The 51,426-nt window shown below is 42.7% G+C and overlaps 1 protein-coding gene across 1 annotated transcript; it reads right to left on the bottom strand.

Annotated features, from left to right (window-relative positions):
- Nucleotides 1-21,595: 21,595 nt before the first annotated feature.
- ICOSLG (inducible T cell costimulator ligand) lies at nt 21,596-51,179 on the bottom strand. The gene is made up of 6 exons (XM_054974024.1): nt 50,667-51,179; nt 42,923-42,963; nt 37,076-37,417; nt 35,608-35,880; nt 33,791-33,949; nt 21,596-24,122 (listed from the first exon to the last, which is right to left on the bottom strand). Exons 1-6 carry the CDS (start codon nt 50,678-50,680, stop codon nt 24,094-24,096), a joined length of 858 nt encoding a protein of 285 aa, XP_054829999.1. The 5' UTR covers nt 50,681-51,179; the 3' UTR covers nt 21,596-24,093.
- Between the last annotated feature and the right edge of the window lie 247 nt (nt 51,180-51,426).

Here is a 51,426-nt window from a genome sequence, read left to right as displayed (position 1 = left end):
TTCTACTGTAGACCAACATGGCTATCCACTTGAAGCTATAATAGGAGTCTCATATTTTCTTGCGATAAAATCTAAAAGCAATTCTAAATCAGGACAACAAGTTTTTATACCTTTGCAAACTCAGAAGCATAGTTATGTATACACATGAAGAGCTTGGACTGACACGGGTTCTCAGCAATGTATAAACTGTGTACATCTTACCAAGGTTTACAAGTTTGCTGTGGGTAATTTTATCGTACATTCAACAATCATGCTTGCTATATCAAGGGTTCACTGATTGCAACTTGAATAGTCTGGAAAAATACCTGAAGTGAGCATTTTGAGATTTTTTTTTAAAAAAAGGATTATTCACCAGAAGAATGCCATGGATTCTGCACACGTTGGATAATGCACTTTCAATGTATTTTATCAATCATTTGAGGTGGATTTTTTGTTCCGCACACAAAAATTCTGTTCCAAATGATCTATGAAGAGGATTGGAAGTGCATTACCCAATGTGTGCGGAATCACTCCATATTACCTATAACTAAATATTTTTTCTGCAGAATAATGACCTGTCTTAGGGATAAATTAGCCTATTAAAAACCAAAATCAGTCCGCCATCCTGTTTCAAATACAGGAAGTGCATTCATCCTACAACTGAGTTTTCAGAACATTTTTGATAATCTTTTAACATGCGCATTTATGCCCGGAAACTTGTCACATTATAAATTTCACACTGATTCCATAAGCTAGCTGGCATGTGATTATCCTTGGCCTTTTTTGCACAGAGAAATCAGATTCTGTTCCTTCTTGTGGTTTGTGCTTGACAGCAATAAATTTAGTTCCTCTTTTCCCTGCACATTCCCTTTCCTTCCCCTGACAGTTAATTTGCCTTTCAGGGTTGCAAAATTTTCTGTGTGTGTAAGAATCAAGTAAGTTCCCTAAAATGTTGTAGCTGCTGTCTTTAAAAGGGCAGAAAAGAAATAAACTTTGTTGATAACTTTGAAAATTCAAATGATTGGGTCACAAATAAGCCTATGGAGGAAAAGGAAATAACTTGATTGGAGGTGAGGTGGTATGTTTAATTTCTTATAGGAGCAATCTAAAGTGGGTCTCCTCATAAGTAAATCCCATTTCATTCAATAGTTGTTTACACACAGAAAAGTGGTCACTATTATCTGTTCCCCTCTTGGATACACACCTTAATGTAGTGAGGGCATTTGAGTGTGTCACTGAAGCTGAGAGCAAAACCATCAGGAACACAGACTAGGTCAACAGCCTAAACTCCTACAAGAGTCACTCAGGGTAGAATGGTCAAAGCTGAGGGCCAAGCTAGATGCGATACCAGGCACGTTCTTTAACTTGTCAGGTGACACAATTTTACCTGGGAACTGTAGTTTCAAAAGTCAGCCCCTCAGGTTCACTGGGGGAAGGAAGGATTCTTTAACTGCCCTGTATCACCTCTGCTGGCTACTCAGCCCTGCCCCCCCCTGTGTGTATGGGGTGGGGGGGAGGGAGAGAGAACTAATGGTTTCCCTGTTGAGATTGCTAAAGAAAACAATTGCAAATTTTCATCAACGTCTCAGCAATAATAGCAGCTGAGGCAGGGGGGCAAGGTAGAGTAGCTGGAGAGGGAAGTGAGAGATCCTTCCTTTCCCCAGCAATCCCAAGCGGCTGTCTTTTAAAACTACTGTTCCCAGGTTAAATTGCGTCACTGGGCATGTTAAAGAACATGTGCCTGGTGTCACGTCTAGCTTGGTCCTCCAGACTAAAATGCATCCACTCCCTTCAAGAATCAGTGGTCTCATGAACAGAAAGGAACTAACAATTCCAATGGTGATGAGAGTGGAGGAATTCTTGAAGGCTAGCCAGTGGGCAGCAGCAGTAGTGGAAGGTGTCGTTGGTGGAGGATTTTTCACAGACAACAGCAGTGTCATTTCAGCTAGCCCTGGTTAGTACTGTGCAAAAGAAGGCAATGGTAAACCACTTCTGATAATCTCTTACTTCAGAATCCCTATGAAGAGACAATCCAAAATGAAAGATATAGTACTGGAAGTCAGGACCCCAGGTCAGATGGCACTGGGGAAGAGCAGAGGACAAATACAAATCATGGTATTCTTAATGATAGGGCTGGACTAAAGCCTATGCGCAGAAGGAACATCCAAAGCTGTGCAACACATAATAGGAATAGGAATTAATATGAAGCCACATGAGCTAGAAATTGTAAAACGAGAAATGGAAAGTTTAAACATTGCAATCCTGGATGTGAGTGAACTATTGTGGACTGGATTGGGATATTTTCAGTCAGAAAATTACTGAGTATGTTACTGTGGAAATGACAAAATCAACAGAAATGGTGTTGCTCTAACAGGGCAGAAGCAAAGCATAGCATGAACTGTCAAGAGATTAATATCAATCAGACTTCACGGAAGGCCTATTAACATAACCATCATTCAAGTTTATGCCCCAACTACAGATGCTGAGGAGGAAGAAATCAAACACTTTTACACAAGTGTCCAAGAAGTGATTAGTCATACACCTGAACAAAATATGCTGATAATCATAGGTGACTGGGATGCAAAAGTAGGAGACAAAGCAGAGGAAACTCTTAAAATTGCTAAAGACAGATGAGAAGCTAAAGCAAAAGGTGACAGAAATAGTTTCATTTACTTCATTTTATTTATAGTCTGCTCTCCCTGCAAGCAGGCTCAGAGAAGATGACAATGAAATAAATATATATAATAAAAACTTACTGTGACGCTTCCCCCTTTGGCTGCCACTGTCGCTCAAAGGTGTGTGTGGGGGTCCATCAGTCCCCTTTCTTTTGCCTTCACAGCTCTCTCAAGATACTCCTGCTTCCCTCTTTCACTCTCCACACTTCTCCTCTGACTCCTTCCTCTCCACCCTCACTTGTGGGTGGACTTAATCTTTTATCCCTTCACCAATCCCAGTCTCCACCTCCTAACCCCAACCCCAACTGCCTAGCCGCTGCCTTGGCTGCCCTACATAGCCACACCTGTGGCCACTCTACTGTCAGCTTCTCCTGGCTATTTCTCACCCCCTCTAACCTGCCTGCTGGTCAGCTGTGCTGCTGCAAATCTCCTGCCCACCTCCGGGTGGGAGTGTGACCTGGCACCGCCCTTGCCCCCCCCTAGTCTGCTGCTAGTGGTGTCCCTGTCCCACATCCCGCTGGCATGGCTGTTATTCTTCCCCTGGGGCTGAGGATAGAGGCTGCCCTGGAGCTCTGGCTGGGAAGATGCTAGTCATTAGGACCCAGGGGATGCTGTCTTTCCTGCCTCCTGCTGCTGAGGCAGGGCTGCTTGCACACACGTTGGATAATGCACTTTCAATGCTCTTTAGTGATCATTTGGAACTGGGTTTTCATGTGTGAAACACAAAATCCACTTCTAAAGGATAACTAAAGTGCACTGAAAGTGCATTATTCAACGTGTGTGGAAACGACCCTTGTCTGAGCTTCCTGCACCTGGGCCTTTGGTGTTCTTGGCCTTTGTTAGCGCCTCCAATGTCTGTCTTCCCTTTGCCGGGTGAGTGTTAAGGGAGGTAGGGCTGGACCGAGGGGGGGGTCACAAGTCTTGTTTCTGGGGGGGGGGGCCTGCCCTGGTGGGTTTTCGAAGTTCGGCCCCAACACCGGACACATACAATAAAAACATTAATTCACCAAATAAATACTATATAAAACATAGCAGTGCAGCACACAATACATTCCACATCTCAGGTCTCAAGTATCTTCAGGGTCCATGGGGCAAGGTAGCAAATTATTACAGGATCGGGGTACAACCCCCCACCCCCACTGGCAGGAAGCTGGTTAGGTGATTCGCCAGCCTCAACCACCATAAGCCTGCTGGAACATCTCCATCTTACAGGACTGGCAAAACTGACAAATCCTGCTGAGACTAGGCCTCCACAGACAGAGAGTTCTACCTGATAGGTTCCAGGGCTGAAAAAGCCCCAGCCCTGGTTGAGGCAAGGTGAACCTCCTTGGGGCCAGGGACCACCAGTAGCTGTTTATCTGCTGACCAGAGCAATCCAGGGAATATAGGGAGAGGGATGGTCCCGCAGGTACATCAGTCCCAGTCCACTAAGGGCTTTAAAGGTTAAGACCAGAACCTTGAACCTGATCCAGAACTCCACTGGCAGCCAGTGCAGCTGGCACAAGACAGGTGTAATATGTGACCGGAACGAGGCCCTGATCAAAAAATGCGCAGCCGCATTCTGGACCAATTGTAATTTCTGGAGCAAGCCCAAGGGCAGCCCAGCAAAGAGTGAGTTACAGTAATCCAGCCTGCAGGTGACCATTGCATGGGTCACTGCTGCTAGGTCACAGGTCAATGGGTAGGGGACAAGTTGTCTGACCCATCAGAGATAGAAGAAAGCAGACCTGGCAATGGCCATGACCTGGGCCTCCATTGACAAGGAGGCATCCAGGATCACGCCCAAACTCCTTACCATCTGTGCTGCCCCAATTGGTGCCCCATTGAGAGTTGGGAGCTGGATCCCCAAACTCGACAGCCCGCGCATCCAGATGTAGTACATCCATCTTCACAGGGTTCAATTTCAGTCGACTCCATTTCAACCATCCAGTCACAGCCTCCAAAGCCCTGGATAGATTACCCAGGGTTGAGCCCAGCCAGTCATCCATCAACAGATAAAGCTGGGTGTCAGCATACTGGTGACAACCCAGTTCGAAACTTTGCACCAGCTGGGTGAGGGGCCACATATAGATGTTGAATAACAGCGGGAAGAGTATTGCCCCCTGTGGGATGCCACATACTAAGGGGTGGCATGGTGACAACTGCTCCCCAAGCACCACCTTCTGTCCCTGACTGTGGAGACGAGAGATCAGCCACTATAAGGCTGTCCCACATATCCCCACAGTTTTTCAGCGACATGAATACAGAGACAAAATCTATTATAATAACTAGTGCAATAGAAGAGAACAACAAAAAAAGGAAGAACCAGAGATCTGTTCCCCAATATCCAGGATATCAAAGGGAAATTAAAATCATAGTTAAGGATGCTGAAAGATCAGCATAGAAATACAGTATCCACTCAGGACAAAATAAAGGAAAGATGGAAACAATACACTGAAGAACTATAGAGAAGGATGGATGACAGATTCTGTCAAAGGAAAACACTTTGATGAATAACCTGAAATCTTAGAAAGTGAAATGAAAGCTGCACTCAAAGCCATTCAGAGAAACAAGTCCCTAGAAGGAGATGGAATACCAATAGAGCTTATTTCAAGCTACAGAAATTGAGTCCATCAAAATCTTAACAAGAATAGGTCAACAAATACAGAAAACAAAACAACAGCCCATAGACAGGAAACACTCAGTCTGCATTCCAATTTTGAAAAAACGAAATGACAGAGACTATTGCGTTAATTTCTCATGGAAGCAAAGCAATGCTCAAAATACTACAGCAAAGACTCTTACCATACATAGAACCAGAAGCTAGATTCAGAAAAGAGGCACTAGAGATACATTTCAAATTTACGATGGCTAACAATGTACTGGGGAATTTCAGAAGAAAATCACCCTTTGTTTTATAGACTACAGACAAGCTTTTGACTGTGTGGATCATGAAAAACTATAGATAGTGTTAAAGAAAATGGGTGTGCCACAACATCTGATTGTTTTGATGTACAATCTGTACCCTGGACAAGAGGCTACTGTTAGGACAGAATATAGGGAAACTGAATGGTTTCCAATTGCCAATGATGTCAGCTAAGGATGTATATTATTTCCCAATCTGTTCAACCTATATGCAGAACATATAAGGAAAGCTGGATTCGATTTAGAAGTGGAGTGAAAATTGGTAGAAGGAATATTAATAATTTCAGTTATGCAGATGACACCATGTTTCTAGCAGAAAATAGTGAAGGCTTGAAACACTTACTGATGCAGGTTAATGAAGTAGTGCCAAAGCAGGATTATAGCTGAACATCAAGAAGACAAAAATAATGACTACTGAGGAATTACATCATTTTAAGAAACTGACAATGAAGAAATGAAAATTGTTCAAATTTTCTATCCATTGGCTCAATGAACAACCAAAAGGGTTGCAATGAAGAAATCAGAGTAAGATTGAGACATAGAAGAGCAGCAGTGAGGGAATTAGAAAAGATCCTTAAGGATAAGGATGGCTGAGGACCAAAATCAAAATAATCCAAACTGTGGTATTCCCTGTTACTATGTATGGATGTGAAAGTTAGACAATGAAGAAAGCTGACAGGAAGAAAACTGATTCATTTGCAATGTGGTGCTGGAGGAGAGTTTTGTGGATACCATGGATAGCCAAACAAACAAATAAGTGGGTTCTAGCTCAAATCAAGCCTGAATTCTCCTTAGAAGCTAAAATGTCAAAATTGAGGCTGTTGTACTTTGGTTACATCATGAGAAGACAAGACTCTCTGAAAAAGTCAATAATGTTAAAGGCAATAGGAAAAGAGAAAGACCCATAATGAGATGACTTGACTCAATAAAGGCGTCCCTGTCCAGGGCTCATTTTGAGGGGGAACGCACCGGAACACCATCCCGGCAGTACTTCAAAGAGGTCACTTGTCTGGTGGCCCTGCCCACCTGGTTTTCGGCCATTCTGGGCCCATTTTGGCCTGAACTGGGGCTGAAATGGCCTGGATGGGGCCTGAAACGACCCAGATCGGGTCGGTGCTGGGAAGCCCAGCACCAACCCGATCTGGGCTGTTTTGACCCTGATACAGGCCCCAAAGGGCCCAAAATGGCCACTTTTGGCTGCTTTAGGCCCATTTCCGCCTCCCCTGCCTGGGACAAACCCAGTCCCAGCCGTTTCATCCCCAATCCTGGCCCAAATGAGCCCAAAATGGCCATTTTGGGCCAGTTTTGGCCTGGATTGGGGCCACAATGGCCCAGATAGGGGCTGAAACAGCCCAGATCATGTCAGTGCCAGGAGGGGGAACCCTCCCCTGCTTGACACTGACCTGGTCCGGGTTGTTTTGGCCCTGGTCTGGGCCCAAACAGCCATTTTTGGCCATTTGGGGCCCGTTTTGGCCCGGATTGGGACCAAAACTGCCAGGATTGGGTCAGTAACAGAAACTGGACAGTCCTGACAGGGTAAGCTAACAGAAGAATTCAGGACCACCTAACGACACCCACTTCAAAAGTGAACACTCATATATTCAATACAATTACAATTTGCCAGTTTACATGCAGTTCATACAATATTCAAAATCCATTCACAATGCAAAGTTATATTAATACATACAGTCTTCGTGACAAGACCCATAAAGTGCTCAGTGCTGGTATAGCAAATAGTCCATAACCACAGCTATACAGCTATATACATAAATCCAAAACCAGAATAACTCAGTCCAATGCAATTCAATGCAACAATATAGATGGCCAGGAAAGCACTATAGGTCATAAATCATATAGAAATATCCATCTGACAGGAAACCAGTGCAGAGTCCCGTTTCAGGAATCTCTTTCTCAAAGATGGTATGTGTGCACTCCGACATATCCTTCATCTACTTTTGACTTGCACTTAAGCCCTCAGTAACATAACGTCCGGTGCTGAGTCGAGTTACTGAGGGCTTAAGTGCAAGTCAAAAGTGGATGAAGGATACGTCAGAGTGCACACATACCATCTTTGAGAAAGGGAAGCCTCCTTTGCCCAGCACCAATCCAATCCTAGCTGTTTTGTGCCCGATCCAGGCCAAAATGTGCCCCAAATGGCCATTTTAAGCCATTTTGGGCCCATTTCGGCCTGGATCGGGCGGTTTCATCCCGAATTGGGGCCAAAACGGCCCTGATCAGGCCACTGCCAGGTGTGGGAACACTCCACTGGCTGGCAGCAGCTGAATCCAGGCCATTTCGGGCCCAATACTGGCCATTTGGGGCCCAATATGGGCCCAAAATGGCCAGGATTGGGCCCAAAACGCCTGCATAGGGCCTCTGATGGGTGGTGGATCAATCTCCTGCTCAGCAGCAGCCCGATCCTGACCATTTTGGGGCCCTTTTCAGCTCCTTTTTGCCATTTTGGGCCCAATTTCAGCCCTGAATGGCCAGGATTGGGTCTAAAACATCCAGGATAGGTGATGTCAGGGTGTGTGGCGTATGCTAATCAGTTATGCTAATGACACACTTCCGGTGTTGTCAAGGGGTGTGGCATATGCGAATGAGTTATTCTAATGAGTTGTGCTAATTAGTTCCTGAAGCTCTTTTTCTATGAAATGACCCCTGGCAAAATTTATCTTCAGAAATGGAGCTAGAATGTGCCCAATTTAAACCATGTTAGCAAACCACATTTGCACTCAAGTGATAAAAGTATTTCCAGTTTGAGTAATCATACGAAAGTGATATTTCCTGTTGCATTAAAACTGGCCATATGAGCCTGAGAAACAGATTGGCTTAGTAAAATCAGTCTTTGATTATTTTGCAAATACCAAAATTTATCCTTTTCTCAATTATTTCATTTCAAGTCACCACAATATAGAAGTGAATAGAAATAATGAATCACAGTACTCGGATCTACTTGTTCCTTATGTTCGGACTGCAGCATGACTTTTTAATTCTCTACCCCAGGTATTATGGTTTTTTCATGGGAAAAAGGTGCTGAAACAGTAATTTATTCAGTTTTGCACACATTACTCCACTTGCTGGGTTGTGGATTTTTTTGTGTGTAGTAGCTTCTGGAAATGGAGGCTCAGAAAAGTTAGAATTTACCAAGGTTAAGCACTTTTTAATTCCCACTGAATTCAGAAAAAGAATTAAGCAAGTGCTTTAACTCTCATCTACTGAAACCTATGTAGATAGATCAAGATGGGTAGCCGTGTCAGTCTGTCTGTAGCAGAAGAAAAAAACAAGAGTCCAGGAGGTATCTGAAGAAGTGAGATTAGTCTTATAGTGCTACTGGACTCTTGCTCTTTTCTACTGAAACCTATATATTATTTACTGGCCGGGGGGGGGGGGGGGGTAACTTTGGGAAAGTATACTTTATTTGGACACCATGCCAGGCTCACTCTCCTGCTATTCCTCTTCCCTAGAGTTGCTAGTGGGATGCGGGATTCAACAAGCTTTATTCCATAAACTATCAAACATGTGGCCTGTGCATAACAAGGTTCAGCCAGAAGAAATGTCTAATCTATAATCTGGTTTGTTTATGGATCATTTTGACCCAATTACTGTGGTAGATGTTTACAGGTCCTGGGATCTCTGAACCACCTGTGCTCTGAATCCTTGTCCATCCTGGTTGCTGAACTCATGTAAGGATTGCATTAATGAGCCCTTGGTATCCATCATAAGTCAATCACTGACTCAGTGTGCATTCCCTTGGCCACTTAAGGAGGTGTTTATCCTTCCACTACTTAAAGATCTACCCCCTACAGAAAAATGATTTGATCAATTATTGCCCAGTCTCTAATCATTCTGGGAAAGATGATTGAAAGAGCATCCAGGAAGGCCACATCCAGGCTCTGGATTCACATCTGATCTGGACCCTTCTCAGGCTGGGCTACGGGAGAGATGGCACTAGTGGCTTTAGCTGATTATTTCCATCTGAATGTAGATGAAGGCCATGCCTCTTTTTCTGCTCCTACTGAATTTATCTGCAGTCTTTGATACAGTGGACCATGCTGTCTTGTTGAGGCATTTGGAGGTAGAAGTAGATATCAGGAGATGTGCTTGGGATTGTTTTAAATTGTTCCTTATGAACAGGACATAAAGGGTTGACATTGAAGACCAGCAATCATTAGTGTGGGATTTGCCTGTAGGGTTCCTCAGAGTGCAATCCTATCCTGCACGCCATTTCATCTCATCATAATCATCATCACCACTACCACCTCCACCACAACATTCAATTTATATACCGCCCGTCAGGACAACTTAATACCTGCTCAGAACAGTTCATAAAGTATGTTGTTATTATTCCGACAACACTCACCCTGTGAGGTGGGTGGGGCTGAGAGAGCTCCTAGAAGCTGTGACTGGCGCAAGGTCACCCAGCTGGCTCAAGCAGAGCAGTGGGGAATCAAACCCAGTTCTCCAGATTAGAGTTCTGCCACTTTTAACCACGGCACCAAACTGGCTCAGTGTAAAGCCCTTAGGAGAAATCATTTGTAGTTCTGGAACTGGATGCGATCACTATGCTGACAACACACAGGTCTCTGTCTCTGACTCCAGATCAGTACATGTGGTACAGGCTGTCAGCTGTTGCCTGACTGCTCTTGTTAAAGGGCTAAGAGTGAACGAACTGAAACTGAAGATGGAGGTAATGTTGGTTAGAAAGCCTGCTGTCTTGAAGGACATTGTATTTCATACTTTTGGTCAAGTTCAGCTGACTTGATGAAGAGCCTATAAGTTATAATGGACATAGCAAGTTAATACAGCTACAAAAACTGTTTTTTTCCTATTTTATTCAGCCTGGAAGATGACCTCTGCTTTGATTCAACTGATCTGGCCATCCAGATCCCTGTTACAGTAACATCAAAACTAGCCTCTTGTAATACACTAAACCATTTGTTGGTACATTAATCAGGTTGTTGGTACATTAATCAAGTTGTGCATTAATCAACTAGTACATTAATCAAGCTGCAGCATTCTTGATTATTAACAAGAGCTAAGAGGAGCATGCATATTATACCCATTCTGCTTTCACTCCCCAGGGCAGTTAGACACTGGCTACCACGTACAAAGACCTACATGGCCTTGAATCCTCATAGCGCTGAGTGACAAATAGTAATAGTGACAAAGAGTAAAAATTTCCCTCAGTTACCCCCAGCTGAACACTGAAAGCTCTGAAACTGAAAACATGCTCAGCTTCCGTTTTTCCAATCAGACACTGTATACTAAAGTTAATATGAACAACTGCTCAATTACATCTTTTCTCAGACTTCCCGTGGTTTTTTAAAAAAGAGAATCTCAACTAATAAGAGCATAGTATAGTTTCAAATCCATATTGGAAAAACTTGGTGGGACTTTCCTAGGAAGCTGAAAAGGAAACTAGTTTTTAAATTTATCAACTCACAAAAACTAAGTAAATTAAAGGCTTTTTCATATGCATTATCCTTACCCTCATTTCATAATTTTCAGAAAAAAATTTAAAAAATCCCTCTTAGGAGTGGCTAATAATTGGGGAGATTCTGAGCTTTCATTCAAAACCCCTTTTAAAAGTAAAAGTTCCTTCTTTGAAATAAGATGTTTATATGCATGTGCTCAACTTTTGAAATCAACAGCACCTTTGCATGTGGGAGGATTGTTCCAATGGCTCTAGGCTGTATGCTCCTCTACTTTAGGATTGGGATATACAACTAACATTTAAAAAATAGGAACAGGAAATTATCAGGGAGCTTGCAGATCCAACTGCAGCAAGAATCCTATCTACAGTGTGGAGAAAGGATACTATACTACTAGTATGATACAACTAGAGCTATCTTAGCACTCACTTTTATCCCAAGAAGAATCAGCGACAGAACCTGCCTAAATATTGTATTTTTAAAAATCTTTTTTTACATTCAGCCAGAAGTCACTTGAAGTCCTCAGTTACAATACAGGATGTGATGAGATTAAGCAGGTTGGATAAACATAGCTAGAAATGGTTTAACGTTTTCAAAGTGAAGATCAGTAAAGAAGTTCATGTTGACCATGTTCTTATGGAAATGCAAAATGTTCACAGAGTGCACCAATGTAACATGTGGACAATAATATTTCCAGGTGCTTATCATGATCAAATTCTATTACAATCAGTATCCAATATTTTAAATTCAGGATCTGCTTTCTGATTAAGGTTCAAGCAAGGTACAGCTAGGACTAGCGGGGGAGAATCTGGTAAACATCAGTTACCAGTTGATGAGTAATGAAAGATGACCCCCCAAATCACATATTTTTCTTGCATCAGCTTGCCACTGAAAAGAGGAAGCAGACTCAGATATGAGTAATGTTAATATCAGATGCGTATTCAAAGATGAAAGCCACATTCCTATCCACAAACGATTAAGATTGCTGCTCCTGGCAATTTTGAGAACCGGTTTCATTAACAGATTGGGTGACTTTGGCTCCTCCAGTGTAGTTAAAACCAACATAAATGCTTTATGGGACTAGGATAAAGGAAAGCATTACAAAAAATTAAAAACCCAGTCTTTAAATACAGACTTCCAGCTGAAATCCGTAATACAAACACATAGTACATAGTGCCTAATAATACAGAGGCTACAATTTATACCATTTGTTTGCTAATTTCCTGGTAGAGGGCTTTTAACCAAGAACTCATCAGTAGTTGTCCATTGGAAGTGTCGGGATCTAACATGTTCTCTGGTCAGAGTTACTCCATGTTTAATACTGTAGTCGTTAGCCTTTCCCTCCCTCCAGGTCCAGGTGTTATTTTGACCGCGCTTTCCATGGGAGAGAATATTCTTATCTATTTCTACAGCCAGAGACCTTGACGAGACGAGCCTTCCCACAGCGAAGTTCTCATCACCATGGAAGATGGGGGGGGGGAGGCTGGGAATGAAGGGTTTGATGTATCACATGTTGTGCTTTCTTTTCCCATTCTCGACAATGACTGTTCAGCCAAGATCCTTTCTAGGCCTTGGAATATGGATACTTGTGTCAGAGCCTAGTCTTGCAATAAACCTTTTGAAATCAAGAATTTGTGCTTCTTGCAGAAGGGGGAGATGAACTCTAGATAACAGGGATTCCATAGTCTGACATTTTGTCAAGAATCTACTTTTACTCCCCCGACCCTTCACCCAGGGAGGATGGATACCAGCGGGAACCTGACTGATCCGTCTGTGCCTGGACAGGAGGGTGCTGGGACTACTGAACTGCCTGCCGGTGGTACCGGGCAGGACCGAGAGACTCTTGAGGGAGCTCGACCTAGAACAAGCGGGATTCGTGAACGTGAACAGCTGCTATCATTGCCAACTCCTCGACAGTGGGGCTCCAGACCCCGGAAATCCAGGGAGAGGCGAGCTGGCACCATGTTCTCCCGCCTGATGATTGATCTAAGTTGGACCGTCGGGTCGACGGAGCAGGGAGCAATGGGAGGACCTGTTTGGGAAATGGGTCGCCTATCCATGCTCTCGGCGGGCACTACTCAGACCAGCCCCCAACAATGGTTTAGATGGGATGCTCAGGCCGGGCGCCTGGTGGAGGATGTCCAACGGGGGAGGCCAGTGGGCCTCAGAACTGGGAGACTGCGCGCAATGAACTCTTAAGTTGGGATTACACTGATGTGGGCTCAACTGGAACTTGGGACGCTGGCGCAGGAGCCCCAGCTGCAGACTCACGTTGGAACCAATTACAAAATCAAGCTCATGTGGTACAGTATGGAATACTGGCCATTACGGGAATGGCAAAGGGCTGGATGGCTAGTGCTGTGGAAGGGCAGGAACGCCCAAGGGAAACCTCGGAGGTGACCTCGGCTGGTGAAGAATGGGTACCGGGGATTTCAGCTGACACTGAGGAAGAAGCGGATAGACAGCAGCACGACTGGGAAGAGACCCTGCTCGGGCCGGATCAGACTGGGCCAGCCGAGGGGGAGGAGGTGGATTACGGCACTCCTGCCCATTACCGGCGGCTAGAAGGCCGGCTGGATGTGATGGAAGGAGACCTGGCCCAAGCTGTCTATCTAATAGGCCTGCTGGTGCAGAGTGAGGGCTCCACCTGGCTGGTTTCTCAAGCCCGGGAGGCAGGAGGGGTGCACGCTCGAGCTCAGCTTCCCCCAGCACTGCCTGCCCCAGGACCCCAGTCACCGGTTCAAACCCAGCCTGGGCCTCAACAACAGGTGCCACCACCAGCTACTCAAGTTCTGCAGCCACAGCAACCGCTGCCGCCACCTCCAGCCCCGGCCCCGCAATTGCTGCCTCAGCAGCAGCCGGTGCAACCCGCACCAGCCCCGCTACCTGTGCCACCGCCGCTGCCGCCGCCGCCACCCGCACCAGCCCCTCAACCTTTGCCGCCACCGCCGCAACCCGCACCAGCCCCGCTACCTGTGCCGCCGCTGCCGCAACCTGTGCCAGTCTCACAGCCTCTGCTGCTGCCAGATACCCGCCCCAGGGCCGCTACTGCAACCGCCAGCAGGGCAAGTGGGGCCTCCGTGGAGACCGGCTAGACCAGGCGGGCAGGTGCCGGGGGGACCAGCGCCTAGACCTCAGCAGATCCTGGGTCGAGTGCCGGCACCCCTCCAACCACAGCTGCAACAGGCACCGCAGTTCGGCCCTCCACCACTAGCCCAGGGACGGCAAGGTGGAGCGGAGTTACCTATGGGGTGGATTAAATTGGAGGCCACCTTTGACGGAGATACCCACAAACTGGGGTTTTTCGTAGTACAAGCCCTCCAGTTTTTCAATCGATGGGGCTATTTGTTCCCGGATGAGGAGAGCCGGGTCACCCACTTAGCATCCAGACTAGAAGGCAGAGCAGCAGAATGGTACGTGACTCTATATTACTTGGGGGCTCTGGAACTGGACATTTTACAGGACTTTATTGCTGCACTTAGAGCCCAATATGAAGATCCCTTAGAGGAGGAGAGAGCACGTACCATGCTACAAACCCTCAGACAAGGGTCTCAACCCGTGAGAGAGTACGCAGCCAAGTTTCGTCAACTTGCAGCCAAGTGCCCTCATTGTGAGGAAGGGACAAAAATAGTGATGTTCCGCAATGGAATGAATCCCAGATTGCTCAATCGAGCTTTAATGCAAGGTGATCCCCCGACTCTGATGGGTTGGATACAACTGCCGTGTGAGGTGGAAAACCGTACCCAAGTAGTCCGCCTTGTGGAGCAGCAGCAGGCAATGGGATATAGAAGACCACCACCCGTAGCAAGAGGGGCTCGTGGAGCACCACCGGCTAGGGGAGCTCAGGAAACCCAATGGAGGCAGGGCCTTTGTTTGCAGTGTGGGAACAGCGGGCATTTTGCGGCCCAGTGCCCTTTTCGAGCGCAAGCCCCACCACCTCCCTCAACCACTCGGCCAGTTCTGGCCCCGAGAACAAGTCGAGGCAGAGGAATGCCAAGACGGGGCCGCCTAGACAAAGGACTAGAAGCCGAAGAAGTGCAGATGGAACTTGATGTCCATTTGGCAGAGGCAGATACGCCCAGTCCGCAGTCGGGAAACGAAATGGAACTGTCGTAAGGAGGCCCCAATGGCAGATCACAAAGGAGTCCACCCCAGCGGAGGTGAGAGAGAGAGGGGCCATTTTATTTGTTCCAGTAATGTTAACTAATCCAAGGAGGGGAACTCATATCCGGGTGCAAGCTTTAATTGATTTGGGTTGCTCAAGAGACATTATTGCACCCACCCTAGTAAATGGATTGGGACTAGAAACCCGGGAACTTAAAAAGTCCAATTATCTTTGAACAAATGGACGGTTCAAATATGAATCCAGCTGTCCGAGAAACAGAGCTGGTACCCACGGGAATGGGCAAACATTGGGAGAGCCGGTCCTATATCATTAGCCAAGTGGCCAAATATCCCCTCATCCTAGGCAGTCGGTGGCTGTGGGACCATAACCCTCACATTAACTGGGCCAAAGGCATGATTGTGTTTGATCGGGAATATTGCAGCAATCATCATTGGCAAAAAGACTGGGAGGGAGAGTCCTCGTTGAACTTAGAAGTAGCGCTGCTCTCAGCGGAAGAACTCAACCTGATCCTGGTGGAATACAGGGACTTGGCACAAGCTTTTAGTCAGGAAGAAGCGGACAGCTTACCACCGCACTGAAAAATGGATTGTGCAATTGAGGGGAATGTCTGCCAAAAGGGAAGCTTTATTCCATGAGCCCAGCTGAGAGAGAGGAGCTCCAAAAGTTCATAGACAAAAACCTGGAAAGAGGTTTCATCCGCCTGGCCAGCTCCCCCCATGCCACACCAGTGCTATTCGTAAAGAAAAAGGATGGGGGAGTTGAGGCTTTGCATGGATTTCAGAAGCATCAACGCAGTGTCTATGACCAATGCCTACCCAATTCCCCTGATTCGGGACCTACTAAGTGTGGTGGCGCAGGGTAAGATCTTTTCAAAGTTGGACTTAAAAGATGCTTATTTCCATGTTAGAATCCGGGAAGGGGATGCATGGAAAACCGCGTTCAATACGCCATTAGGCCAATATGAAGACCTCGTCATGCCTTTTGGCTTATCCAGAGCACCTGCTGTTTAAATGTCCATGATCAATGAGGTGCTACATACGTTTTTATATAAGGGAGTGGTTGTTTACCTGGATGACGTGTTAATTTTTACAGAAATCAGAGAGGAACATATTAAGTTGGTCAGAGAAGTTTTGTCCACCCTGATACAGCATAAACTCCCTATCAAATTGTCCAAATGTGAATTTCATAAGACTGAGTTGGACTACCTGGGCTATCGCATTTCAGGACAAGGTTTAAAAATGGATCCGGCTAAAATCAAAGCCGTGCAGGAATGGCAAGCCCCTACTACCCGAAAGCAACTACAATCTTTCTTGGGCTTTGCCAACTTTTACAGACAATTCATTAAAGGGTTTGCCCAGATCAGCCTCCCATTAACAGAATTTCTAAAGACAAAGGGGAGGGGAGAGCAAACGGCTAAACCCACAAGCAAGCTTAGCTGGGGGCCAGAATGCCAGGCGGCATTTGAGAAACTGAAGGACCAATTTACTTCCGAACCGGTCCTCCAGCACCCAGACGAAAACCAAACTTTCGTAGTGCAAGTGGACGCGAGCGATGCGGCCGTAGGAGGAGTCCTCTTGCAGAGAGGGGAGGACGGAAAAGTACGGCCCTGTGCATACTTGTCTAGAAAATTCACTGAGGCTGAGCGTAATTGGAATGTCTGGGAGAAGGAAGCTTTCGCAGTCAAGGTAGCCCTTTCTACGTGGAGGCACTGGCTGGAGGGGGCACATCATCAATTCGAGGTGTGGACAGACCACAAAAACTTAGAAGCTTTGCGCACCCCCCGAAGGCTTAATGCTAAACAGCTTCGGTGGGCCGAATTCTTCTCAAAGTTTGATTTCACCCTAAAGTTTCTTCCAAGAAAATCCAACTTCTTAGCGGACGCTCTCTCGCACATGCCCCAGTTGCAAAGCAGAAGGAAGAAGACTATTGACACTGTCTTCTCTCCCCGTTAGTTGGGAGGTGTGGTCACCACTCGTAGCCAAGCAACCAAACAGCAGAGTGAGCCAAGTGGGTGGAGAGCTAAAGTGAAAAGTGAGGTGGAGAGGGGGAGCGAGCGCCCACAGGAAAAATGTCTCAAATGGCAGCGGGAGACTGGATTAAAGAAAACAAACTTTATATTCCTGCTAGCCTCAGGAAAGAGGTGTTACAGCAATGTCATGATGCCCGCACCGCAGGCCATTTCGGTTATCTAAAGACTTTGCACTTGGTTCAAATTTTGGTGGCCTTTGAAGGGATGTGTCACAATATGTATCTTCCTGTCCTACTTGCATTATGGCCAAGCCTAGGAGGGGGAAGCCTCCTGGACTGCTACAGCCCTTGGAAGTTCCAAATCATCCCTGGGACGTGATCTCTATGGACTTTATCACTGATCTACCCCCCTCAAAAGGTTGTACTTGTATTTGTTTTCCAAACAAGCTCATTTCATTCCGTGCACCACCGTGCCTACAGCTAGAAAGCTGGCCAGTTTGTTCAGGAAGCATATTGTAAAACTGCACTCTTTTCCTTCCAAGGTGTTTTCGGATCGCGGTGGACAGTTTGTTGGCAACTTTTGGGCGGGAGCTTTTACAACTGGCAGGCATTGAACAAGGATTAAGCTCCGCCTACCATCCCGAGAGCGATGGGCAGTCTGAAAGGCTAAATCAAGTGTTAGAACAATTCCTCAGGTGTTACATTAATTTCCAGCAAGATAACTGGACCGACCTGATCCATTTAGCAGAATATGCGTATAACAATTCGGTCCACAGTTCCACGGGAGAAACACCTTTTAAAATTGTGCATGGATATGAAGGAGTAGCGTTTCCATTTGATTTACAACCAGAAAGCCAGCAAGTCGGAGACTTAAGAAATTGGTGGACCTCCATCTCCAAGCAATGGACATTAATTCAAAAGACTCTGGCCAAAGCGAAAGTGGATTATAAAAAATATGCTGATCGCCATCGTGTGGAGCAGTGGGAATTGCAGCCTGGGGGAAAAGTCTACATCTCCACCAAAAACTTTAAAACAGAGCAAGCCAGCAAAAAATTAGGATTAAAATATTTGGGACCCTTTGAAATCAAAAAAGTCATAAATGGGGGGGGGGTGACTGCAGAACTCGAACTCCCAAAGAATCTACGCCATATACACCCCACGTTTCACATCAGTCTACTGAAAAAAGCACCACCCCCAGATGAATGGCATCCTGAACAACCGATACCCCATCCGACTCTTATCGATGGCCAAGTACACTATGAAATAAAAGAGATTTTGGACTCAAAACGCAAACATAATAAACTCTTTTACCTAGTTAGGTGGAAGGACTTTGAGGAGGGGTACAGAGAGTGGGTGGAAGCTTCGCAGGTCAGAGCCCCAAGGCTCCTCGCTAAGTTTCATTCTAGGTATTCTGAAAAGGCAGGACCAGAAGGGTGAGAGGAGGGGTCTTAAGGGGGGCAGAATGTCAGGATCTAACATGTTCTTTGGTCAGAGTTACTCCATGTTTAATACTGTAGTCGTTAGCCTTTCCCTCCCTCCAGATCCAGGTGTTGTTTTGACCACGCTTTCCATGGGAGAGAATATTCTTATCTGTTTCTACAGCCAGAGACCTTGATGAGCCGAGCCTTCCCACAGCGAAGTTCTCATCGCCATGGAAGATGCGGGGGAGGCTGGGAATGAAGGGTTTGATGTATCACATGTTGTGCTTTCTTTTCCCATTCTTTACAATGACTGTGTTCAGCCAAGATCCTTTCTAGGTCTTGGAATATGGATACTTGTGTCAGAGCCTAGTCTTGCAATAAACCTTTTGAAATCAAGAATTTGTGCTTCTTGCAGAAGGGGGAGACGAACTCTAGATAACAGGGATTCCACAGTCTGACAGGAAGATGATGCCTTAGCACTGCCCTCAGTAAGACCAATCCATAATGTGGTGCAGTAGTGAAAAAGTCCCAAGAATGAATCGAAGCAGAATGCATTACATGAAAAGCGACGGGGGTGGAAAGAAGGAAGTATTGCAAGAGACACTACTGGTTCATATAGAGAAAGGTGGCACTTTAGATATGTAGATCCTGAATGGCTTTAAAGTTAAGAGCCTTAAATTCAGGAACAGGCAGCCCGTGCTCTTGTCTTGAAATATGAACAAAACTGCAGACAATAAGCAGCCACGTTTCTTCAGAATTTAGCACATATTCCTATTGAACCTATTTATAGAATCAAGAGTTCCTACAGAGGGGTCACCAAGAGCAATACCAAACAAAAAGATGCTGAAACACAGACCATGGCCTCTTCACCTAAATATTTAAAATGCTTGTTCTTATATAAGTGAGAAAAATAGTTTTGACAAATTAGCAGAAATATCAGTGAAATTAAAGTCCAGTGGTTCTGAACACCATGGGTTGGACACAACTCAAGATGTTCTTGATTGTTCAACTAGAATTGGAAAAGGAAATGGCTGAATGCACCATCAGTTGATAAGAACGTCATCTTTATTGTCCTGCTAAATGATAAAAAATCTTACCAAATTCTATGTTTATCAGAAATGCACAGAAGCAAGTAAAGGCCCCACTCACCACCTGGCCTAAGAACAGTCCCGCTGGATCAGACCAGTTGTTCATTTAGTCCAGCATTCTGCTTCCCATAGTGCCCAGTTACGCTGGAGGGCCAAGAACAGGGCATAGAAGCCAAGGTCTTCCTTGGATGTAGCCTCCTGGCAATGGTATTTAGAGGTTCCCTTTAATCACCATGGCTAGCAGCCACTGATAGACCATGGATCTGTCTAATCCCCCTTTAATGCTATCTATGCCTGTAGCTATCACTACATCCTGTGTCAGCAAATTTCACATTTTAATCCCTCATGTAAATAATTTTCTTTTGTCTGTCCTTAATTTACTGCCCCATCAGCTTCACTGGATGTCCTTGCATTAATGTTTTGGGAGATGAAAAGTTCTCTCTGCCTCCCTTCTCTGCCCCACGAATAATTTTATATACTCCACTTATGTCCCCTCTCAGTTGACTCTTTTCTAAACGGAAAAGTCCCAGACATTCTTCAGCCTTTCCTCATAGGAAAGGTGTTCTAACCCTTAATCATCCCGGTTGCCCTCTTTTGCACTTTTTTCAGCTTTGCAATGTCCTTTTTTAAACAAGACCATACAGATGCAGATGTTAAATGTTGATTTATACTCATACACAGAATAGATGCTGCAAATAGTTTTTAATGAATATTATAGTGAAGTCTAGCAGTACTGGGACATATGGACCTTGGATCTCTCCATATGCAGTTTGGGGAGACTTGGGAGAATGACAAAGATTCAAATGTGATAAATGAAAGAATGAGACCAACAACCTCTAGCCAGCCAGTCCCACTGCTGAATTGCTTTGGCAGCTATAAGATTCTTCCTCATGTTGAACAACTACTTGCTATTATAGCTACATACTGAAATAATAATAACTGTGATTATATACCGCTCTTCTAGACAGATCAGTGTCTTAGAGCAGTGAACAAAGTCAGTGTTGTTATTATCCCCACAATACAGCCGGGGCTGAGAGAAGAGGCTTACCCACGGCCACCTACTGAGCTCATGGAAATAGTGAGATTGGAACCAGCACGATCCTGATTCACAACCCAACCTTGTAGTCTCAATCACCCCTCCAGAAACCTCCCAAGAATAAACATTCCAGCTATCTGTTTTCAGAGTGTTTGCCTTCTAGGCTCTGAAAACCTTTCAAAAATCCTTTCCAATTTATCAGCACCCTTATCTTCATTTACCTTGGTTTTGTAGTTTAGACCGTTCAGACCAGCAACTAATTCTGTTTTGCCTCTGAATTCCTAAATTCTAAGTGATACATGAAATCATCACTGATTTTGTTTTGAAGATACAGTAATACTTGTGTCATGGATATATCTCAGAATATGAAACATCTGGAGTTGATCTTGATTTAACTAAAAGGTGAAAACATGAACTTAAAGACAAAAACAGAGTAGGATGGGATAACATCTTCCTGTGCCAAGCCATTATCCCTTAATCAGAGAATCACAGTGCATCTTATGCAGAGTTACTCCAATTTAAGTCCATTGACTTCAGTGGGCTTAGAATGGGAAAATTCTGCATAGGATTGCACTGTGAGATTGAGTTTGACATCACTATGAGCCAGCAGAGTCCTTATATACTTTCTGCAAAAAGTAAGTGGAATCCCAATGAGTGCCTGTGCCTGCAGAATTATGTACAAGTTGCAAAATTTCACTGTAAAGAAACTTGCACAAATTCCTTCTTATATATATTGGAAGAATGAGTCAAACAAATGATCTGTAGACACAGATCTTTAATCCACAGCAAGCCTTTTTTAAAAGGCAGCAGAGTAATATTTAGGAATGTGCAGCTGAAAGGGAATATCTCAATGTTCAAAGAAGCATCAGCTACTACTTATACTTTTATTTTATTCTCAGTCACTCACTCTCCTCCCTGTTGATATCCATTAGTTTCAGATGAATCCAGGAGATCTTCCTTGGGGTGAGATTCACAAGTCCAAATTTTCACACTGCATCAAGTACTGGAGAAAGTAGGTATACAATTCACATTTAATCCAGTGGTTATCACTGGAGGTCCATGTGTGCATTTTACATTAGAGGAAGGGTGTCAGAACTGTCTGTCACTTCTGCTACACCAGCATCTGATAAACATTCATATTTCTCCTAAAACTGCCATTTTGATTGAAAGGATCAGAAGGTTGATTTTGGGCATCAATTGCGTTATATGAAAAAGGTTAGACAAAACCAGGACACAGTTTATCTGGAAACAAATTAAGTAAGGTATTTATCACATTCACATTACAGAACAATTCACAGCTCATAAATTGGCCAGTAAGTAGGAAACAATAGTAACTTAGGAGACCAAAAAAGGAAAGAATCTGCACTTTGTAAAACCAAGTTTCTCCTACAGGTGAACCATGAAAATAAATACAACATTGCAAGAATGTTACCTAATTATTGCATATTTGGAGAACAGGGATGTTTAATAGCTGAATTTTTAAAAGGGGTTCTCAAGCACCCACTGTTAGAACAAAGTTTTCAGGCACATCATTACTTCCAAATGTTCACAACTGAGCTGAATGATAATTTGCAGCAAGAACATTAATGGAGTGGTGCAGGTTCTGAAGTAAAGTAATGCAGGATTTCCAGCTGGACTTGTTTAAGAAGTCTGTAAGATGTCTTAAGACTTGGCCTACTTTATCATAGATGTCAGGAGAAAAAGCATTCCAAAAATGCAACTGTGCTGATTTGTGGGGAGAAAAGTCCCGTACCTTGAGAATCCTGCAATTTTACTTGAAAACCAAAGAACCAGCAAGCTCTAGTATAGGAAAATAAGCTAGGCAAATGCCACATCATCTAAGTACACACAAAGTTAAAAACTGGCCCTCTCCAAGTTTCCTAACACTGGGCACACTGTTCAGCAACCTGATCTCATCTGACTGTCTCATCTCTTTGCTGCACTTTATACATCTCTTTATCTTTCCCATCAGTCTCCCAGACTTGGAGCTGGTATATCAGCAACACACAAAATCCTCAATAGATAAAAGTCTGGACCTTTACATTTGTTCCAACATGCACATTGTAGTTCCCTCTTTATTTGGTGATGGGACCAAATCCATGTACACAGATGGATGTGTACATAGGGCTGATCCTTGCACTGAAATTATCTTTATTATAAATTAGATTTTCCTTAGCTTACTCTGCAAGGGAGATCATGGTAGCATATATGATCCCCTCATTTATCTTCACATTAATGCTGTGAGGGTAGAGACTGGCTGCTGAAGGTAACTTGATGAGGTTCTTGACAGAGCAGGGTCTCCAGGGCCACAGTCTGTCACGTTAACCATGCTTTCATTATGCTTCTTTCACATGCTCAAGACCTGAAAACATGTGCCACCTATACAGATTATCTTGGCTCAGTCTTTAATTCACTATCTAAAATATTTAAATTTGTAATCCTGCAAATCTTCAGCTTATTTAGTTTTTTGTGGTTGCACTGAAGTGAGAGAGCTATCCATTAACACTGTTCATCATGACAAGTAAGTGAAAAATGCTCAGAAGAATTTCTTCCCAGCTTTGTGGTGTCGAATGCCAGCTGCTCAAGCAACAACTAAAGAGACAGGACCCCAAGAAAAAATCTCTAGCAAGGGCTGACAGAAAAGCCATATTTTCAACTGATAATCAAGCCTCTACCGTTTATCCTTCAGTGGTACCAGAAGGTCATGCTCATTCTTTCTTACCTGACCCAATGTGTGTGGAAAGACCGCTCCAAATAAGCATTGATCCTCAGACCAATGCTAAGCACTGCTTCCCTCTATGATTCACCCACGCACTATGACACCATGGGAAGGCTGGTGCAGGAGAATCCTCCCTCTCTACTCCACCATCAGACTTTCGGCTCAAAAGCAGCTTCCCTCTGAGGATCCTTGTTCTACTCTTGTTGCATCAACATCCTCACACTAAAGGTTCAGATAAAGGCAAGGCGGTGTATAATTCCCAAAGGATACAGAGAACAATCTCCAGTTCTGTGAGGTGACATGGAGAAAGCCACCCTGTGCCTGAGAAATGATTCTTGGTCATAGGAACCCCACCCCAACATCCGTGGCAATCTATATATAGAATACATATTCCTTCCATATAGAAATGTTGTCACAGGCGAAGCCACCTTCCAACAGCTCTCTCTCAGTGCGTGCTGACTTTCTTTGTCAGCCTTCGTCTATATCCAGCGAAGGGTATCCTCCTCATTGTCTTTCACAGGGTTTAACTTACAAGTATAGTCTTTACTCTTCTGTCATTCAGTGGCTAGAACTGTGAATGCCACCAACAGAAGGGCAAATATTACAGTTCACAGTGCCCAAGACCAGATCCAAGTGTTTTGTTCTAGTCTATGTTCCTCTGCAGTAATATATACAATTACCGATATTTGCTACTGTCTTTGTAAAGTAGCACTGCTGTATCTCACAATGTCTCTACAGCTTTTTATGACATTTCCACACCAATAGGAGCTTCTGAAATAAAATGAAAAATAAGGGTTACATAAGAGCAAAATGTGAATTGCTTAACACCACGATCAATTTCATGGAAAATAATAAAGCAGACATCTTGATAAAAAGGCTACTAGAACAAGCTCTGCATGCAAGGATTTGGATGTCTGGCCCCTCCGTCCTCTCTGAAATTTTATCAGGGCAGCTATATTATCACTTCTTACACACGAGGAAAGTAGTAGAGAAGTTAAATTCTACCAATTTCTACACAGAATATAATATATTTACATTTTTATTTATAGCCAGTTTTTCAGGACGGCAAGCTCTTCTATCACATTTCAGAATATCATCAACATTCACACCCAGGGAATTTCCACACTTTTGAATAAGACATCTGACTTTCCCCTCAAAAATCCCAAATATTCCTCAAAAGAATGACAGAAGAATTTAGAAAAATATTTACAATGGATTGGTAGTAACGGAAATAAAATACAAGCCTATATTTCCTGTAGTGATTACAAATATTTTCCCCACAGCATAAAACGGTGCCTATATCATACCCACATTCTCAGAGTGAAATGAAATACAAAAGACAAGTTACAATTATTTGCAGCACAGTGAAGCCTCTAATAACAATTCTTGCATTATTCTTTGGTTTCCTACAACTACCATAAAATAATCTTGACTACACCTTGGCCAACATCCAATATTTAGTCAGGAAGATGGATAATTTAGGATTACAGACTCTAGGAAATTAAACACTTTCACTGAAAGCCATTTGCGATTTCTTTTGCCATTTCTTTTGAACCACAAGGTGTGGTTTGCTTTCCTTTGTCAAGCTTTTGCAAGCCCAGTTTGAAGGGCAGGGAACAAATAATACTTTGTGGTCTATTATTATAGGTCCCAAAACATTGTAGCATGTTCCCCATTTGCGGTAAAATGTATATTAAAATTCAGAAATAGTAGTCCAAAAGATGCTTGTGGGACCATTGCAATGTCATACTCACATCAAAACATTCACCTCTTTGGTCAAGACTTAGCCAGCGATCAAATGAATCTTTGTAGATTTATTTGGATTAAAAAAAGTGAAAGCCATGATCCAAAGAACAGCCTAAGTTAAATGCTACTGAAAAGTCTTTTGTAGAGAAGTAAAGTCGCTCTACATTGTTACTTAAGTTAAGAAGGGGACCTAAAGCCATTACTGTCCAGCAGAAAGTTTCATACTGCAGAGTATGAAGTCAGCAGCCAGTCTTCACTTATTAAGCACCTGGTTCGAGGACTGATGCTGGTCACAAATCATCCTTCACTCTTTATCTGTTGTTGTTATTGTTATTTTAAAACCCTCCATGGTTCCATCCCCAGTACTAACAAGGAAGAAAGGAGAGGAGGGCAAGACTTTCTTCAGGCTTCCTGTATAGACAGCTGCTGTAGCATAGTGGTTAAGTGGCTAGGCTCTGAGCCAGCACTCTGCTGGTTCAACTCCCACTAATGGCTTGGGTAAGCCACTCCTCTTAGCCTCAACTCGCCAGCTGTATTGTGGGGATAATAGTAACACTGATTTCATTAATTGATCAGAGTATTGCACTAATCTGTTCCAAAGTGTGATATATAAGCACATGGTTATTAATATTATAGAAGTAGGGCTCTGAAGTCTCTACAGCTGTCACAATGTGTGTGTTCAGCTTTCGAAAGGCCTACTGCAAATCACATGCAATTCTCTTTCCACAGGTTCTTTCGCATGTCGGTTTTCTTCACTTAATAACTGCTGAACACATGTCCCTTTCGTTTTCCAAACCAGGCATGCAACAAAGAACCAAGTGGGAGCAACAAATGATAAGCTTCTTACTCCATAGCCTTTTTTCTCCCATTGAATGAGCTCAGCTTCTCCCCATCCTGTTGCTGCATTTGACAGATGTACTTAAAAGCAAATGCCACTTGCACCCCGCCCCTCAGCAGAGTTGTCTTTCTTTTTTCTTTTTTTAAAAAAGTATGAAACTTGGCAAGTTTATTTAATTGACCACTCATCCCCTTATTTTTTTAATTTTTTTATAAACCAATCCTTTTTTAAAAAGTGAACAATTATTCCAGGGAGTGGAATATTACAGATGCCAACCAATCTGTGCTGTATGAACTTGACTTTTCTGACAAGTGCACAGAACCAGTTCACCTGAGCTTGATCCTAAAAAGATTTGTCTTTTGAACAAAATGAGGCTAGTACACTTCCACCGTATCTACACTGCTCACATATGTATATTTACACACAGATTCTGTCAATTCATGGGTTCTAATTCCATTCATAAGTCAAGTAGTTTTGCAGAAAAAGTAGTCTCAGCTAGGGCTGTGCGCTTTGGTATTTGCTTCAGGTAAAAATATCTGAAGTGGAGCCGATCCAGAAAGATTCTGGATATCCGAATCGGGGCCAGATTTGGAAATCCTGAATCAAAGCTTTCCGAAGCTTTTGGAAAGCTTTGGGGCTGACTTCCGGTTTGGGATTCATGGAGGTCTAACGCAGCTCCATTTGCGGAGCTGACCGGATTGCCGTTTTAACCGGCCGGAGGGGTGAAAATAACCCGCGGCCGACTGCTCTCAGGCGGGGAGCAGGCAAAGAACGCTCAAGACCCTAGGGTGAGCTAGATCTCGGACGAGGGGGGGCTCTACACAAGGAGTCTCCCCCCCGATCCTTGAGGTCCCACCTTGCGACGGGTCGGCTATAATCTCTGCGGCAATTTTGGGGCCAATTCGGCTGGCATAAGACCTACATACCCAAGCTTCGATCGGGGAAGGAAGTCGAGAGGAGAATTTAAGATCGAAACAGCGATTACAACCCGAGAAAGTTGAAGAGAAGGTAAAGATCGCTATCTCTTGAAACGGGACAGATTGACAAAAACAGAGAGGAAAGAAAGTAGATTTTTAAACTGCAACAGACTAGTGAAAAGGAGGTGAAGACTCGGCAGGAGTTGTATTTTAAAAGAGACTAAGTTTAAAGAAGTTATTACAAAAATCGGACTATTGTTTTGAATACCTGTGGTTTTGGAGCTGTGGGAAAAAGACACCATCGCGAGACCTGCTGTGGGAAGACGGGAGACAGGAAGTGCGTAACAACAATAGAGTGGCTGGAGGGAAGCGGCCCTTGCCAAGGGACAGGAAGTGGGGAATCGCCATTTTTGAAAGTGGAAGGGTCGTGGCTTCAGCGGAAGAGGAAGTAGGCCATCTTGGATTATAATAACATAGAGAAACCGTAGAGAAAAGACGCCCGACATTTTGGATATAAAAAATTAATTTTGGCAAAGATTGGGACATTTGAAAAAAAAAAGGAAAACGTTTAATTATACGCCACGGAGCTGAGGAAGAGAGCAGATTCGTGGGAGCGAGCTAAAGCAAGCCCCACGATGTCGAAAAAAGAGTGGCAATCGGCAATAGAAAATTTGGACAAAAAACTTATAGACATGATGAAAGAACTTAAGGACACGAAATTGGAGCTTATTAAAGAGGTCAAAGAAGTTACACAGACAGTAAAGTCGGAGCTGTCAGAAGTGAAAAAAGGCGTGGAAACGATTAGCAGTGAATTACAAGGAACGAAACAGAGAGTCAAAACAGTAGAAGACGCGATGGAGAATTTAATAGAAACGCAACAAACAGAGATGAGATTGGTAAAGGGGAGGATGTCAGTTGCAGAAACTAAACACATGGAGAAGCAGCTTCGTTTTCGTGGTCTGCCAGAAGTTGAAGGGAAGTCAGCGCAAGAACAGATGACTGAGGTGTTGGCTGAATACCTGGGGAAGGAGGAGGAGGAAATTGTGGCTATCCTAGATGTGGCGTATCGTGTGAACTCGAGAATTGCAACCCAGAGGAAACTACCAAGGGATGTGATCGTGCAGTTTACAACTAGAAATATGAAAGAGAGGATTGTGACAAAACAATTCCAAGATCCATTGGAGATTGACGGCAAGACGATTATCATAATGAAGGAATTGCCCAGATCAGTGTTACTGGACAGGAAAAAATATAGAGTGTTAATTCAGACTTTGAAGGACATGAATATTAGGTACAGATGGGAGTTACCGGAAGGAGTGTCCTTTGAGTTTGGAGGGGCAAAAAAGCGTATCAGATCTGAGCGGGAGATGGAGAGATTTATTAAGGACAATGAAAAAGACTTACCAACAAAACCATGAATATGGAGTGTAAAGTATTATCTTGGAATGTAAATGGACTAAACTCACCGAATAAGAGAAAAAATATTTTTCATTGGCTACTAAAACAAAAATGTGATATTGTTTGTTTGCAGGAGACCCATATTAGAAAACAGGATGTAAAATATTTAAAATCTGGAAAATTGGGCAAAGAATTTGTAGCGGCTTCCAATAAGAAAAAAAGAGGAGTGGTGTTGTATATAAAAGAGGAGCTGCAGCCAAAATTTGTTATGAGAGATGTGGAAGCTAGATTTGTAGCAGTGGAATGTAATTGGAACTTAAAGAGAGTGTTGGTAGTCGGACTTTATGCACCTAACGGTGCAAAGGAAAGCTTCTTTGAGGACTTAAGGAAGCACTTAGACGATCTTGTATATGACCAGATAATTCTTGCTGGAGATTTCAATGGAGTGACAGATTTGGAACTAGACAAAAAGACTACAAAAGCACAAAAGAAAAGAGGACTATTGCCAAAGCTTTTTTTTGAGTTGATTCAACAAGAGACTCTCGAAGACGTATGGAGGAGAGAATATCCTAAAACCAGACAGTTTACTTTTTATTCTGCAAGGCATTTTACATTATCAAGAATTGATATGATCTGGGCCTCAAAGGACTTAGCGTTATGGACTAAGGAGGTAGAAATAATGCCGATGGTAGGCTCAGATCACAACCCAATTATGTGGAAATTTGGAAAAAGGAGAAAAAGGAAAGCCTGGAGAATAAATGAGGACTTGTTACAGGAAAGTGAGAATATGGAAACATTGAGAAGAGAGACTAAGTTTTTTATACAATACAACGTGAATAAAGAAGTACCAACCAGTAAAGTTTGGGACGCGTATAAGGCGGTTGTAAGGGGCATACTAATGGATTTAAATGGTAGAGCAAGGAAAAAGAAAGAGGAGAAAAGACAAGAGATTGAGGAGAAAATAAAGGCCAAAGAACTACAGTTAAAAAAGAGACCAGGGAAAAAGAAAATACATCAGGAAATCAAAATTCTTCAAGAACAGTTAACAGCATTGAGTAATAAAGAATTGGAGTGGAACCTTAAAAGACTGAATCAAAAAGCTTTTGAGGGTGCTAATAAACCTGGGAAATATTTGGCATGGCAATTAAAGAAGAAAAGGGAAAAGAAAATAATAAATAAAATTTGTGAAGAAAACAAAACGTATTTGGAGCAGACTACCATTAGCAGAGCCTTTTATAAATTTTACGCTAAGCTGTATAATAAAAAAGAAGTAAACAAAGAATCAATAGCATCATATTTGGAGAAAACCAAACTTCCAGAGATCTCGGAAGCTTGGAGAAATAAGTTGAACAGTGAAGTAACTGACGAGGAAATAAGTATGGCAATACAATCCGCAAATCTAGGAAAGGCGCCAGGGCCAGATGGACTTACGGCTAAATTTTATAAGACAATGGCCAACGAACTGGCACCTTTCCTAAAAGAGGTGATGAACGGAGTTTTTAGGGATCAAAGAATTCCAGACACTTGGAGTGAAGCGAATATATCATTGATCCCAAAAGAGGGCCAAGATCTGACTAGCGTGAAAAATTACAGGCCTATATCATTACTTAACAATGATTATAAAATTTTTGCAAAGATATTGGCGGAGAGACTGAAGGGGTGGCTCTCGGAAGTTATAGAGGAAGAACAAGCAGGCTTTTTGCCGGACAGACAAATAAGAGACAATTTAAGGACAGTGATCAATGCTATTGAATACTATGACAAGCGTTGCGATAAAGAGGTTGGTTTCTTCTTTGTAGACGCTGAAAAAGCGTTTGACAATTTAAACTGGGATTTTTTGTTTGCCACTATGGAAAAGCTACAATTGGGAGAAAGATTCATCAGAGCAATTAAAGAAATATATAGGGACCAGACTGCAGCAATTGTAGTGAATGATGAACTGACCAAGAAATTGACGATTAGTAAAGGAACAAGACAAGGTTGCCCGTTATCTCCATTGTTGTTCATATTAGTATTGGAGATTCTGATGATACAAATACGACAAGATGAGGAAATACGAGGAATAAAAATAAAGGACTATTCATACAAGGTTAGAGCATTTGCAGATGACATAATGTTAATTGTAGAAGATCCATTGGAGAACATGCCAAAAGTGATAGATAAGATTAAGGAGTTTGGTGACTTGGCAGGTTTCTTCATTAATAAAAAGAAGTCAAAGATACTATGTAAAAACATGACTAAGCAGAAACAACAATTGTTAATGGAAACAACGGACTGTGAAGTAACTAGTAAGGTGAAATATTTGGGAGTTGAGCTGACTGCAAAAAATATAGATTTGTTCAAGAATAATTATGAAAAATTATGGACTCAGATAGAGAGAGACTTGATCAAATGGAATAGACTGAATTTGTCATGGTTGGGCAGGATTGCAGCAGTTAAGATGAATGTGTTACCAAGAGTAATGTTTTTGTTACAGACAATACCAATCATCAGAGACTCTAAACAATTTGAAAAATGGCAGAGGAAAATATCAGATTTTGTTTGGGCAGGCAAGAAGCCTCGAGTGAAAGTAAAAGTTCTACAAGATGCAAAGGAGAGAGGCGGAATGCAACTGCCCAATCTGAGACTTTATCACGATGCAATCTGCCTAGTTTGGCTAAAAGAGTGGATGACATTAAAGAATAAGAAACTATTAGCCCTAGAGGGATATAAAAAATTTTTTGGATGGCACGCATACCTATGGCATGACAAAGTAAAGGTCAACTCGATGTTCCTGCATCATTTTGTAAGGAGAAGTCTATATACAATCTGGAAGAAGTACAGAACTTACCTACAAGAAGGAACCCCCTTGTGGGTGGTTCCATATGAGGTGATAGATCCGAGAGCTGTGGATAATGAACAACAATGTTTAACGTACAAAGAAATAACTAAGATTGAAGTATCTAAACTTAGAATAAAGACGCGAGAGGAACTATCACCTAACTATGATTGGTTCCAGTATAGACAGATTAGAGACTTATATAATTCGGACTTTGCAAAAGGGGGCATACGAACAGAGAACTCGGAACTAGAGCAGACCCTTCTTAAAGAAGACAAGAAAAGAATATCCAAGGTATACCAAGTACTGTTGAAATGGTATACTGAGGATGAGATAGTCAAAACACAGATGGTGAAATGGGCTATAAATTTCAATAAAGAAATAACAATGGAGGCATGGGAATACTTGTGGAAAACTACAATGAAGACAACGACATGCATTAATATTAAAGAGAACATTTTCAAAATGATCTATCGTTGGTACATGACACCAAAGAAGATTGCGCTAGGGAACTTGAATACTTCTAATAAATGCTGGAAATGTAAGAAACATGAGGGCTCCCTCTATCATATGTGGTGGTCGTGTGAGGTAGCTAGGCAGTTCTGGGGGGAAATAATAAGAGAAATGAGTGAAATTTTACAGTTTCAAATAAATAAGAACCCAGAACTCCTGCTGCTAAACTTGGGAATGGAGGGAATTCCAGCCCATCATAGGACGTTGATTTTTTATATGACTGCAGCAGCTAGACTTTTGTATGCGCAGAAATGGAAAGTACAAGAAGTGCCAACTATTGAAGATTGGATCTACAAATTGCTGTATATGGCTGAAATGGACAAGATGACAAGAAAACTGAGAGATTTGGACTCAGGGCAGTTTAACACAGACTGGGAGAAGCTGAAACAATATCTGGAGAAGAAATGGGAGGTGGGAGGAAAACTGTGGCAGTTTGAGAACTACTGAAGTATAATAAAAGTATAAAAGAGAGGGGTGACTTTACCGGGGGAGGAAGAGAAATGTGAATTTATAAGCAGTTAGATTAATTGATTGAGATATATATAGATATGTATAGGTTAACTGATAGAACATTGATAGAGAATAATTAATGATAAGGTTTAAACATGAGGATTGAGTAAATAACAATATTTTCTTTCTTTGATAAGATTTATATGCACCAAACTGAATGTACAGAAGAGTTAAATTGATTGATTATGTGAGGAGTTATATAGAATTACCATAAAAAGTTGAAATGAGTAATATATAGTGAACAAATCAAATTGTTTGATTTAAATGTGGGAAATTTTTATGGTTTATGATATATAGGTTTATATAGAAATATTCAAAACTGGAAAATGGGATAAATTGTTTATCTAAAGACGTATAGTTTGGGTGTATAATAAGTAAAGGAGTTAAAGATGTACTGCTTAATATAATGGAGAATGTATATCTGTTTTAGACAGAGGAATTTAATAGAAGTAGGGGAAAAGGGACAGAGGGTGGGAAAGCTGTTGGAAGTCAACAAAAGGGGGGGAAAGGGAGGGGGTTAGAAACGAAAAATTAGGGGAAAATTGACTGTAATGTAAAAATAAAAATGTTCTAACCCAATAAAAAAATTTTCAAAAAAAAAAAAGGAAAGCTTTGGGGCTGAGTTTAAAGGGTGGGGGTGGGATGATGTTTAAAGGGCCCCGCTGCTTGCAAGCAGTAGTGGGGCCCTTTAAATATCATCCCACCCCCACCCCCACCTACCTTGTTGGCGGCAGCCCCACCTACCTTGTTGGCGGCAGCCGCCCTGTGGGACGTTGGGGAATGCTGGAGCTGCCTCCTCTGGCCCTTCCTGCCCCTTAAATGGCCATGGTGTGCTGGTGCCGCCGTGGCCATTTGAGGGGCAGGAAGGGCCGGAGGAGGCAGAGAAAGCCCCTCCTGCCCCTCAAATGGCCGCTGTGGCGCTGGCGCACTGCGGCCATTTGAGAGGCAGGAGGGGCCGGAGGAGGCAGCTCCAGCCTTCCCCAACACCCCGGAGGCTCAGGTGGTGGCAGCGGCAGCACAAAGCTGCAACGGTATTTCCTTTAATAATAATTCACCACAAATTCCTTTTACGAAAGTTAGACTAGGGCTGTAGCCCTTTTACCCCAAAGAATCCTCCATGCTCGTCAGCTGCATAGCAAACAGACCCTGCGCAAACCATAGAAAAAGTTTCACCTTTCATATTTCTACTGGTTCTATCTATACCTGCTTAAGGCATAAATGCTCTTTCAGAGAGAAAAAATAGCAATCCTAAAATGGAAAAGTGGGATAAAGAAATAAGTACTGATGTGAGTCTCTTAAATCATTCCTGAAAAATGCATAGATAATTGTACATTGCTGTGAATGAAAACTTACTGTGTTCATTTCTAGATAGAAAGGCAAGTTAGTATAATATAATAAACTGGGTAAAATAATGCGACATGGAACTCCTCTCACTGGACTAAAACTGTTCTTTAAGATTTTTCTTTCTTTCATGACGTATGAGATTGTATGGACGAGAGGGAACTGGAATATGTGCATTTGGCCATATGCATGTATGTGAGTGCGTACGTGCCACGCAAATGTTTGTACCAGGCCCAGAGAAATAATGCTTCAGCCCTGCTTAGAGGTCTGGGGTTAGCCATCTTGGCAGACTAAAGTCATTGCTCCTCCCCACCTACTACCGCCAGCAGAGTTTTGTTAACATTCTTATGTTACTTACCAGCATATGCTCTGTGAAGAGAACACTTCCTTTGATAGCAGATCAATAAAATGATCATGATAATCATAATACCAGTTGCAAGAATACTTATAGCAATCATGCTTGTTTGGTGTTGGTTGTTACTTGAATTGCGACTGGATGTGGAAGAGTCAAAAATATCTGAAGACCAAAAAAAAAAAAAATTCCAGTAACAGTTGGTCATGGAAAGGATGGAAAGGAACACAAACAGCAACCGTAATCCAGAGCATCTTTAGGCATGACTAAACATTTGCATACACATTCAATGAAGTTTTTCCATTTCTCTCCCCCACCCCACTGAACAACAGCTTCCCATGGGATCAACTAGATAATACTTCTGGAATTTCCTCTGCCTTTCAGAACTATCACACAGCAGAGCTAGAGGGGAGGCATGAAATAAAGATCTAAATCACAGTATGGGCATGTGAATGTAGTTAATAAGGGACTACACACAACATTTTTTAAGCTGTGCCTCCTACTGTTGCCTTTCTGACACCATCCTGTGTCACCCATCCTGGAAACCTGTACAGGTACCTTCTTTTTAAACAAACCCGTATGAAGATCTTTGGGTTACAGTATATCCCACCTTGTTTCCACAGGTACTGTCCACAGTTTCGCAGCTGATGCATGAAATAAAAAACAAGTAGCTGTCCCTCTTCTATCACCTCAGATGTCTTGTTCCCACTCTTTCCCTCTAATGTATTTCAGATACAATGGAAAACAATTGGTACAATGTTGGGAAACAGGGCAGTGTCTGGAAAACCCTAAACTTAACAGAGAGATGAAATAAGAGTGCTAGGGAGGCTGTACCAAAATCATGGTGATTAATGGAATTGGAAGGGAGTCAGCAGGGAGCTAAGGAAACAACCAGCAGTGGAGATAGGAAGCTAATAAAAGGAGACTTTGAAGAGTGTGAGGACTACAGGATAAAAGTCATGAGAGGAAGTGGGCAGGCGAGGGGCTATTTGGAGTGTCAAAGATGCAACAACACAGCCTTATACTGAATTGGTCCATTGGTTCATCAAGGTCAGGTTTGTCTACTCAGACTTTCAGTGGCTCTCCAGGACTTCAGCTGAAGCCTCTCCTACTACCTGAGCCTTTCAACTGGAGATGCCAGGGACTGAAACCTGGACCTTCTGCATGCCAAGCAGATGCCCTACCACTGAGCCACATTCATTCCATGGTAGTCTAGACAGCCAGGGATACATAGGATTGCCTGGTCTAGCCTTTAGTAGACCTCCTGTAATTTAAAAATTCCACAGGAAGGAGAATTGAGTTAAAGGTGGCTTGTTACATTATCACAGCACTGTGCCCTGGCAACCCTGATTTGACTTAACCAGACTATTATCTGGCTGCATTATTGAAGTAGCATGTTATTAGAGTACTATTACTTCTTCTTACTCATTAGACTTAAATCTGAAAATTCTATTCCATGGGTTTGATCCAGCTGTCTCTTCCCACTGGCTCCCCCTCCCCCATTCTAGAATGCTGCTGTGGGCAGGGGGGAGGGGCTTCAGGAATAGCAGGAGGGCAAACTGGGAATCTGCCATAAGAAGGGGGGAAAAACCCTTCTTTTACTGGCAGAAAAATGGCTGGATCTAATTCTATGCTATAAATAAAATGCCAAGATCACATTTTAATTTACAACAGATCAAAAAGCAAAGATTTTAGACTTCTGGACATGAATACAGTTGTATGAGCAGCCCATTATCCAGCAACAGTTAACAAGAAAAACAGACACGTGTCTTTTACAAACGCTGCATATGGATGATACAGATAAACTGTGAAAATCAACTTACAGGTAGCATTTAGGCTTTCATTCAGTTGTTCATTTTTGATGATACACTCTAATTTTATATTAGATGTGGCTTTAATTATTAGTGTACTGGAAACACTGAAAGTCCCATTACGCTGTTTAATTTTGATTGTACCATTTGGACTCAAGTGACTGTTGTCTGTTTGATTTATCCAATAAACTGTTGGTTCTGGAGATCCATTGCTAGAATTGCAAGTAAATATCATATCTTCTCCATATTTTGAAGGACCTGTTATAACTGGTGGGAGGTACTTTGCTGAAAAAGAACAAAAATGGTATAACTTTACAACATTTTTCCAGGCAGCCTGATCTTACATTTTGGTGGTGCAAAGAAAATATCAGGAAGAAACTTCCAAAGAGGTAACAATAACTCTTAGATGTCTCCACCAGCACCAGTAAGTCTCGGGTCCAGTGACACCTTAAAAATTTCCAGGGTATGCGCTATTAAGAGTAAGAGCTCCCTTCATCAGTAGTGGGGTATATGGCATGTTTACATTGGAACTACCAACTCTAAGCCTTATCAAAGAACAAGAAATGAAGGTAGCAATGACAAAATAATATAAAATAATGAAAAGGTAAAGACATTACACTGCATAGCATGTTACACATCTGAGTCCACCATTCAGGTGGACCCCACATATCCTATGACAAGCATCACAGGATCAGCAAGGAATCATAATAATCAATAACAACATTTGATTTATATATCACCTTTCAGAGCGCTTTACAAAGTATGTTATTATCATCCCCACAACAATCACCCTGTGAGGTGGGTGGGGCTGAGAGAGCTCCAGAGAGCTGTGACTAGCCCAAGGTCACCCAGCTGGCTTCAAGTGGAGGAGTGGGGAATCAAACCCGGCTCTCCAGATTAGAGTCCCGTGCTCTTAACCACTACACAAGCATTTTGAATTTTCTTTTTATGTTTTGACTGTTTACCACCTTGGGGACTCTGAACTGGGTGGAAAGGTAGCAGAAAAATGTTCACAATAAAATAAATAATAAATATTCAAGGGGGTACTCTTTCCTTTTCCTCCAAGTGCCAATTACAGTCTCCTGTGGCCACCTTTTGATTATTGTTCCCACTTAAGGACCCCCCCCCTCACTTTCCCCACTTGGAACCTAGTACAGCTGGTAACAGACTCCCTGTGGAGGTGATGGGATGTCATCCTTGAAGGTTTTTTCATGAGGCATAGCTGTTTTATTTGACAGGATGTATTAAAATGTAGTAAGGAACTGGACTGTCCCATGTATACTAGTATAACATTCTGATGTGACAAAGAGCTCCGTAAAACTCAGAAACATGCATACTTTTAAGAATGTTTATTTGTGCAAATTGCTGGTTTCTGCACAGTATTCCAAAGCAGGGGGATTTTTTAAAGACTAAGCAATCATTCTGTATCACTAAACTGTGCCTTTTAAATATTTATTTTGAATGAGATGGAGGGTCTTACCTGCCACGTCCAGTTTTACCAGTCCTTTAAAATGGAATTGAAACTGTTCCCCCTTCTTTCTCTGTAATATGCACAGATATTTTCCTGCGTGTTCCTGACCGATGTTTCGCAGCCGAAGATCCAAGTAATCTTTAAGCTCAGTCCTGTTCTTGAAATGTTCACACTGGGGTGGATTATTTTGTTCAGGAAGATGGGCTTCCACTAGACACTCATCATTGTCTTTTATTTGCCATTGTACTCGGAACATAGTTGGATCAAATACTTCTCCATGATAACAGCATCTTAGTACAATGTTTTCCCCTTGTATGCCAGTGTAGTTCCCACAAACTTCTTCAGCATCAACTACAAAAACAGACAGATATAAATTGCACCACTAAGTTCTCAAAGACATTTTCAAATAATCCAGTTCTTATTAGAGCTACATTTCCTTTCAAGTCCATTGAACTTAACTGTTACAATATTTTTGAAATTTAATTGGAGAGACTGCAACCAAATGTAATAGTACCAAACTAGCCACTATGATGTCAGCAGGATTTTTGTCATTAATTCCAAATGGATCACACATTCACTCAAACTAGAAGCCGTGGCTGATGTGCTTGTCTAACAACAGTGGTAAGCCACAAAAATTCTTTTAAGTTGCACAACGTAAAGTAATGATGAATGATTTCCCCCCAAAAAATGACATTTGACTAATTTTATCCACAGCAATGCAGGATTTTATGGATAGCATGGACCACCAAAAAGACAAATAAGTGGGTTCTTGATCAAATCAAGCCCTAAAAGCAAATATGATTAATCTGAGGCTGTTGTACTTTGGTCACATCATAGGATGCTTTGCAGGCTGTTAATTCATAGAGTTGTCTTTAGATAAAAATGACTTGATGGCACATAACACACACAATACAGGGTAGGCCAGTTTGGTGTAGTGGTTAAGAGCGGTGGGACACTAATCTGGAGAACAGGGTTTGATTCCCCACTCCTCCACTTGTAGCCAGCTGGGTGACCTTGGGTCAGTCACAGATCTCTAGAGCTCTCTCAGCTCCACCCACCTCACAGGGTGATTGTTGGGGGGATAATAATGACATACTTTGTAAACCAAGTAAGCATTAAGTTGTCCTGAAAGGTGGTATATAAATCGAATATTGTTGTTGGTGTTGTTATTATTAGGCAACAACCCTCTGAAAACAAAATATCTGCATATGTCTGAGTCTGGAGAGGATAGGATATGCATTTTTATAAATACAATAACCATGCACTAATTTTAAAACTCTCTTAAAAACAGTCATTTAATAACATTAACTCAGCCCCTGCCACCAAAAACACTTGCCTCCAAGGGAAAGCATTAGGCCCACTTCATTCATTAACACTGGAGTCTACATTAGCAGTAAAAGGACTACATAATCCCAGGATGCCGATTTGTCCAGTTGTGTGGCATACATTTCACCTTGTCCAGTCTGAGGATGTTGACAGGATTCTTGAAAGTTTGAGATCTACCACCTGCTTGTATGACTCTTGCCCCTCCTGACTGCTTATATATGTGCTGCGGGTGGGGTTAGTGGATTGGATCCAGGAGACAATAAATGCCTCCCTGAGAGAGTAAGTGGTTGCCCCTGCCTTTAAATCGGCAGTGATGCATCCACTCTTACTCTTGACCCAGTTAGGGTTGCCAGATGAGGTCCAGAATACCATACCCTGGGGAGAGGGAGGATAGCATGTACAGGTTTTTCCCCTTGCGTGCCCCCACCCCCAGTGCAATAATGTCTTTACTGTATGTGACATCATTGTTCCGATCCCACTTCCAGGCCCAGGGCTGGCTGGCCACTCCTGCGTGGCTATGTGCAGCCTCAGGAGGCTGGGCGTCCAAGCTGGCTGGCTGCTCCTGAGCAATACTAGGCAGCTGCAGAAGTCCAGGTGGGCAGGCCGGCCACTCCTGCCGACCCCACAAAGGAGGCTGAGTGCCTGGGCTAGCTGGCCACTCCTGAGCGGCACTGCAAGGACACATGAGTCTGGGCAGGTAGACTGGCTGGCACTACATAGGAGGCCAGGCACCCGGGCTGGCTGCCAATTCTGGGCAGCACTGCGCAACTGCAGGATTCTGGGAAGATGGGCTGGTTATTCTCCTAGGCCAGCAGCAGCCTAGAAGCAAGGGGAAGGTGAAAGCACCCGGTGTTCAGTGCTGTATGTTTCCCCTGGACAATCCACAAAAATACTGGACGGTCTAGCTGAAAACTGGACACATGGCAACCCTAGACACAAGAGAGGTGAATAACTACAATCTAGTCTTAAATGTACCTTTCTTGAGCAAGTTGATTAAATAAGTGGTGGCTTGGCAAATTTTGGTATTCTTGAATTAAACAGATTGTTTGAATCTGTTCCAATCAGCTTTCAGGTCAGGTCACAGGACCGAAAAGGCCCTGGTCACTCAGTGAATGGCCTGTGTTAAGAAATGGACAGGGGAGTGCAACCCTGTTAATTCGATCCTGTCCTTCGTGCTTTTCAACATCTATGTAAAGCTGCTGGGTGAGGTCATCTGGAGATTTGGGCTGAGTTTCCACTAATATCCAGGTGACACTCAGTCTATTTCACACTTCCACCAGATTCCAGAGAAGCCGTACAAACTATGGAGGGAGTTTTGGGATGGATGAGAACTATGCGCCAGTTTGGTGTAGTGGTTAAGAGCAGCAGGACTCTAATTTGGAGAACTGGGTTAGATTCCCCACTCTTGCTTGAAGCCAGCTGGGTGATCCTGGGTCAGTCACAGCTCTCTCAGAGCTCTCACAGCCCCACCCACCTCACAGAGTGATTGTCGTGAGGATAGTAATAACATACTTTGTAAATGGCTCTGAATGTAGCATTAAGTTGTCCTGAAGGGTGGTATATAAATCAAATGTTATTATTATTGTAAACTTAAATTTAATCATGACAAAACAGAAGTGCTACTGGTGGGTTCTGTTGAGACAAACATGCATAGCGAGGCAGCTAGCAGTGACAGATTAAAGTCATCTAGAATTGTAGCAAGATGACAGTTAGCTATCACATGACTTTAACCAGGTGATGAGTTTTTTTTCTCAGTATGCCAAGGACATTTGGGCTGGCACAGTGAGTCAGCACTATCTATGGCTGTGATAGGCTAACATACACTATATAAGAAAACAGAGTCTTTTGCTTTTGGGGCTCTAGCTCTGCGGGTTGTCTGGCGGAGCAGTTTGTCAGTCAACATAATACATCTTGTATATTTATTCACCTGTAAATATTGTATAATACACCATTGAAATTAAAGCTTGGTGTGTCGTGTCTTTCTCTTGAACCTGACACTGAGGCCAGTGCATCATAAACCACCGCGACAGGTTCCACCCAGAAATGGGGATATCTCCTGTTCTGGATGGGGTTGCACTCCCCCCAAAATGAGCAGGTTCATAGCTTGGGCGTGCTGCTGGATCCAGGCCTCTTGTTGGATAAAAAGGTGGCAGTGGTGGTTAGTGGCACCTTTTGCCAGCTGGGTGAGCCAGCTGCAACCCTTCCTCGGCAGGAAAGATCTTGCCATTGTAGCGTATGCCCTAACAACTAGATTAGATTATTGTAATGTAGTCTATGTGGGGCTGCCCTTGAATACTGTCCAGAAGCTACAGATGGTACAGAATGCTGATGGGAGAGGGTTGCAAGGACCATACCACTCTAATCTTATTCCACAGACACTGGCTCCCAATTTGCTTCCTGGCCCAATTCAAGGTGCTGCTACTGACCTTTAAATCCCAATGCGACTTGAAACCATCACATCTTCAGGGCCACCTTCTTCCATGTAAACCTGACCATCCACTCCATTCATCTTTGGAGGGTTTTCTTCGGCCTCCTCTGCCATCTGAGGCTAGACATGTGGCAACTTGAGAAAGGGCTTTCGCAGTCATGGCACTCAAATTTTGGAACTCCCTCCCCAGGAAGATTTGTCTGTCTCCCTCGATCACTGTCTTCTGCCGGCAGGTGAAGACTTCTCTGTTTCATTCAGTGTATCCCCAGTAAATTCTTATTGACTCTCCTCCCTGGTTGTGTTTGTATGTCTATATGTTTTTACTAAACTATTAAATTTTATATATACATTTTAAATATTGTTTTAATGATATATATTTTCTAATGCCTGATGTTCGCCATCTATTTGGGCGGAAAGGCAGCTTGTAAATGTTTTAAATAAATAAATAAAATAAATGATGTGATTGCCAACCCGGAAACTGACCATACAGCCATTTCTCTGCTGTCCTCATGTATGGTTCAGTATTCATGCAAGTCAGGTCAGGTTTAAGAATGTAATGTACAGATTGCTTTTCTGGATCACATAAAATCTGTTTTCTGGCATTCTGTTATCAACCAGTTCCATGCCTCTGAAAGTTCACAAGCAGATCAAAAAGTCTATTATCACACAAGTACCTTTGAATAGAGTTTAGTTTTGATGAATAGCAACCCACAGACTGATGTTCCCTGAATTTGTCCAATTCTTTTTGAAAAGTCATTTAAGTAGTGGCTATCACTACATCTTATGGCAGTGAATTTATAAATTAGACAGCGGTGAGTGGTGGGTTATAGTTACTCAGAACTATGCAGCTAGCTCTTCACACGAGTGCTTAATTGGATGAGTGGCTTGGGTGAATCTCTGGAGAGTACGAGAGCTGGGGACCAACTCATGATCTGAGTGACAAAGTTACAAAGGTGCTGTTTACTGCTCTTAAGGTTGTCATTCAGTGAAGCAGGAGGCTCTTGAAAAGCAGTGATGATGTTGGATGTAGATTTGATCTGCCTGTGTTAGATGGGGTTAAGACTAACATTTTCAGTTCAAGTGAAAAGCCTGGGCATTATCCTGGATTTGGCCTCATTTTTTAAAAATATGCAAGTGTTGCAGGGATGGAGATCTATCATTTAGATCTATTAGGAAACTTTCCTCCTAGACTCAGTTGACCTTGCCCCATTGTTCCATGGTTCTATAACTTCTAGCTGGGCTACTGCAAGATGCTCTATGTAGGGCTACTTTTGAATGCAGTTCAGAATCATCAGCTTGAGTGGAATGTGGTGGATTCTGTGCTGGCTGATACGGGCAGCTGTAAGCACATTAGGCTTATTTTAAAGCAAATGCATTAATTTCCTAGGTTTCCAAGCTCAGTACTAGGTGCTCAATCTTGACTATAAAGCACTTCATGACTTGGGACCTGCATAGCTGAAGAGCTAGCTCTCCTTATATAAACCTTATATAAACCCATGTACTGGCATAAGTCTTCTAATCACCTTTTCCAGGTGGGACATGCTGATTGGCAGGTGAGGACTTCTCCCATGAGAACAAGAGCCTTTTAAGGCTATGGTTTTGGTCCTTTGGATAGCATCCCAATTGAACAGTGCAATCCTTAGTGAAGTTTCACTAATGGGCTTAGAAGGGTGTAACTCAGTTTAGGACTGTGCTGGAAGTCTCTTGGACCACTTGCCCATCTTTTTTTTTTTGAGCCAATGCAACACTGCTGATTCAGCAAGCCTTTGGGATATGAATAAGTGGCTGTTGTAACCCGAAGTTTTATATATATATATATATATATGTATATGATCTATATTTTTATTTGTATTTTTAATTAATCATGTTAACCGTCTCAATCATGAGGGAGGAAGGGAGGGAGAAAGGAAATGATCGCCCATTTTTTCCATTCACTTTCTGGATCATGAACATTCACTTAAGCTAATCAACACAAGAGAATTCACAAGGTATGTGCAAATGGAGGAAAATAGGTTCTACATCATGTGACAGGGTTAATTTAAAAAGTCATCATATTTAAATCCTATTTTGAGCGTAACAAACATTACATAGTCATAACTCACCAGCTTCCTGAATCCAAAGACACAACATCCAAAGTCCAAGGCTAAACCAAAAATAAAGAGACCTAGTAAGTTAATGTCTTAACAAGCAATTAATAAATAGATAACATCTGGAAGTTGTACAACTCAGCTGGAGAACCACCAGATACTGAGAAAAATAAACGGACATTTGTACAGTGACTTCTATTTCTCCATATGCTATTTCAGTGATTCTTATACAGCACCCCTATAAAATATTCCAGAACATTAATCCCAATGTTACACATGATAGGGACTGAGAAAAGATAAGAGTCAAACCTTGAGCAGAGTCACACCCTTCTAAGCAGATGAGACTGTGGCTCATTAGCTTTGCCTGCAAAACGTAACAGCTTCAATCCACAGCATCTCCAATTAAAAGCAGCAGCTAGAAGGGGTGTAGTGGTTAAGGGCGGTAGGACTCTAATCTGGAGAACTGGGTTTGATTTCCCACTCCTCCACTTGAAGCCAGCTGGGTGACCTTGGGTCAGTCACAGCTTCTCGGAGCTCTCTCACAGGGTGATTGTCATGAGGATAATAATAATACACTTTGTATACTGCTCTGAGTATGGCATTAAGTTGTCCTGAAGGGCAGTATATAAATCAAATGTGATGATGATGATGACGACAACAATGATGAAAGCCATCATTTGAGATGATGGAGAGCTGTTGCCAGTTAGAGTAGACAATGCTAATCTTGACAAAGGAACAGGCTGACACGAAATAAGGCAACTTCTTGTGTTCGTGCCAAGTCTTGCAGTAATATGGTTACTTCAAGTGGATAAGTTATTCCACTGTCCAATTGCTATGCACTGTTACTTGGATCTCATTACCCATGTTGGGTTATCATGTTAGCATGACAGCAAACCCCACAGAGGCCACAATTTCCTTATCTGGCTACTAAGGGTATGCATAAATGAAATCTTAAGCAGTAAAAATCACAAAAAAACCCCTGTTTTTTACTTGTGACTCTTCAGAATGGAGATGCTTGTCTGGACTGCTCGCTAGTCATGGAAACTCCTCCTCCAAATATTTCATGATATTTTCCAATGTTGAGTGCTTTCAAGTCTCAACTAGTGCCACCACTTGCTTCGGTTATCACTTTTTTTTAATGTTAATATTTTACCCAGGCAACTAACTAACTGACCTACCTGTCGACCACTGTGGCCGGTGAACCCTTTATGTGTGCCTTTATGAAAAGGAATGCTTTTATGCACAGAAAGGAAAGAGGTGCCGGCAACATCTCTGTGCACCATGATGTGTCAGAAGGGGTTGAGGAGGGAGAGGTCTCTCCTCCCTTCAAAACAACAAAGGATCATGTTATGCAAATGAGGGTGAAAACTGGAAATAAATGACTTGTTTTTAAAATGGAGAAAGCTACAGTGATGCTCAAGGCATTGGACTAAGTGGGCCATTCAATGCCCTTCCAGTGGAGTGCTCACTTGGGATCTTTGCCAATTACCTATTATGAATGTAGAAGTCCTGCACACATAAGGTGGAGGAGCATCGAGAAGAGCCATATATCTACCCAAAGGACAGTGGTCTTTTGGGGCTCTCTTTTTGACAATGTTAACCCTGTGCTGAATACTGGAGAATGTCTCCATATAGTCAGATATGTCTTCCCAGACCAGTTTTCCATGTGGATGACTGATCTGGTTGCACTGAAAGAGCACTGAGTCTGCCTCCAAGCTTAGTTTGACTCATCTTTCTTTCAACTTTTTGTTGCCTTTTTTTAAAATCAGAAAGGGAGACCAGGCCTGCCAGTTCCCAAACTTTCAAGTAGTAATAACAGGGAGGCTTATAAGAAAGAGCAACGAATCTCAAGAACAAAAATACAGAAGCTCTCTCTGTTGCAAAATCAATACTATTCCTCTAAGTGATTCAACATTAACTTAATCAGTACAAAGTTCACAATATGTTCATTCATTTATAGATATACAGTATACAACACTTTTCCTTAATTCATCATGTTCCAACAGAGTTAATAAACAATTCCCACAGGTTATCAAATGTTTTGCTGTTCTGTCCGGTAAATATCAAGCTCTGTCCACGTGTATTCAGAACATGTTATATAAAAAATCCTTCATATCACTGTCCGTTTACATTCCACTGGTTTGTGTGGAGGCTGAAGTTTTAGAAGAAGTGATAAGTTTTTTCTTCCAGCCTCTCACTCTCTATAACCCATCAATAGCTTCAAGCTGCGCCTGACAAACTGCCAGCTCCACAGTTTGTTTCACACATGCGCAAACATGCACGTGCTTTTTCAAGGGCAACAAACTATTAATATAAATATACAATAAATATCAGTGAAATACAATCCCATTTTAGAAATTTTTAAAACAAAAGAAAGTCCTGTTCAGAGTACTCACTATAGTGAGTCTAATCAAATCACATCACGGACATCTGTCTTTGCTTCTCAGATGGGGACGAGCTCTGTAAAATGGAGGAGTCAGCCCTCATTATTTATGCTGTCTGGTTTAAAGAAACATCACTGAAACATCTTTGAGCTGAAATCATTAACACCAGAAGGTCTCAATCTAGATTGGGATTTGTCTTGTTATATTTGAATGTCTCCATCATGTATTTAATGCTCCTGTAAGAACTACTCAGCATTTTGTATGTTTCAGCATGTACGCTGATCAGTGGCATCTCAGACTTTTTTTTTGCCTGGCATACAGGGCCTGCTCTCTGCCCAAAGCAAGCCTCTGCAGTATTGGCAGTACTGCTGGGCCAGTGGTGTGGGAGACCAACATGGCTTACGCCCATAATCATCTCCCAGAGCCATACAGCTGCTAGCTGGGTCAAAGGTACTGCAATGTAGCTGGGGTTCAACTTCCTCCCAATGTGTCTGGCCAACAATAACCTTCATCTCAACCCTTCTTTGTTTACTGGCACACCAACATTGTCACAGATAGATTAACTTTTTTTCAGTACTTGGGCCAAAAAATGTTGCCTGTTTCTTAAAGAGTGCAACTATAGCAACCCCTCTCCCCCATGCTCTTCAGGCTCCCCTCCTGTCTGCTAACTACTTTCTTGCTAAATAATATTTCACCACCCCTTATTTCTTGTCAGTTGAGGGGAGTGAAATTCATCCAATGAAAGTAAGTGGCATCTATTTATTTACAGCAATTACTATCTATTTACCCAAATTTCTAAGCAGAGTACAACAAATGAAGTTTGATCCTCATATACAAACATTAAATACAAACTTTAACACCACAATAATTAAATTAGAAGGCAAGTTTAAATAGTCAGCTGAAATTAACAGCACATAGTTAAACACAATCAGAGCAGCCAAAAACATGGGGAAAGGCAAAGTTTTCACTTAACGGAACACCTGTAAGAGAGAAGAGCACACTAACCGCTCTGGGCAAAGTAGACCACAGTTCTGTGATAAACTAGGCCTAATATTAAGGGGCCTTGCAGTCTTCTGAAATGGTCCTGCTGGAAGTCCTGCATTTCTTTACTTCAGATCCCAAGTCTCCATTAATGTTTTTGCTACAAACTATCATGCAACTCTGGCTTAAACATGTAATTATGTACCTGAAAACTCTTTTCTAAAAATGGATGCTTGAGAACCCCTTTAAAATACTCAGCTACTGTACATATCTCTATTCTCCAAATATGCATTCATTAGCTGAACATTCCTGTTAAGCTAATGCCATATTTACTTAAAAGGCACACTTGCAGGAGAAAACCTGATATAACAACATGGAGATTTTGTTTTGTTTCCTGTGCTACTATTGTTTGTTACTGCCGAACTGGTCAATTTGAGAGTTGTTCTGTGATGGAATTGTTCTGTGTTTCCAGGTAAACTGTGCCCTGTTTTTTTGTTCTAGAGTATCTGTGATGAGGTGCAATATACCTAAACTCATCCAACCAAGTATACTCCCTGCACATTTAGAAGCTTGCAGAGATTGCCCAGTTCGCTTTCCACATTAAATGATTGCATTGATTTTGGCATGGCTCAGAAATAACAGTATATGAATAACCATGGGATGTTTCTCAGGCTTGCACCGTCTTTTCTTCACTTGCATGCAACTAGTTCCATAAGTTATTTCTGCTTTTACTGCAAACCAGAGTTCAATTTTTTTTAACCCAGGTTAGCTGGAAAAGCACAAACCATGGTTTTCTGATCTTGATACAGAGTGGAAGTCATCAAAAACAGGTAGAAAGCATCTATAAGCTCAAAAGCAATGCCTACATGTATTGGCATCTGAATCACATGAATGTGTATGTGCATGCTATCAAGTTGCAACCGGCATGATAACCCCATCAAAGGGCTGTCAAGACAAGTGAGGAGCAGACGGCCTTCCTCTGCAGATCAACCCCAATCCCCCTTGGTGGTCTCTCATCCAAGTACTGACAGAGATCTGATGAGATCAGGTTATATACCATGCTGCCTTCCTACCCAACAACAACATGCTATCAAGTTGTAATTGATTCATGGTAACTCTATTCACAGGGCATTCCAGGCAAGAGATAAGAAGAGGTGGTATGTCATTCCCTTCCTCTATGTAGCAAAATCCCAGTCATCCTTGGTGGTATTCTGTCCAATTACTGACCATGGCTGACCTTACTTGCCTTCCAAGCACAGGCTAAGCTGAACTATTCAGGCTACTACCTGAACCATGCCAGATTCAAATGCACTCAAATCCTGGAGCATGCCCAGAAGGTGGGTAATATTGCTCTTGATGAAAAAAGCAGGCCTGTATCTGGCCAATCTCTCGACAGTCAACCTTATGGATAGAAACGACACACACTATTTGGATTCCTTGATGGAAGAAAGGTGGGATATAAATTTAGTAATATTCATTAAACTGTCATGTACAAACTGGGAAGAAAGTACATATGGCCAAGGATCTTCCACACTCATTCAGGGAGTCTGAACTATGCCTTGCTTTAATATGGTAGTATTCTATATATTTATAGAACTTGTTTTGAGACAAGAAATAATTTTATTTCCTCTTTCGTAATCAGTGGTCCGGTAAGATTCATTTTCACACATCTAAAAACAAACAACCGCAAATTACTTCCCAGTCTGGTTAAAAAGATCTTAAAGCAACAAGAAATACTTAATTTCTTGCTAGGAAGTAGATCAAATCTGTCCTGTTGTCCAAAAGAGATAAAGACCAAGTTTCATCAGTTTTCCAAGAGGTTCACAAATTGAATTGCCAACCCCCAGGTAATTGTAGTTTTGTCTGTGTCCCCAGGGGGTTCCCTGTGTTCTTGTAACCCCCAGGTAATGGCTGGAGATCTCCCAGAATTACAACTGATCTCCAGGCCAGAAATGAGTTCTTCTGGAGAAAATGGCTGAATTTGAGTGTGGATTCTATGATATTATATCCCACTGAGGTCTCTCCCCTTCCCGAATGCCATCCTCTCCAGGCTTTACCATCCAAATCTCCAACCTGAGCTGGCATCCCTGCTCACAAATGAAGTCCTGAAACCTCTTCAACAGGCATGCAATATAATTATTCCAACTATATATTTTTATATGATTAGTCTTTTGAAATGGTGCAAAAAGGGTATCAATAGATTTCCCTGATGATCTTATTTATAATTAATAATTTCTCAGACATCTCTTGTAATGAGAAAAGCAATAAGCAAAGAATAAGTTGAAGACAAATTCATTTATCTATCATTCACACATTATCAATACTTAAAGAAGGATCTTTAAAGCCTGCTGAGGTTCATGTGCATGGAAGTCCTCCATGAAGTCACTAGTATTGTAAGGATGGGGTCTCAGATGCTTCACTAACGGGTTGGGGATCATAGACTTCATCACCATTTTTGCCTTATATATTATCTGCTGTTTTAAATATGTACTCCTATGTACAACCAGTGCTCCATGTTGTCTAATGTTAGTCCTAGAATTGATTATGTTTTTCTTCAGTATTTTCTACTATGTCTTGGATCCTTGCTAATGCTATGTCTTTAAACTTGTATATGTTTACCTTATGGTATTGTATTGAAATGTACTTACTTGATACTGATTGTATTAACCTATACTGTGTAATTCGCCTTGAGTCTCAGTGAGAAAGGCGGACTATAAATGATGTAAATAAATAAATAAATATGACAATTTTGGATGACTTTTAATGATAAATCATCCTGTGCTTTTAGTATTAATTTGTTTTTACTTTTATTATTATCAGTTGTAACCTGACTTTATTAAATATGTTTTACTGCAGACCTCCTTGGAGTAAAGAATGCGGTACAAGTTACATAAATTAAGAAATTATACAAATACTTGCATTTTTAGGAGTGTGTGGACAATACCTTTCAATGTGCTTAGAAGTGTTTCTAACTCAATGTTCTGATTTTCCTGCAGAAATCTTCTGTTCGATTTCAATTCTGATGTGGTTCATTTACACTTGGGGTGCAATATAAAAGATTTGGAAGCATAGATTTAATTTTGCTGAGGATTTTTTCACAAAAGTGGTCCTCTTTTAAAGCTGTTTGTTTATAAAGTGTACTGAAAACTCATACTGTCCAAACACAAGAAACCTCATGGAACTGTGCTTCACAATATTATTAAAGTGAAAAGCAGCACTCAGACTGGCAACACCCACTCAGAGCAGTTTACAAAGCGTGTCTTTATTACCCCCACAACAATCACCTGTGAGGTGGGTATGGCTGAGAGAGCTCCAGGCTGACCCAAGGTCACCCAGCTGGCTTCAAGTGGAGGAGTGGGGAATCAAACCAGGCTCTCCAGATTAATGTCCCGTAGCTCTTAACTAGTACACCAAACTGACTCCATGTGTTAGACACACATGCTTTCGCTATTAATTATATATACAAATAAAGGAGACATGATTCATTCAGATTTCCTGTATTGACATGGATCATTAATATGCTCTTCATTTGCAGCACATTCTTTTATGATGGTCTCTGAAATACACACATTTGGCAGGGATTGTTAATGACCAGATGAATTTCTACCATCAAAAAGGGAGGAACCAACACCCTCATTGCCATCAGCAAGTCCAGCTGGACAAAGAAGTGCAGATAAAATCTTACACAGAAGCCATACACTGGAGTTCCCCATTCAACTAGATGTTCACTGAGTGATGTGGGACCACCCCTGTCCTTAGAGCAAGGGAAGGGCAAACTAAAAATGATAAGCAGTGGGAGCTGCTGCCCTTCTATTCCCACACTTTTCTGTCTGAATATAGGAATTATGCAACTGTCAGCTAGGGACATTTTCTCTACATCCTAAAGGTCCTAAAAGGGGATGCTAATAAATCATAATTTTAAAAAGCTACATCTGGTTCATGAAGGAATAACAGCAACAACATTTGATTTATATACCGCCCTGCAAGACAACTTAACACCCACTCAGAGCAGTTTACAAAGCGTGTCTTTATTACCCCCACAACAATCTCCTGTGAGGTGGGTACGGCTGAGAGAGCTCCAGGCTGACCCAAGGTCACCCAGCTGGCTTCAAGTGGAGGAGTGGGGAATCAAACCAGGCTCTCCAGATTAATGTCCCGTAGCTCTCAACTAGTACACCAAACTGACTCTCACCAGTAGCTCAGCCTTTACCAGCCAAACATGTTTTCAAATTGGGAAAAGGGGGGGGGGGCTTAACACCCCTACCCGCGCGCCCGCTATTTCAACGGGATGCGCGTGCGGTACGATCTCCCAGGGGCACGTCTGGTAAAAGAACCAGCAAAAATGAGGGGGAAAGGCAGCCGGCCTCGCCAGCGGCGCCCACCGTGCCACTCACCTCTTTGGTGCCATCCTGATCACAAGTCCTCCTGAGCCAGCAGAAACGAAGAGCTCCCACGCTGAAGGCAAAGAAGTTTTTCAGAAAAAAACCAGCGAGGCTGGTTAGCCGGCACGCCCCCGCGGAGGGGAATTCCGGGCCGCCAGCCCCCGGCAGGCTCCGCACATTAGCAGCGCGGCCGGGGTCCGGCAGGTAGGGGCGCCGCGCCTCGTGAGCCGCTTGCCCGCTTCCCTCAGAAATCCCCACACGGGCTTGGTAAGGGGAGGCGAAGTTTTGTGCCGGAGGGAAGGAAGGGCGGGTTTTCCCTGGCGCGTCCAAGGGGAATTGCGCCTTCCCTCAAGCGGCAGCTGGGCTAAAGAGCAGAAACTGGAGCGCGGATCTTGTTTCTTGCGAGGCCGTCTCAAGACATCATCGATTTCGCAATATTTTTCTTTCAAATCCTGGCGCGGGGTCCATATTGGGGTTGCCCGCTTTGCCGGGTTCCCGCCTTGAAATGGCCCCAAGAGCTGCTCGGTGGGACAAGCTCCTAAGTAGCCGTGCGTCTAGCTCTCCAACGCCGCAGGAGAACCGGGGCACAGGCTTTCTCGGCTGACCGACTGCTACTTCCTTGTTTCGTGCGTTTCAGTGACTCGATGGGAGCACCGACTCCCCCCGCCCCCGATAAAGGGAGCCTGTGCTCAGCTCAGCGGGCAAAAGTCCTGCCGAGGAAGCCTTTCTGCATCCTTGCGGCTACAAACGAGAGAAATCTTCGCCTGCTGAA

Source organism: Eublepharis macularius, chromosome 3, assembly GCF_028583425.1.
Source record: "Eublepharis macularius isolate TG4126 chromosome 3, MPM_Emac_v1.0, whole genome shotgun sequence".
Classification (NCBI taxonomy): domain Eukaryota; kingdom Metazoa; phylum Chordata; class Lepidosauria; order Squamata; family Eublepharidae; genus Eublepharis; species Eublepharis macularius.
Note: the sequence above shows the minus strand (reverse complement) of the source record. Positions and strands in the feature narration are given on the sequence as shown.

Excerpts from the sequence above, each read along its gene's own strand:
- ICOSLG (XM_054974024.1), bottom strand. Across the intron at positions 37,418-42,922 it reads TCTTTGGATTCAGGAAGCTG|TTGATGCTGAAGAAGTTTGT; the intron begins GTGAGTTATGAC and ends CTGTTTTTGTAG. Across the intron at positions 24,123-33,790 it reads TCTTCACAGAGCATATGCTG|AAGCTCCTATTGGTGTGGAA; the intron begins GTAAGTAACATA and ends ATTTTATTTCAG.